Source organism: Pinus tabuliformis, chromosome 7, assembly GCF_031772625.1.
Source record: "Pinus tabuliformis cultivar Carrire ecotype Pingquan chromosome 7, CPIR1, whole genome shotgun sequence".
Taxonomy (NCBI): Eukaryota; Viridiplantae; Streptophyta; class Pinopsida; order Pinales; family Pinaceae; genus Pinus; species Pinus tabuliformis.
Genome location: NC_142293.1, coordinates 1876964759 through 1877036847, shown reverse-complemented (window position 1 = coordinate 1877036847; position 72089 = coordinate 1876964759).

Sequence of the window (72089 nt, the reverse complement as noted above, 5' to 3'; positions counted from 1 at the left end):
AATTGGTTTTCACTCTAAATTTCTGTATAAACCTGCCAACAGCATGTTGGTTTTCATATTCATACTTTTATTATTATTATTATATGTATATAAATACATATAATTTACTTATTTTTTATTTTTTTTATTTTTAGAGAGTAAACTGAGTAAAAATTATAAGGTGTAAAATAAGAAGAATTATTCTTGATCATTTTCAATTCTGAATTATCTTGGAACATTTTAACAAACTCCTCTTTTGTCAATGGCTTCTGGTACAATCTGAGTCGATGTCCATTTACTAATAGAGGAATTTTCTCTTCATCAATAGTCCTAATTCTAACTGCACCATTGTCAAAAACACTTTAAACTTAAGGTCCAAGCTAGTGGGTTTGGAATTTCCCTTGAAAATTCTTGAATTTTGAATCAAAGAGTAATGCCCAATCTCCTGGATAAAATTTCATTTCCTTAGTGTCCTTATCATTCCATCTAGATCTCTGTTGTTGAACTAGGTTAGTTCTCTGGAGGGCTGCTTGTTTGATTTCATCAAGTTCATTTATTTGTTTCATCCTTTGCTTCTGTGCTTTTGATAAGTCAAGATCTAACTGGACTGTTGTATTATAGGTCTAGATATGGAACTCTATCGATAGTAAAACTTTCTTCCCATAAACAAGTTCATAGGGATTATGTCCTATAGTATTTCTCCATGTAGTTCCGTATGCCCATAAAGCTTCTGGAAGCTTTTCCACCCAGTCCTTCCTGTGTATATGTAGAGTCTTGGTAAGGATTGCTTCAATCACCTTATTTGTGGACTCAACTTGTCCATTGGCTTGTGGATGGTATGGAGTGGAATTCCGATGTTTGATTTTGTATTGATCCACAAGCTTCTGCACTAATATGGATGTGAACTATGTTCCTTGATTTGTTACAATTTCTCTTGGAACACCAAAATGAGTAAAAATATCCTAAAAAAGAAATGAAACTACAACATTTTCAGTAGCAAAAGGAAGTGCTTTAGCTTCTACCCATTTAGCGACATAATCAATACATACTAGAATATACTTCTTTTGCTTTGAAGGTGGGTTGATTGGTCCAACAAAATCTAGTGCCCACTTCTCAAATGGTTTGATGAGTACCTGTGGTTACAGTGGAATTTCATTTGAAAGAGTGGGTTTGCCCATTCTTTGACAACTATTGCATCTTTTAACATATTATTTTGTGTCCCTGAAAATGGAAAGCCAATAATATACTAAAAGCAAGCAGTCCTTCTGTCAGAAAAATGTCCCCCCACATGGCTCATCGTGGCAAGCTTTAATTATTTCTTGTATTTCGTCCTCTCGAACACATCTTCTAATGATGAGATTTGGTCTTGTCTTGTATAACTCTTCATTTATCCATGAATAAGATGTGCTATTGTGGACTATTCTTCTCTTTTCTCTAGGAGATAAATGAAATGGCATTTTTCCTGTAGCTAAATAGTTAGCAATATCCACATACCAAGGTGATTTAGTAGACACTGCAAAAAGATATTCATCAGGAGATTTATCCTCTACGGTTTGATCATTATTTTCGATTTTTATTCTAGATAAACAGTCGACAATTGTCCTTTGCTTTCCTGGCCTATCTAGAATGGTTGTGTTGAATTATTGTAATAGTAAGAGCCATCTAGTTATTCTTCCATTAGTGACTGGTTTATTCATTAGGTATCTAATGGCAGAATGGTCTGTGTGAACAAAAGTTTCATAGCCAATTATGTAATGTCTGAATTTGTTAATGGCATGAACTACAGCTAAAAACTCCTTTTCAGTTACAGTATAATTTAACTCTGCAGGAGTTAAATTTTTACTGGTATAATAGATTACATAAGGAGTAAGATCTTTTTGTCCCAACACAGCTCCTAAGGCTGAATCTGAAGCATCTATTGAGATATGGAAAGGAAATTTCCAGTTAGGTCCTTTTAAGATAGGTGCTTCAGAAATTCTCCTTTTCAAAGTTTCAAAGGCAGCTTGACATTCAGAATCCCAATTGAATTCACAGTCCTTGGTGAGCAATTTAAATATTGGGGATGCAATTTTTGTGAAATTTTTTATGAATCTCCTATAATATCCAGTAAAACCAAGAAAACTTCTAACATATTTTTGAAAACTTGGCACTAATAACTTAGAAATGACTTCAACTTTAGATGAGTCTACCTTGATTCCATCTCCTAAATAATGATGACCTAAAACAATTCCTTTGTTAAACATCATGAGACATTTTTCATGTCTTAAAGAGAGATTTGTTTCTTTACATCTTATTAATACTTTTTCACAAATCTTCCAGTGCTTCATTGAAAGAATCTACATAAACTATGAAATCATCCATGTACACTTCCACACAATCATAAATAAGATCAGAGAAAATTCTGAGGACTGCTCTTTGGAATGTTGCTGGAGCATTTCATACTCCAAAGGGAAGTACTCAGTAAGCATAAGTTCCCCATGGAAAAGTGAACGTGGTTTTATCTTGATCTTCAGGGGCTACCTAAATCTGGTTATAGCCACTGAACCCGCCCAGGAAGGAAAAATATTTTTTCCTGCTAATATGTCTAAGACCTGATCTATAAAAGGTAGTGGAAAGTGGTATTTTAATGTTTCTTTATTTAATTCCCTATAATCGATGCATACTCTCCATTTTCCATTTTTCTTAGGAACGATTACTAGGGGTGAAACCCACTGACTATCAGATATTGGATAGATGAAATTTACATTTAACAATTTCTGCAACTCCTCCTTAATAATTTATTTTAAATTTGGGTTCATTCTCCGTTGAGGCTGTCTAACCGATCTTGCATTTTGTTCAATGTAGATATGATGTATGCAAGTTTTAGGATCAATCCCTCTCATGTCAGTGTATTCCCATGCAAAAGCAAAAGAATTTTCTGTAAAATTTCTATCAATTGATCCTTTTGCACTTCTTCCAGGTTTTCATTGACATTTAAGGTTTTTCCTGGAAATATTTCTATCAAGGAATTCCAAAATTTTTCCATGGAGAGCAATGGTACCTGTTTAGATGAGAGATACTCATTGCGACTACGATCATAATGTGAGGAAGATTCATTATTTTCCAGTAGATTTATATTTTTGTCTTCCTCTTTGACTTGTTCAATAGTAAAAATAGGTTGTATATCTTCTTCATATTCTATCCATTCTTCAGTTTCTATATCTATTGTTGTTCTTACAGGAGGATATAATGTAAATTTCTTTATAGAATTTCCATCTAAGATAAACATGTCACTTGATCTACAACCAATGAAAGCATCATCTATAACTAATCGCAGTCTTCCAAGAATTAATGGATGTCCTCCTAAATTATTCTTGGGCATTAAGACCATGAAATCAACAGGATATTCCCAAGAATATAAGGATACACAAACATCTTCCAACACACCATCAGGTTTAATCACAGACCTATCTGCTAATTGCAATAAGGTTGGTGTGTATTGAAGGTTAGGAAGCCTAAGTGTGTCCATAACTTGTTTACTCATTATGTTTATGGCTGCTCCTAGATCAATTAATGTGTTTGGTATTTCAGTTCCATTGATGTGAATTTTTACAATGGGGCTTCCTGGATCTAAGTATTTTTGAATTGTCATCTTCCCCATCATAATGTCTACAATTTTTCCAACTAACTGAATTCTTTTTATGTCTTTTCTTTTTCTCCCTAATATTTGTGTACTTAGTTCCTTAAGTGTTTTTGAAAAAATTGGTATTTCTTTCATGGATTATAATAAAGGAATCCTAATACAAACATTTCTCAATTCATTCATCATATTGTAATCAAGAAAGATAATTTTTTGTCTACTCCTTCATCAATTTTCAACCATTCGGGGAAAGGTGGTCTAATTGATACCGAGGATTGTTCTATGATGGGAGTGTTTATTGGAACTTATTCTGTTTGTTTATTTTCCTTCTGAGGGAGAGAGGTCTCCCCTTCTTCTGATTGGTTTTTGTGTTATTCAAGATCAAATCTTGTTTCTTGAATGACAACACAGGGTTTTCTTGGTAATACTCTTCCAGACCTTAAGTGGAGTTATCAAATAAGTTTGAGGATTCTGCCCCTCCATGTTGTACACAAGTTGTTGTGGTATTTTATTATTAGGATTCGGAAGTGGTTGAGCAGGTAAATGATTTGGATTTTGTGGAAATGGTAGGGAGAGCTGTGGGTTTTGATTCTGAACTAGAATTTATGGTAATTGGTTAGCTTGGAGATTTGATTAGATGGTGGTAGAAATTGTGGTGGAAGGTAAGATCATGAGTATTGTTGATATTGAACATACGCTCCATAAGGATTTTTCCATCCTTGATTCCATGGTTACGACTGTGGCTGAGCCCAAGGCTGCCAGACTGAATTCTAATTATTTTGTGAAGGCTAGGCAAATTGTAGTGATCTAAATCCTTGTGATTGATTTGGTTGGGGATTTTGCCATGGTCTTTTGGCTATAAAGTAGAGAGGGTCTATTGGTTATTATATTCCTTCATCATTAAATACAATCTTGAGACTTAGTAAGGATGGACTTTCCTTCATATCATGATTATCTGCACGTATGACACAAGTTTCTATGGCTTTTGAATCTAAGGGACACTCTCTTATAGCATGTTTCTTTCGACACTTGGGACAAAAGATGGATAATGCAGCATTTTCAGAATTTTTCTTGTTTTGTATTTTAAGGGTGTCTATCTGCTCACTTAGGCTCCCTAAAATATATGTTTTGAAGGTATCAAGAAAAATTCCTAATTCTTCCCTACTGACTGTGCCAACTAAAGATTTATTAATTCTTGACAAGGGAGGGTCTCTAGGGCTCCTTCCAACTCGTGATTTACCCCTTGAGATATGTACACATAAATCACAAATATTTGCAAATGGTAGTTGGGAAATATCTCCCTTCCCAGTTAGGTTAAGGATATCGATCCACTCATCTTTAATAGCTTTGAGTAAGAGGACTTTTAAGGTTTCTTCATCCAAATTATCCATTTTTTCTCTTTTAACATTCTAAACAAACCTTTCTACTAAATTTTCAAGATTCTCATCTTCTTTTGCTTCATTTTGAAGACTTCATCTTTAAGGTTACTAGGCATACAATAATCTCTAAATTTGCCTAAGAAAGCCTCATTCATTTGTCCCCATGTTATAGAATTCACTCCTAGACTCATGAACCATTTTAATGTTGAGCCTTTTAATGTAGCATGGAATAATTTTAACTTTTGAGCATCATGCAGATAGTCATACGATCTGCATAATACTTCAAATTCGAAGAGAAATGTCTTTGGGTCTTCGTTTCTTTTTCTGTGGAAATTAAGAAGAGTTGAGGGTGATATATTTTTCATTGTGAGGGTTGTATATTCATAAAGAATAGTAAATCTAGAAGTATCTTGGTTTCCTATGCCTCTACCCTCTCCTCTATTCCTATCTCCACCTCTACCTCCACCCCTTCCTCCAATCCTATTTTCCTCACCATGGACTTTGTGTACCTCTCCTTCCCCTTCTTCAGCCATGATATATTCTTTGGAACTAGTATAGTGTTGTTCTAATCTCTCTAGTTCCTCTATCAATGGTTGTTCAAAATAAGTTTCTGATTCCTCTTCTTCACTAGGAACTTCTACTTTTTCTCCCAAAATTTTCTCACTAGTGGAGGATAGAAAATTACTCCTGTAGTTGGGGATGTAGGATTTTCTTCAATTATAGCTTTAGTAGAGGAAGTGGGTGAAGTTATGGATTGGATTTCTGATCTTGATATTTCAAGAAGCCTTTATCGACCTCTAAAAGGAATTCAGGTTTGAGTAGGTGGTGTGGATTCTCGAAATCTAGGTGAAGTGAGTGGATTTGTGGGAATTAAACTTCTTCCTCACCCTACAAATATACCTCTAGAGTCTCTATCCCTATGCATATCATGTTTTTATTTTTTTCTTAACTTGTATTTGTACTTCCCCGGAAACAGCACCAAAATGTTTGGCCAATTTAATATCTTTAAATTATCAATCATAAATTTTCAACCAGGGTACGTGTACTGATGAAGTACAGGTGCACTATATGTGCTAGAAGTTATTCCTTATGTCGTTATGTTCTTGTTAGGGTCTAATCTTAAGATTAGTATGGAGATGGTGTTGTTGATTATATTAATGTCACAATCCCTAAAGCTATCAACTAATTTATTAGGAGTTATTCTCTATTGAATCAGTTTATGGATGATATGAGAGTGATTATAGATTCTACTTGTGTTAGATTATTAATTGGATTTTTGTATTGAATATTTGTGATGCAGCTCTAATTTACTAAGTGAAAGAGAAATATATTCTATCAAAAGGTAAGGAAATATTGTCTAAATTAAATTGTTAAGGAGAAGGCTCTCACACTTTTACTTATTCAATTTCATTCAAACAAGATATTCTGAACAACATCTATACTATGAAGTAGACAGAGTTGGACTACAATAGATAAAAGGAAAATGAAATAACCATGTCGTACCAAATAAAAAGAAATTCAAATAGCATATTAAACTAGGTATAAAGCAAAGGGAAGTGCTCATGCATATAACGATTCATTGGCGAACTCATCATACTTCATTTCTTCACACGAAAATAGAGTATTCAAGGAATGAAAATAAATCTAATTGTAATTGATTAAAGACTTGTCACTTGTCATAGTATCCCTCCACAGATTAGTCTGTAATCTCCAATCAACACAAAACATATGCACATAAAGCCAATTCTATTACTGGCAAAATGAAATTCAACAAACTGTTTCAAAAATTACATCATCCGACGCACACCAAATCACAGTGTGGCCATAGTTTTTATAACAAGTCTTTGGCATAACAACATGAGTATTTTAAGCCTAAATATCTTTATTCCAACTAAACTATATCACTAAACCTTTGATTTTCTATTCTGAAAGAAAATCGATAAGGTTTTGATGAAACTCGGGTTATGTTCTGGCAACAATCCTATGGTTGACTTTAGGGTTTGACGTGATATCATGCGATCATCTTGATGAACTGGTTCAAGGGGATAGGAAGGGATCCACGAGGGGACCATTCCTTATCCATCTGTATCCTTTGTCACTGACCTGGAGCTTCTAAACCTTGCAAACAATGGAGGCAGCTGCAGAAATCTAGATTAGCTATGGAAACAGACCAATTCTATAGCCAAATGCATTCTTTAACAAAACAATAGGGTATATAGTCAAACATGAAGAAGAAGACATGTTATTGCTTACCTGTAACAAAACCTTGTGTCTATGGCATTATTTAGGTGGTAAATATAGGAAAAGAGAGGAAACATAGGCAAAAAGGGATGTCATGTTAAGAAAATCTTTGGAATCTACAAATCTCATGAAGGGTGCAGGGGCATTCATCAACCTGAAAGGCATGACCAACCATTTGAACATGCCCTCCTTAGATTTGAAGGTAGTCTTCCACATGTCATAGGGTTCAATAGGCACATGTTGATACATGAACTTCAAGTCAACCTTGTTGAAATATTAGCCCCCCTTGAGCTAGTCCAGAAGTTCATCAAGCCATGGGATTGGGTACCTATTCTAGGCAATGATCTTGTTCAGCACCTGTTAGTCAATTCATAGTCTCTAGTTCCTGTCCTTCCTCTGTAACAATACAATCAGGCTCCCATAGGGCAATGAGCTAGGGTGGATGTGCCCTTTCAACAAAAACTCTTGAATTTACCTCTTGATATCATTGTTCTTTGGAACAGAGCGTCGATAGATCGTTCCATTGGGTAGCGGTGCACCCGTGGTCGGATCGATGGAGTGCTTGACCTGACAGTGCAAAGGTACTCCTGTAGGCAAGGAAACAATGTCCATGTACTCCTCCATGACCTTGTTCATATGTTGGTGTTGTGTAGAGGTTCCTTGTCCAGAAGTCTTGGCCACAATATTCTTCTTTCCCTTAGGATGAATCGTAAGGAAAACAAATTTCCTAGTATGGGAAATGATCTTACTGCATTTCTTTGAAATGATCAAAGAGATGGCGATAGGCGAGGCTACCTTTGGTATTTTTTACAGCTTATTTCTCAAAATAATAATCACAGATTGAGGTCTAGAATCATATATAGCATGCTGCTTCCACAAGTATGGTTGTCATAACAATACATCAAAAACTTCAAGAGGAGCAACATCACACAGTACCTCATCCGTGAAGGGCTTGATGCTATAGGGAAGGAGACACTGTAGCTGACGCTGAGATCTTGTCCTTGGTGAAGCCACCTGATGGTGTACAACTGTGGATGTGTTTTCATCAGTAGGCCCAACCACTTCAAAAACTTCGCTGAAATGAGGTTCTTTTGGCTCCCACTGTTGACAATGAACTGCAGTGGAGAACCCTTCACCCATATCTATGAGTGGAAGAAGTGTTCCCCCTCCTCTGGATCTCCAGGTTCATTCTTTTGGATATTGGTGGTGGCCACAATGGCACTGGGATCCGTGCCAATGATCTTCTTCCCTTTGTCATTCCCCTTGTTGGGTTTTGACTCAAAGTTAGAACATGTGTCTGATTTGGAAGCCTTCACCTCGGCCACTAGTGTATGCCTGGCTTGATACTCACTTGTGTTGTGAGTGGATCTCTTATGGAACTCACACCATTTCCCCATGTCCTTCTTTGTCTTCGTGGCTTTCTTCTTTGCTTGCAGCTTCAATAGGTTGTCCTAGGTCGCCCCACCTTGGATTTGACCTTTGCTCTGTTATTTGGGGTGTATTTTCGTTGCTTCGGATTCATAGATCCAAATTGTCGCTTCTTGTGTTTAAACTCCTGCTCGATATTGAAAACATATAGGTATGTTGTGGTGAGCGAGGAGATGTCTAGGAACATCTCATCTTGGATGCACTTGTGTAGACAATCACGGTACTTGATTACCAAAGACCACTTAGAATCCTTGATACCCAAGATTGTGTGGAGGGTATGGAAAACATTTTTGAACTCTGGCACATCTTGGTCCCTTCCTGTTACACAACATTTTCTCACTATCCCTATACTCCCCATTCCTTGATCTTGGAGGACCTCTACAGTGAACCCTACATGCTATCCCTTCATGAAGAAACTCCCATTGTGTCCGTCTTCATGAGCAGAACAATTCCCTTTTGCACCATTTCCCAAAAATCTGTTGTTTTTCCCAGTTTACAAGATCGACGATAATGATCCTTGTCCTCCTCGCTCCAATATGAAGGGATTAACACTGTCCCTAACACTGACTAGAGTGACTGAGATTTGTTTCAATAACACCGATCCTCTTTTTAAAAGTTTTTAAATAAGGAGCAAATCTTCCAGCTCTAGAAGATTCGTAACAAAAGTCTGGTAAATGGTTGTGCTGGATGGAGTCGAGTATGTCAGTTTGGGCTCCTTTCCCTTATAAGGATGGAACTACCTCAAGATATAAGACCTTCTTCCATGGGAAGAGGAACCATCTCCCATCCATTCATGCTATATAAACCCCAATTTTTCCCAAGCACAAGCTAGTGTTAATGTTGGTGTGCTAGTGCTAATTAATTTGAAGTAAACAACAAGCTATTCATAGATGTATCTCTCTATTTGTGTGACGGAGAAGTGTGAATTTGGTTTAGTGTGAAGCCTAAAGGGAAGAGCCTTAAGACTATCATTGTTGAGGCCATCATGGAATGCTAACGGAAGTGTGTGGTAACCTAGTTTAGTCGGAGGAGAATGACAACGTCAAGGCAATGGTTGTAATCTCTTCTTGATTCAATATATATGAAAATATCAATTGATTTCCTACATAATGTGTCATCTCACATGTTTATGGCTTAATGTTTCTTGACTTGTTAAGTAGGTTGAATTACAATTTGTCTATTATTACGGTTGTTGTTTGCTGTTGTTTACATGTTTCAGGTGTTCGAAGAAGGAAACAGGAGATTGATGGAGCGAGCAAGCAAGGTCATCACCAAACGGGATAAGCGTACTAAGAGGTAGGCCCCCTTAATTGGTTTTAACCTAAGGAAATCTTCCATAGAATGTATTGGTTGTGGCTAAACCCATTATCGGGCTAGAGTAATTGTTTGTGTCCACACTCATAATTTTACTTCACCACAAATTTGCGACTCTGCTAGGAAACCAATCCTTCTCTTTTTTTGCTTGGAATTTCATGGTTTTGTGTGACCTTTTCTAGTTTCACCATTTCCCTTTGGTTTTGTTTCTTTTCCTTTGCTTACTGGTCTGGGTTTGAAATTCATAGTAGCAAGTCTGGTCCGAACTTTTGATTTTTTTTTTTTTAGCATCCTCACTCAGTGTGCTTAATTCACTAACAGTCACACTGAGGAGCGTGATATACTGAGAAACAATTGTGCTAACCCCCTTCTGGTGCTTGTAGTCAATTAGTGAGTTGCATCGATGCTTGTAAGTGAAGATTAGGGTTTACCCCAAATACTGACCAATGTGTTTTTCTCTCATGATTTCAGCCCTATAATATTTTTAGACCGTCTTCTCCCTGACTAGAAAACTTCTTTTCATTTGATTTGTTTGCTTGTTGATTTTCCATATTTTCACTTGATTTCTTGGGTCATTGAATGGTTAGTGGCAGTAGGACATCTACACTATCTTCCATTCAGCTGATTGTTAACTGTTATGCTCTTGACTTGCAAGAAGATACCAGAATACCAAATATGCGAAGAAATATACCCAGAACACAGAAAAATAAGAAATAACAACATGTATTTTATTATTCAAAAAGGAAAGCAATGTTCACTTGCCTCTTCGAGGGGGCAACCTCCAATAGAGCTGGGCTCAATTACAAAATAAGACACCACGCTACTCGAGGGGAGTCTCTATCCTTTATATGGGATTCATACATGCAATAACATGGGTCAGTACCATGGTTCTTATTAATACCATCTATCTAATACCATGGCCCATTTGCAACTAACTGTGGTCCCTTATTTAAATGTGGGTCGACCACTTACAATTATTAATATGGGCTTTATTGACTCTTTAACTAACTATAACTATGAATTGACCCTATTACATAAATAGGGGGGTTAGGGTTGGACCCTAACATGCCCTCCCCCATAAAAATAGACTTGTCCTCAAGGCTGAAGCTGTGGAAACTGCTGAAGAATAGTGGTTGGTTCCTAGGTCGCATCTTTTGGGGAGGTGTCTTTCCACTTGATGAGGACTTCCTTGATCGTGCAGCCATGCAGGAGCTATTCTCGTGTGTTAAGAACCTATTCACATTGGAGCCAGATTGAACCTTCTTCATCCAATTCTGGTAGATTGGTTTGAATTTTGCAATGGTTCCCAACCACTTTCCTGAGGCATGAGACATGGAAGACACGATGAATTTTTGCAGTGGGTGGCAAGGCTAGCTTGTAGGCTACTTCTCTGATGCGCTGAAGTATTTGATACAGTCCATAGAATTTTGGAAATAATTTCTTATCCGAATGGAAAATGGCATCAACCCATGGTATTGTAAGTGGCATCCATTCATGGTATTTATCCACCCATGGTATTGTAAGTGACATCCACCCATGGTATTCATTCACCTATGTAATTGACACATGGTGTTGTGACATCCACCCATGGTATTCATTCACCTATGTAATTGGCTCGTGGTATTGTGACATCCACCCATGGTATTCATTCATCCATGGAATTGACCCGTGGTATTGTAACTGAAAAAGACTATAAGTAACAAGTCACATTTTGTAAAAGGATAGTTTGACCACCACAATGTAGCTTTTATAGTTATTCTCCGTTTTAATAAAAAAATTCTTTGTGGTTTTGTTTATTGGGCACTCTCCTCTTTTTCTTCTAGCAATTCAAGTTTTCATATCTTGGGGGTCTCTCCCCCCAAGATCCATTTCAATTTTTTAGAGCAGGTTACGATTCCATGGGAATGAGGGTTTCATGCATATTTCAGTTTCAAATTTTTGCAGCAATATTCAACAAAATATAGGCACGCGCGGTGACCTCCACAGAGCACTTTCTTGGGCCAAGAAGGAAGCATTTTTCCTTTTTCTTTTTTTTGTAGGATTTTTTTTTGGTGGCAAGTTTGAAGATCAGATCTGAAACATTTGGTGCAATATTTATGAAAACAAATAATAGATTTGGGTGCCTTGCGAAAAAATACCAAATTCAAAAAACAAACCAGCCAAACTGGAGTCTGGATGAGGGAGATATTGCTGATTTAAAATCAGCTATGTTGTATAATTTTTTTTCTAACGACAACTGGTGGACGAAGAATATCCTATCATTTTTTTGTAGTTTTTGTGCAGAATTTCAGAAAACGGAATGTAGATCGGAGTTCCTCTTGAAAAATCACCCAATTTCAAAAAAAAATGGTCGAATCGGAGTTCAGATGTCGGAGATATCACTCATTTAAAATCAACTATTTTTTTAGAACTTTTGTGACAGCGAAAAAAAAATTTGCAGCGCAAATAAGAGATTCTAGGCTATCCAGATAAGGATTTCCAACACATGGGAAGATTCAAAATGGTCCTTCTGCTTCCAAAAATAAGTTACCTGAGTTATATTGAACGAATTATGTCCATTTTAATTTTGGAGAAACATTCAGAGTGGGTTCCTGTTTTAGACGTGCCCTCCCACCCCACTTTAGTAGACACTTGCTTCACGTTCATCAGTTTCAACATAGCAGCATTCGGCTTGGGTTATTTGGAGATGTGCCCTCCCACCCCAGGCTATGTAGGCATCTACTACTTCATCAAAAACCAACAACATGGTTATGGGTCAACTGCACAAAATCCTTGTCATCGAAGTCCATTTGCTAGGCTGCACACTATTAGTATCACAGTTGGTTACAAGCATTACAGGGTATCTCTATCCTCAGATCTTCATTTGTCATTGTTATGGGTCATCCAAAAACCCACACTTCATCGAAGTCCATTTGCTAGGCCGCACACTGTCAATATCACAGTTGGTCATAAGTATTACAGGGTATCTCTATCCTCGGATCTTCGTTTATCATGGTTATGGGTTATCCACAAACCCACACTTCATCGAAGTCCATTTGCTAGGCCACACACTGTCAGTATCATAGTTGGTCACAAGCATTACAGGGTATCTCTATCCTCGGATCTTCGTTCATCATGGTTATGGGTTAACCACATAAAACCCTTCTCTTCAGTGGCTCTTCATATTCAAAAAAGGCTTCGCAGGAGGTGTTGTGGCCACCAACAACCCCCCTCTTTGTTTAGTATTAGCAATAACACTAAGCAAATGGTGAACCTTAATAAAAATTCAAAAAACATTTTGTATTATACTCCTTGAAATTATGTTGCATCGCGCGGAGAAGATAAAGCATTCCCTTATGAGCATAATAAAAAACTGTGAAAAATGCGAAATTCAATGCATCATTAAGAAGTGCTCTTAAATGAAAATCTTAAGAAATCTCCGATGGCCGATATGCGACGTCGCATATCGCAATATCGCTTAAGCAACAGACAATGATTTAACGGCTCGTCGTGATCTGCGATCTGCGATAAACGCGATCTGCGATCTGCGATAATCCGATCTAAAAAAAGGTTGCGATGACACATCTAGGTAATGCGATGACGCGATGCTGCTATCACCCATCACGAATTTCCTCGGCTCAGCATTCAAGAAAAGCTGTCTATAAACCAAAATTGGGCGCACACCTTAAAGGAAATTAATGATCGTACGCCAAAGTGTTAATGAAGGACAGTTTTGTGTTTTTCGAAGAGTCAGTTCACGATGGGTGTCATGATTTTATACATTCATAGAGGTTAGAGCTTTCGTATCAGTATTTATTATCATTACTCTTTTCCTTTGCGTGAACTGCAGGAATGAAAAACAGGAAACAATATGAAGCAATGAGCAGGAAACATCTAAGGAAAAGGGGAAAGTGTCAATGCTCGGAGAATAGAGAAAAGATGCCTTCATAAAGAGATGCCGCATGCAACAAAACCACAGATCCCAGAGTATCACTCAAAAAATGCTGAGGTCAATAGGTGATTCAACATTCGGGGTCAGAAAGCTCACAAAAGCAGCATGTTTACGAAAAATCTTGAAACTTCTACCCGGTGAAGGAAAAAAGCGCTAAAGGCAGAAAACGCACCAGAAAAGCCTGGCTCAAAGAAAAGAAGCAGTTTTCGATGCCCGATTAGCGCCTAGCGCTAATCGCGCATCGCTAAGAAAATTGTTCAAAAAGCAAAGTCCCTAACTTGCTTAGTCATTCGCAAGGCCGGAAACCGAGATAGACAAAGCAGAAGCAGTTTGAGAGAAAATTGGGTTATTACCAAGTATACACTCAGTAAACCCACCCAGCCAGAGGAAGATTCTCAAAAATATCTTCTAGTTTGCTAAAATGGTGCCAGCGCTTACCATTTCTATTTGCGTAACTCAAACAAAAGCAGCAGGCAACCAGCCGACTCTTCCCAGACAAATGTTGAGTGTTCGCAACATTAAGGAGCAAATGTAGAAATAGTTAGGAATTAGATTCAGTTTTTAGAAATAGTTTTGCTTTAGAAGAAGGGCGGTCATTTAAACCGTATCCTAAATTTATGTAATTAAGTTATTTATTTAGTAGTATTTAAACCCTTCTCATGTGTTTGGAGAAGGGTCCAGAAATTTGTCAAAAACTTGTCCTCAGAACATGCACTTTTGCACCCTCGGAGGGGGTTTTGATGAATGGATGGATCAAGGTTTATTAATGTTTGCATTTGATATCTGCTGCTAATGTTGCACTTCTGTACTCTTAGTAGATGTTAGAGCAAGGAGAGGTAAATCATTGTTGCTCAAAGCTTATGAGTAGAACCAGTCATAAATGGTACTTTTATCTCTTGGCTATTTCTGCTTATATTCTTAAAGTGATATACAGTTTTTAGTTGTTTATATGTTATTGCATGAATGTCTGAGTTACCATTTGGCACTTTTGTATGGTGGAGCCATTTATTTATGTCTGATATATGAATAACTTATTATGCGATATGCTGTTCACAACTGTTTTGCCTAACTTTTTATGCAAAGTGCTTTATCTTAATTGATTTCCATTCTTATGATAGCTGAATGATCTTTATTACCAGTTATTGTTTGAAACCCTTTTTAGATCGCATAATAGAAGAAATACACCCCGGGTTAGCATAGATTAGATGTGCTATTTTTCATTAGATTACAATAGCATAGAGTTAGTTTAAAAGTTTGGATTAGATTAGCTTTAAGTATCCTTAGATCAGCAACATCCAATTCTGCACACACACACCCTTAGATTGGGAAACTGGTCCCATTATCCCCAATTGGACCCGCTATACCAAACGAATAAGGAGCTGCCAACCAAGGTTCGGACCGGGTGGGTATCCCCCTTGTTTTCGACCCGATTTTTGGGGCTTCAACATATTTGGCGCTAGAAGGCGGGCCTAAACTATGAATGGCACCTAAATCAAAATATAAATACCATTCTCAGAGTAAATCGCCCTCATCAACTCCCTCGACTTCTCCAGTACATTTAAATCTAGAGTCAGAAGTCGCTCGAGTATTAACCGCTTCTACACACCCTAATATTTCAGACCAATCTACCATTGAACCCCCTGAAGTTCAAAATCTGATTCACAAACTCCAGGGATTTTCCATTTCTACTTAGAGGTCTGATAAATCTCAAAGCAGTGTGACTTCGCAGTATAATCCTGCTCATCCCCTGACCAGATTAAAGAGTGGAAAATTTCGCATCCAGCCAACTGAATTGCCTCTCCCCACTAGGAAAAGAGCGAGGAAAACACCACAAGAGTCTGACAGTGAGACTCTTTCATCTACATCGTCCATTTCAACTCCCTCACTGCAAAGTCAGCCACCCACATCTTCATTCCAAACCATCATCCATCCGCCTACCGGAACTCCCACAACCCCTCTTCAATCATCTAAGATCATAGTGTCCTCATCTTCCCAGCCACAGGGATCATCTTCTGCACTTTCATTCACTAGCAACTCAACGATGGCCCAGTCTCCATGGAATAATCCTGGGGCAGTTTTAATGCCTCCACCCTTGAGTCAAATACCGGCCCATCCTGAGAAATGGCTACCCAAATTCAATCCAGAAGCAGGCATGCTAGCAGAAGAACACATAAACAATTTCATGCTTTCTGTCAATCTCAACGGAGTTACTAACGAAGATGTTGTTGTTCGGCTTTTTCCCTATACAATGCAAGGAACAACCGGGTCATGGTACTTTTCATTACCCTCCGGGTCTATCACAAGTTGGGACATTTTCCAAAGTCAATTCCTTACCAAGTTTGGTGATGACAGGTCAACGACAACGTTAATCAATGACCTATCCAATCTTAAAGCCAAGGCTAGAGAACCCATCAAATATTTCAATTTACAGTTCAATAAGATCCTCAACAAAATTCCCACTACTTCCCAACCCAGTGAAGAAGTACGATGTGAATGGTATATTACGGCCTTACCATCAAACTTAGCAATCTTCATGGATAGGGCAAATAAAACAAACCTAGTTGAAAACTTGAGAGAGGTGATAGCAGTAGAGAAACACATAATAGCCCTGGAAAAGAGATCTGTGATAGAGGAACGCAAGTCTAAAAAAGTCACCTTCAAGGAAGACTCCAAGAAGAAACAAACGAAACACCCTTTCGATTTGGAAGGATTGCAGAAAGTATTAAAGACCATGTCCAATGAGATGATTGACATAAGAAAACAAGTAGCAGAAACTTCTTCAAAAAAGCCCTACAGAGCTTTTAAAAGAGGTCCTTCAATGGATGTGAAACCACCCAACGCTATTTCAAATTTTGAATCCGAAGAAGAGGAAGAAGAAGAAAGTACCACTGAAGGGTAGACTGATGACGAAGAAGTTGTGGAATTACAAGGAATGTGGGATTTCATCCTCCCACAAGAAGAAGATCAAGAAGCATTTACGGTTAGCACATGAAGAAAAAATCAACTTGATCCTCCCCAAACTACCCCTAAGCAGAAGAGCGCAAGCTCTGCAATAAAAGATAAAGTCGCAACAAAAAAAATGACCACTAAAGCGACTCAACCTAGCTCGGTCCAATCATATCAAAAAACTGCATCAAAAACACTAATAGTGTCGGATGAAATGGAATACAATATTATTGACGACATGAAAAAGACTAGGGCTAATATTACCCTTTACGAATTGAGCAAATTGAAACATCAACAGAAGATAATGATGAAATAATTACATGTTGTGCCTATTACTTTGCCTACAGTTGTAGCTTCCCACAACATGGGAAGACCTACAACCAACACGATCAATAAGATTGATCAAAACGACATCGCCTTGATTGGAGGAAGATCAAGGTCTCACACTCCCCCTTTTCTTCTCACTTATGAAATTTTCAATAAAAATGTGCACAATTGTTTGGTAGATTCTGGTACTTCAATGAATATTTTACCCAGATCAATATGTGCCAAGTTAAATGTTCAACCACAAAAATCCGCAGTGCGCATAGTTCAGCTTGATCGATCTCAAGTCGAAGTGATTGGTGAACTTAATCAAGTAACCATAAGATTGTCATCCAACCTGAAGGTATGTCAGGTTATTGACATTCTAGTGGCTGATATCCCAGAATTCTATGGCTTGATTCTTAGCAGGGATTGGTCCGAGAAACTCCATGGATACTTTTCAACCGACTGGTCACACATATGGTTACCCTATAATGGTAAACCGAATCAAATAAAGGTTGAACGAGAATTACACAAGAAGTACATAGTAACGGAATTGGAGGGAGAAAATGAAGCAATAGCGTATAACAGCAGTATAATAGGCAACTACTCGGTAGATTCTTTTCTCGGCAATTTCAATGCTCATACATCACCTTACTTAGAAAATTCAGTTTTGTCCCAAGTCGAAATTTTTTCCCAAACTGATAATTCAAAGTGTGTTAATTTTGTAGATAAACCTCTAAATACATCTTTGTTTTGGAAATTATATTTTGATGGCTCTAAATATAATGAAGGAGCAGGAGCAGGATGCGTTCTGATTAGTCCAGAAGGAAATAAGACCATGCTTACGTGCAGACTCGAATTCGATTGCACAAACAATACAGCAGAATATGAGGCCTTGGTGCAAGGCCTATACAAAGCAATCGGGTTGAACGTCAAGTATCTTCAAGTCCTCGGAGACTTTAAGATTGTCGTAAAATAGGTACGTAACACTATTCATGGCCTATCAAGTCATTTAAAACACTATCAATCTTTAATACAAGATCTGACTGAGCATTTCATAGCATTCAATATTTCGTCAATCCCGAGACTCCAAAATGCAAGTGCAGACCTTTTGGCTAATGTAGCCTCTAGGCTTATTCCCTCCGAAGAGTTATTCCAGATAGATTCTCAATAGAACTAATCTTTAGACCGTCCATCCCTGACAAGATTACAAATTGGAGAGTATTCAATGACGATCCTGATATTGTAAATTTTCTCACTTCTGAAGGATCCTACTCCAATCAGATAATTGACAAAGACCATCACGATCGAAAAATACAACAAAATGGCACTAATAATGCTATACCTAAAACGGTGGTTAAGTTAGAAGACTTATACGATTTGAAAAATCGGTTTAAAAGGTCTACCAATTCAAAGCTCTACAATTCAACTCTGAACTATGAATTAGTAAACCTAGGCACCGATGATAAACCACAAAACGTTACTCTAGGCATAGGCCTGGCCCCGGAAGAAAAACTAACGTATATTCATCATTTGAGACAATATAAAAATGTCTTTGCCTGGAATTACGATGAGCTGAAGACATACGACACTTCTATCATTCAGCACATTATTCCTATGATTGACAACGAAAAGCCTGTCCAACAGAAGCTGAGAAAGATCCACCCCAATTTAGAAAATCAGATAAAAACCGAGCTAAATAAGTTATTAAAAGCCAGAATAAATTTCCCTGTCAGACATTCCAAATGGGTCTCCAATATGGTACCTGTTAGAAAGAAAAACGGAGATATTAGGATATGCATCGATTTTCGGAATCTCAACAAAGCCTGTCAAAAAGATAATTTTCCTCTCCCGCCTATGGAGCAGATATTACAGGCAGTAGCAGGCTCAGAACTAATGTCCTTCTTAGATGGATTTTTAGGATATAATCAAGTGCTGGTACATCCCGATGATCAGTTGAAAACTACATTCAGAACTAAATGGGGCACGTACACATATCGGAAGATGCCATTTCGTTTGATCAATGCCAGTGCTACATTTCAGAGAGCCATGGACATTGCATTCAAGGGTTTAGTCAATAAATCCGTAGTGATTTATTTGGATGATATAACAGTGTACTCCAAGAAGCGAAGCGACCATCTCAGAGACTTAAAACAGATCTTTCAACGATGTTTAAGGTATGGGATTTCACTTAACCCAAAGAAATCTTTTTTCGCATTAAGTGAAGGAAAACTTCTAGGATTCATAGTGTCGAAATCTGGTATTAACATTGAGCCTGACAGAATCAAAGAAGTTTCTAAAATATCCCTACCTCATAATAAAAAAGCCATGCAATCTTTCCTTGGTCAAATCAATTTTGTAAAGAGATTTGTCCCAGATTTTTCACGAATTGTGTCTCCTCTGCAAACCATGATTAAAAAGAATTCAAATTTTAAATGGGGTCAAGATGAACATGAAGCATTCAACCTGATCAAACAAGCTATTATTAATATTCCATCTTTAGCAACCCCGAATTTTTCAGAATCTTTTATCTTATACACATTTGCCTCAGAGAAATCATATGCTGCAATTCTAACCCAAGCAAATCAAGAAAAAGTGGAAGCTCGAATTGCATTTTTTAGCTCAAATTTACAAGGTGTTGAACTCAATTATTCAGACGTGGAGAAACAGGCCTATGTTGTTTTCAAAGTGGTCATATATTTCAGACCTTTCTTACTTCAAACCCATACTAAGATCATAGTACCGTTTCCAGCGGTAAGAAATATTCTAGTACAGAAGGATGTGGGTGAGAAAAGAGCAAATTGGATCACTTCTTTACAGGAATACGACCTTGAGATCAAACCAGCAAACATTGTAAGAGGTCAAGGCTTCTGCAAAATGTTGGCTAGAGCATCCCAAATTCCTGAAGTCCCATCTGGAGAGGTACAACTGTATTAGGTAAGCCTAAACGATGCAGAATCATTATATGCTGACATCATTTATTATCTTAAGAATGGATATGCTCCATCACACCTAGATCACACTAAGAAAAGAGCTCTGAGATTGAAAGCTAAAAAATATCAACTCATAAATGATGTTCTTTTTAGAAAGAATTATGATTCTGTTCTTCTTAGATGTCTTGAGAAAACTGAAGCTGAAAAAGTTTTGCAGGAACTCCACGACGGACTAGCAGGCGGACACTATGCTGGAGATGCTATTGCACATAAGATCTTACGTGCAGGATATTACTGGCCTACGCTGTTCAAAGACTCACGCAGTTACGTAAGGAAATGTCAAGTCTGCCAAACAACTGCTGGAAGACAAAAGAAGTTGTCCTTGCCACTACAGCCAGTAAACATCGAGCAACCATTCAGTCAGTGGGGCTTGGACATAATAGGTGAGATCGTTCCTCACTCTTCTAAGGAGCATAGATACATTCTCACGGCAACAGATTATTTTACTAAATGGGTAGAAGCAGTTCCTCTCAAGACAACTAATTCTGAAAATATTATTGAATTCATAGATCAATTTATAATCACTAGGTTTGGATTGCCAACGGCTTTAATGTTTGATAATGCATCATACTTTTCTAAAAATGCAATGACTGAGTTTGCACTTAAAAGAGGGTTCAAACTGAAATATTCGGCCAACTACTATCCGCAAGGTAATGGGTTAGCTGAGTCAACAAATAAAAACCTAATCAGGATTATTAAAAGAACAGTTGACTAGAACCAAAAGAATTGGCACAAAGCTTTGGTAAATGCTTTATGGGCAGATAGAATAACGAAGAAAGCTTCAATCGGCACTTCTCCCTTTAATTTAGTTTATGGGAAGGAAGTGGTTCTTCCAACTCACTTAGTCATCCCCTCTTTGTCTTTAGTACAATACATCGATGAAGTATCTACTTCCTCCATACAACTAAGACAAATGGAAATAATTAAATTAGAAGAACAACGAGAACAAGCTAAGAAAACCCATGTTCATCACCAAATGCTAATAAAATCCTCTTTTGATTCAAGCATAATGACCAGAAAAAAATTTCAGATGGGAGATTTAGTTTTGAAATGGGATAAGGCTCATGAAGAAAAGGGCAAACATATGAAATTTCAAAAGATGTGGCTTGGTCCTTTTCAGATTGTTGAAGTCATAGGTCCATCAACGTTTGTGTTGCAGGATTTAGCAGGTAGAAGGGATTCTTTGCCTGTTAATGGACAAATCCTTAAAATATATTTTCCATAGAAGATTATTCTTCTATTTTGTAGAATAGTTTTAGTTTTTCTTTTCTTTTTCATAATAAAACCAGTTGTAAATGGTTACTACAGGTATTCACGGAAAAGACACCAATTATCTTTCAGATTTTGAGCTTTTCGCTTGTATAAATAACAAAAATTTTCGTAAATCTGATCTTTATTATAGACAGAGTTAAAAAAAAAAACTTTGGCCTAGATATGATACTAGTTTCAACTTCAAAAAAAATAATTTGATGAAAGCAACCTTTGGCGAAAAATTGTTTTATATCAGCACAATGAAAGGTATCAATAATAAAATAAAGATTCTCTGTAAAACTATTGTTTTCAAACTCTATTACTGTCGTCCAGAGCTTTCTTAAGGAAAATAATGATTTCCTCCCTGTTAAAGAAATCGCAGCATTCAGAGAAACAATCCAAGAAGCACTATATCTCAAAGAATAAGAGGTCTCATCACGAGCCGGCTTATCATGATCACAGATATTATAACTCGCTGACTTTGCCAAACACTGTCCATCAAAACAGGGCAATGACTCAAGATCTTTGAAATCAAAAGGCAAGGGGTCTCATCAAGAGCCAACTTGTTTAGCGAAAGTGTGAATCAAGTGAATGACTGTGTCATAATTTGGCTACCAAACCAAGACATTGTTCTTTGAGAATAAAAAAGAAAAAAGTGTCACTGTGGATTTTTCTTCAAACGTTGTAGATAGCCTTAAGCAAGATAAAGGATCATTGCTGGGTAACAGGTAACCCTGTCGAGGCTATAGACGCCTGCTGGCAGCAGAGGCTCTACCTACGACAAATGAGCATATTTTAAAGCCGACACACAGAGAAGACTTTATTTTACCTTTACAAGACCAAGTAATGGCTGATGTAAATACAAGGACAAAGCCTGAGGAAGCAAGCAATTAGAAGAGAAAAAGGTTGAAACAAAATATCATTAATAGGATAAGGCACGATGTACTCTATCTGTCCATAACAAAATTTAGACTTATGAAAATTTTTCTGTTTTGGAAGTTAAAATTCAATAGAAAAAAAAAAAAAAAAAAACAGAGATAACTGGTTCTTCCAGGTGAATCGCCATTGTTGTGGCCACCAACAACCCCCCTCTTTGTTTAGTATTAGCAATAACACTAAGAAAATGGGGACCCTTAATAAAAATTCAAAAAACATTTTATAAAACATTTTGTCTTATACTCCTTGAAATTATGTAGCATCACGCGGAGAAGATAAAGCATTCCCTTATGAGCATAATAAAAAACTGCGAAAAATGCGAAATTCATCGCATCATTAAGAAGCGCTCTTAAATGAAAATCTTAAGAAATCTCCAACGGACGATATGCGATGTCACATATCGCATAAGCAGGACATAATGATTTAATGGCTCGTCGCAATCTGCGATAAACGTGATCTGCGATCTGCGATAATCCGATCTAAAAAAAAGTTTCGATGACACATCTAGGTAATGCGATGACCGATGCTACTATCGCCCATCGCGAATTTACTCGGCTCAGCATTCAAGAAAAGCTGTCTATAAACCAAAATTGGGCGCAAACCTTAAAGGAAATTAATGATCGTATGCCAAAGTGTTAATGAAGGATAGTTTTGTGTTTTCCAAAGAGTCAGTTCACGATGGGTGTCATGATTTTATACATTCATAGAGGTTAGAGCTTTCGTATCAGTATTTATTATCATTACTCTCTTCCTTTGCGTGAACTGCAGGAATGAAAAACAGGAAATAATATGAAGCAATGAGCAGGAAACATCTACGGAAAAGGGGAAAGCGTCAATGCTCAGAGAATAGAGAAAAGATGCCTTCATAAACAGATGCCGCATGCAACAAAACCACATATTCCAGAGTATCACTCAACAGATGCTGAGGTCAATAGGTGATTCAACATTCAGGGTTAGAAAGCTCACAAAAGCAGCATGTTTATGAAAAATCCTGAAACTTCTACCCGGTGAAGGAAAAAAGCGTTAAAGGCGGAAAACGCACCAGAAAATCCTGGATCAAAGAACAGAAGTAGTTTTCGATGCGCGATTAGCGGCTAGCGCTAATCGCACATCGCTAAGAAAATTGTTCAGAAAGCAAAGTCCCTAACCTGCTTAGTCATTCGCAAGGCCGGAAACCGAGATAGCAAAAGCAGAAGCAGTTTGAGAGAAAATTGGGTTATTACCAAGTATACACTCAGTAAACCCACCCAGCCAGAGGAAGATTCTCAAAAATATCTTCTAGTTTGCTAAAATGGTGCCAGCGCGTACCATTTCTATTTGCGTAACTCAAACAAAAGCAACAAGCAACCAGCCGAATCTTCCCAGACAAATGTTGAGTGTTCGCAACATTAAGGAGCAAATGCAGAAATAGTTAGGAATTAGATTCAGTTTTTAGAAATAGTTTTGCTTTAGAAGAAGGGCGATCATTTAAACCGTATCCTAAATTTATGTAATTAAGTTATTTAGTTAGCAGTATTTAAACCCTTCTCATTTGTTTGGAGAAGGGCCTAGAAATTTGTCAAAAACTTGTCCTCAGAACATGCACTTTTGCACCCTCGGAGGGGGTTTTGATGAATGGATGGATCAAGGTTTATTAATGTTTGCATTTGATATCTGCTACTGATCTTGCACTTCTATACTCTTAGTAGATGTTAGAGCAAGGAGAGGTAAATCATTGTTGCTCAAAGCTTATGAGTAGAACCAGTCATAAATGGTACTTTTATCTCTTGGCTATTTCTGCTTATATTCTTCAAGTGATATACAATTTTTAGTTGTTTATATGTTATTGCATGAATGTTTGAGTTACCATTTGGCACTTTTGTATGATGGAGCCATTTATTTATGTCTGATATATGAATAACTTATTATGCTATATGTTGTTCACAACTGTTTTGCCTAACTTTTTATGCAAAGTGGTTTATCTTAATTGATTTCCATTCTTATGATAGCTGAATGATATTTATTACCAGTTATTGTTTGAAATCTTTTTTAGATCACATAATAGAATAAATACACCTCGGGTTAGCATAGATTAGATGTGTTGTTTTTCATTAGATTACAATAGCATAGAGTTTGTTTAAAAGTTTGGATTAGATTAGCTTTAAGTATCCTTAGATCAGCAACATCCAATTCTACACACACACACCCTTAGATTGGGAAACTGGTCCCATTATCCCCAGTCGGACCCGCTATACCAAGCGGATAAGGAGCTGCCAACCAAGGTCCGGACCGGGTGGGTATCCGCCTTGTTGTCGACCCGATTCTCGGGGATTCAACAGGAGGGAACTTCACGCAATGGGGACCATTGCTTCTTAAGGAGGGAGGAATGATCCGAATGGAAAATGGCATCAACCCATGGTATTCATCCACCCATGTTATTCATCCACCCATGGAATATACCCATGGTATTGTAAGTGTCATCCATTCATGGTATTTATCCACCTATGGTATTGTTAGTGACATCCACCCATGGTATTCATTCACCCATAGTATTTTCCCATGGTATTGTGACATCCACCCATGGTATTCATTCACCCATGGAATTGACCTGTGGTATTGTGACATCCACCCATGGTATTCATTCACCTATATAATTGACCCATGGTATTGTGACATCCACCCATGGTATTCATTAATCCATGGAATTCTCTCGTGGTATTGTAATTGAAAAAGACTATAAGTAACAAGTCGCATTTTGTAAAAGGATAGTTTATCCACCACAATGTAGCTTTTATAGTTATTCTCCGTTTTAATAAAAAAATTCTTTGTGGTTTTATTTATTGGGCACTCTCCTCTTTTTCTTCTGGCAATTCAAGTTTTCATATCTTGGGGGTCTCTCCCCCCAAGATCCATTTCAATTTTTTAGATCTTGGGGGCCTCCCCCCAAGATCCAGATCAATTTCTGACAACCCTTGTCTTTGAGAGATGTTTGCTTATATGGTTGCAGCCTCAACAATACCTGATCCCCTTCTTGGAAGTTTCACTCTAAACGATGTTGGTCTACCTGTTGCTTCATGTGATTTTGAGCTTGATGGAGATTCTCTTTGAGGTGGGCCAGCATGGTTGCACGGTTCTGTAGGAGTTGATCCACTGCTTATGCCTTCGAGCATCCCTGGATATAAGAAGTAGGTGAAGGAGGGAGTTGACGATTAACTGCTTCATATGGAGTCGTTTTGGTGGTGGCATGATATTCAGCTAAAGGTAACCATTGTACCCATATATGTTGCTTTTCTGAAGTGAAACACCTGAGGTAGGTCTCCAAAGATTTGTTGACGGCTTTAGTTTGACCATCCATTTGGGGATGACAGGAAGTACTGAGTTGTAGTAGGGTAACTTGTAGTCTGAAGAGTTTTTGCCAAAAGTTATTGGTGAATATCGGGTCACAATCAGACACAATGGAAGTGGGCAAGTCATGCAATTTGAAGATCTGGTCCATGAAAGATTGAGCCACCAAATTTGGTGTAAAAGGGTGGGGTAGGGCGCAAAAATGAGCATACTTAGAAAGTCTGTCCACAACCACCATGATGACTGACTTGTTTCCTGACTTCGGAAGACCCGTAATGAAATCCATAGAAACCTCCGTCCAGATTGAGGTCGAGATGAGCAATGGCTATAATGTGCCTGGGGATTTGACTGTTTCTCCTTTGTGTTGCTAACACACATCACAATCGGCTACAAAATTAAGAATTTCCTTTTTCATGCCTGTCCAAAAGAATGAACATCGAGTATGGGCATAAGTCTTCTGAAAGCATAAATGGCCTACGATGGGAGATGAGTGCAACTCTACCAAAATGCGACTTTTGAGGGTGGATGTTGGTGATATCAATACTTTGTCCTTGTAGCGAAGAATCTCATCCTGCCAAGAGTAACCCGCTGTGGAATTTGGATCCGCCTGAAATTTATTAATGAGTTGGGAGAGCAAAGGATGTGAAAACCATTCCATGCGAGCCTCTTTAATCCACTCTGGAATGGGAAGAGAGATTGCTAGTAGGGTGCTTTCCTCCTCAAATTGGCTTGATAAAGCATCCTCTACGACATTTTCACACCCTTTCTTGTAAATTATCTCATAATCATATCCCAACATTTTGGCTAGCCATTTATTTTGTTGTGGCGAGGATATGCGTTGCTCCAAAAAATATTAAGGCTTTGATGGTCTGTGCAGATTTGGAAATGTCACCCCAATAAGTATGGTCGCTAGGTATCCACTACATGTAAGATGTCCATCATCTCATTCTCATAGGTAGATTGTCCCAGATTTGTCCCACTCAATTGTTGGCTAGTGAAGGCCAAGGGTCGACCTTCCTGTATTAAGATAGCCCCCAAACCCGTACTTGAAGCATCACATTCAATCACAAAAGATTTGGTGAAGTTGGGTAGTGCCAATATGAGAGTGGAACACATCGCATGTTTGAGAATTATAAATTCCTGTTGCGCTTCATCGTTCTAGAGGAATGAATTTTTCTTGAGAAGGTGAGTGAGGGGTCTAGAAATGCGACCATAATTGCGAACAAATTTGCGATAGCAGCTGGTGAGACCCAAAAATCCTCTCAAGCTCTTCAAGGTCTTTGGTTGAGGCCAATCCTGCATTGCCTGGATCTTTTTTGGGTCCACCCTGACACCTTCACGCCCCAGAATGTGGCCCAAATACTCAACTTCTTACATGCAAAAAGAGCACTTGGAAAATTTGACAAATAATTTATGCTTCCGGAGCAGTTGCAAGAGTAGATCTACATGCTGAAGATGCTTTTCCCAGGTGAGGTTGTAGATGAGAATGTTATCAAAGAAAACAAGGACAAATTTTTTGAGATATGGTTTGAGCAGGTGATTCATGAGGCCTTGAAAAGTGGATGGGGCATTACAGACCAAATGGCATGACCAAGAATTCATAATGGCCTTCATGAGTTCAGAAAGCAGTCTTTGGAATGTCTACTTCTTTCATGCAAATTTGGTGATAGCCTAAGCGAAGGTCGAGCTTAGTAAAGAATTGAGCCCCATTTAGTTCATCCAGCAAATCATCAACAACCGGGATGGGAAATTTATCTTTGACCGTCAGCTTGTTGAGGGCCCTGAAGTTTGGACACATACGCCATTCCCCATCTTTCTTGAGCACCATGACCATAGGCAATGAATAAGGACTAATCCTAGGGTGAATAACACTTGCTTCTAGGAGTTCCTTGATGATTTTTTCAATTTCATTCTTTTGGGTGAAAGGATATCTATATGGGCGCACATGTGGTGGTTGTGACCCTGGGACCAAAGTAATGCTATGATCATGTTCCCCTCTCAAGGGTGGAAGCTCATGAGGCTTGTCAAAGACCAGCAGATGGTTGTTTAAGACCTGTTGCATCTCATGATGAATATGAAGAGAAGTGGGTTCGAAGGCCTGCGTGGAAAAAACTGGGCTATAACTCCATGGTGGCCCTTTTTTAACATTTTTTTCCATCCTATGTGAGCTGATGATAGAAGGAGCACCTTCCTAGAGTTCGCGAAGGGTATGTGTGTGGTTATTCTGCTTAAAGCTCATATATAACTCCTAGAAATCCATTGTGATTGGGCCAAGTGTGCGAATCCATTCAGCACCCAAGATAATGTCACACCCACCCATGTTGATGGCAAACATGTGGGTCTTTAGGTGATAATCCTCCATTTGAAGTTTGACATTTTCAAAACGACCTTCACATTTCATTGTCCCCCTATCAAAAATCTGGACCTGGAAATTAGAGACTGTTCTAACAAAACAATGCATTGCTTCAGCGACTCTTTGATGGATAAAGTTATGCGTACTACCACTATCAATCAAGACTACTACAAGGCGACGCTTAATAAAACCTCTGATTTTGAGAGTTTGGGGAGAAGAAATTCTTACCAAAGCATGAAGCGAGATAACTGGTTCTTCAGGTGTCTCTGGGAGCTCATTGTCTGGCTGGTTGTCCTCATCTTCCTCCTCTAGTCCCTGAAATGGTGGGGCTTCCTCAGATGAACTGTGATCAATGGCATCAATTTGAAAGAATTTGGGTTCCTTGCATTTATGCCATAGGGAGTATTTCTCATCACAGTAGTAACACAATCCTTGCTTTCTTCTTTCCATTGGTGACACCTTTTGAACCTTAAGTGTTTGGGTAGTGCTCGAAGACTGGGTGGGGCGACCCTTGGCTATGAAATTTGGATGAGTCGACTGGGCTACTAACGCATGTTCTACTTCACGAGCTATCTTGCAAGTTGTCAACCACGAGAATGGGTGTTGCAGTCGGACGTGGGCTTGTATGGCGTCTTTGAGACCACTGAAAAAGCATTCCAAGTAGAATTCATTTGTTAGACCTCCCATACGGAAGGCCAATGCTTTAAAGGCTTTAATATATTCTTTCACTATGCCTGTCTATCAGAGCTTAGTAAGACGACCCAAAAAATTAGAGACATAGTCAAAGCGATCAAAAAGGGCTTTTGAGAATATTTGCCAAGTCACGGGCCTTGCACAATAGCATTGATGCCACTGCCACCATTGCCATCTTTCTTGGTCCAAGTACAGGCTTCCTACACTTAGCTTAGTTGCATCATCTCTGATGTGATTCAATGTGAAATATTGCTCCATTTGTGCTAGCCATGTGGCCGGATGAGAGCCATCAAATTATACATGTCCAACTTGGGTGGTCGAGGCTAGGACTATTGGTGGTTTCCATAGAAGTGAAGAGAATGGCTAGACTCACCCTCAAGGTTTTCATTAAAATCATATGCCTCTGATTGTTCCCCTGACTTGCCCTTCGTGATTGTGTCATGTAAGGTCTGGATCTGCTTCGTTAATGCCTCCTAATTTTTTTCAAGGGTGTACTTTTCATTATTATGAAAAAAAAAAATTGGGACCACCTGAAATTTTGATGCTGACAAGTGAACATTACCACCTTGCTGAGCCCGTCAACGTGATTCTTATTTTTTATTTTTTATTTTTATTTTTTTTACTTCGAAAGGAGTTTTACTCCTCACTTAGGAATACTACAGTAGTCGATTCCCAGAAAAGTTAATTCTGCCCAATCTCTTGCGAGAATCACGCCCAGGTATAGGAGCCACACAAATAGTCAGATATGTCGGTGAAACCCTCAACTACAGAGTTGAGTAGAAATGTGGTAGTGATCGAACCCCTGCTGCTAGATCTGAATGGCAGATCTGATTGTTGTGACTGCTACAGAACCCAAAATGCTAGATTTGAATGGTGGATCTGATAGATTTGATTGGTGGATCTAATAGATCTAAATGCCAGAACTAATTGTTGTCGCTGTGACCGAACCCAACCTACTAGATCTGATCTGGAAAATATGATGTGTGATTGAGAGAGAGACAAGGGAACTATTGTCTCAAGGAGTGTCAGGTGCTATAGATCGCAATATACATAAGGGTCAGATAGTTGTACTCAGCCCAATATTTCAAAGCACTAACCAAGGAGGATCAACCGTACCCTTAGCCGTACAACCCAACTACCATATTGTATGTACGAGTAATCACCTTGAGTGTTGTTCTCAATGTGCTTTAGCACCAAGATAACCAACGGTTAATTTATGGGAAGGTTTCAAGACAGCCTGGGGGCTTCCGATATACCCAGAGGGTACTTGGAAGATAGTCCGTGCGCAGTTCTATCTAATGCGCTACTACTCGAAGGAGTACCCACAGGGGTTACAAGGGAGTCCAACAAGCGTGACCACCTATTGTATTCCTGCAAGCATGCCTCCCCAAATCTGCAGGTTTATGCGCTTAACGACAAATCCCGTAGTTTAAAGACACCGGAACATGTCTCTAGCCAAAAACAAAATTCTGCAAAAAATGGAGATCCCACCAGCCCTGGAAAGTGCTCTGATACCACTTGTTATGCTCTTGACCTATGAGAAGATACCAGAATACCAAATATGTGAATAAATATACCCAGAACACAGAACAATAAGAAATTATAGCATGTATTTAATTATTAAGAAAGGAAAGCAATGTTCACTTTCCTCTTCGACGGGGCAACCTCCAATAGAGCTGGGATCATTTACAAAATAAGACACCATGCTCCTCAAGGGGAGTCTCTATCCTTTATATAGGATTCATACATGCAATACCATGGGTCAGTACCATGGTTCTTATTAATACCATCTATCTAATACAATGGCCATTTTGCAACTAACTGTGGTCCCATCTTTAAATGCGGTTCAACCACTTACAATTATTAATATGGGATTTATTGACTCTTTAACTAACTATAACTATGACTATATCCTATTACATAAATAAGGGTGTTAGGGTTGGACCCTAACATTAACTCAGTGAGTCAAGTTGTTGGTGCATTAACTCCTTGCATTTCATTTATTGTCCTTCTACAGCTTTGACCTCCATTACACAAGTTTGAAAAGTTTTCATTTTCTTGTCTAAACATTTCTTTTCTAGCATGGATCACATTGCTTGTCTTGTCCTTGTTAAAGTCGTTGTTTCATTAGTTTGAAAGAGATTCTCTTTTTGTGTTTTTCATTTTCTTGAGAGCTAATAGTCTCGAAAACTTTTCCATTGAAGTGTTTTATGAGAAAATTCATTTCGTTATTTCATGAAATGTATAAAATTCTAGTTTTCTACATCAGTATGCTATCGTAGTTAACATCATTGAAGACTAGGATTGCATTGGCATTTGAAAAGAAAAAGAATTCACTTTTCTTTTGAAAGGACTGTCAAAGTGTACTTGTTAGGAAATTAGGAAGTGGAATGTACTTTTCATTAGTTTATTTTCTTAAAAAGTGAAGTAGTGAAAAATCATTTTTGTGTTCAGTAGCTTGGTTGTTTTCATTTGATTGTGTGTTTTCTACCCTCTCTAGTGTAGACAATTCATCGAATTGAAAGGGTCTTGTCTCATTTACCTACATTTAGGGTTTTTCGAGTCACATCACTAAGGCTTGAAAACTGGGACATAAATCAAGATAAACTTTAAATGAACTCAATTAAGATAAGGCACATTTGAAACCTAACGATCACATCTAGAAGGTCTAGGCTAGAGACGTGTTCTGACATCTTTAAACCTAGCAATTGTCGCTAGCTTCGGCACTAGACAACGCTAGTAAAGATTTGTGCTCCCCCTACTGTCGAGTATATAATGGGAGACCCCTCTATGCTACGATACTTTATCCATCGGAATCCAAGTTGGCCGCCTAGTAAACATGATACACCAAGCACAGCATTCGGGGAGATTTCCTGCCCGTACTCCTCAGTTCACCAGGAGGTATTCTACAGTTCAGGGTTGCCTGGTAATCCTCTTTACCTAGATCATCCAAAGCAGTCGTTTGATACTTTTGGCTCATTAAAGTTAAATCATTATTCAAGCGCTTGTCCTTTCGAGCTCGTTTCCAGTAGAAAGTGATAGAGTCATCTTTGTTTCTTTCTTGACTCTTAAAACATGAAAGAGAACTAGTCTATTTATGCATCTTAAAAAATTGATTCCACATGATCTTATAACATCCTGTTAGTATTTTCTAGAGCAAATCATGAGTTTTCCCTAAAGAACATTTTAAATCCTTGAAGTTTATCTCTCTCTTTTCCTCTTAACTAAGACAAGGTCATCGTGGCTGAACCATCTGGTTCACCTAGTTCCTCTTCCTCTCCTCCGTCTGAAAGATTGTCTGAGGAGCCTTTTCCTAAATTACCAGATTCACTAGAGGACCAAGGTGTTGAATTTGAAATGGTTATGATCATTCAACCTTTTTCATCTTGTCCTCCGCCTACTTTAGATACTAGGTCACCTACTGATTTTGGCCCGGAATCTCTGAACTATCCCATCCAAACTCCTGGGAGTTCGTCGACTACTGACTGTCAGCTTGGAAAAGTTATCTATCCTCTGAATCCTTTGTTCAACCCTGTTTTGATATCACCACAGTGTCCGTACAGTCCATACAATCAACCGGGTGTTCCTTTGGAATTATCCCCTCGTACCTCTTCGGTCGTTCGTTGTCGTTTATTCCCAGCTATGGAACCCAAAGGCGATGCTCCAGTCACCTCTCCAGATGAGTTAGAAGTTTCTACTCCACACACTGTTGAGGAGGAAGAACATCCATTTCCTCCTGAAGGTTTCCCCTATACAGGGAGCATTCCCATCAGTGTGTATCAGGAATTTCTGCCTAATTATGTGTCTTTGGCACAATTGGTTTCAAGTACACCTAGTGCCTCATCACTTTACCATAACCATGTTTGGGCATCTGACGCCATGCCTACTACAGGTCTTTTCATTGCGAACCTAACCTCTCAACAGGTCGTTACCTTAGTCCTGGTGTGACCCACCATTCTGAACCCTCTTGTATCATCCGTCCCAGTTACCCGTCCAGTTCAACAGTAGTCTTGAAGAGTGTTACTGTCAGTTCTTCAATCTCTCTAGTAAGTGGCCAAGCCATGCCACCTCCTGGGGGGAATAATCTGAGTGTTTCTATGGTGTCAAGCACCACCAATGTGAGTATCTCAAAGGCTCACACGGTTGGTATGAAACAACCTTTTTCTGGCATCATTCAAAACCTTGCTGGTCCTGCTAGATCAAGCAATGTCCAGTACCAACAGGTTCACAATCTCATTGGTCCATCTGGGTCAAGTAATTTCCAGTGTCAATAGCCCTATGAGGCTCACATTTAGTAACAAAATGCTTATGTTCCATATGGTTCTACAGGGATGGTCAATCCACCTTACGTTTTTCATTATGGCCAGTACATTCAACCTAGTTCATCCACTTTTGAGGGTGGCTATGGCCAGATTCAGTTTGGAAATTTTCTCCGCACTATTCAAGTACCCTTGCAACAACAAGGACAACCTCTGTAGCAACAAAGGAAACCTTTGTTGCAGCAAGGGCCATCTGCACAATAGCAAGGGAAAATGATACCACAACAAGGTCAACTGCAACAACCGCTGGGGCAACCCTCGCAACAGTTGCAACAAACCATGCAGCAGCAGATGCAGCATGCTCTGCAAACCTCCCAGCCTATGTTTTCACAGGGCCAACCTCTGCAACCCCAGGGACAGCTTTTGCAGCCACAAGGTCAACCCTCATAGCAACAAAACCAATCCAGGCAGCAGTAACCCTTATATACATATCAACAGGGTCCACCTTTGCAAGGACAAGGCCAAGGACAAGTCTTGTAGTAGCAGGCACAAAAACCTAATGTCCTAGGTGAGCAAGTGCATAATCCTTTTGTTCAAGGGCAGCAAGTATAGAATCCCTATGCTCAAGGGAAACAAGTGTACAATCCTTATGTCCAAGGACAACATGTCCAAAATCCTCTTATTCAGGGGCAATAGGTTCAAAACCCATATGTTTAGGGACAACAGGTACAATATCCATATGTCCAAGGTCAACAGGCTCAACAACCTCTTAACCTGTATGTTTCCTATCAACAACCTATGACCGGACAATTCCAAAATGTGTTCAAGGTCAAATCCTCCCTATGGAAAAGGTAACCCAAAATGGGGGTAGAATCAAATACCATATGGCCAAAATCCCCCACTATGGGGCCAAAATCCTTACCAACAAGGATGGGATCCTCCAGTTGGACCCTCTTATCGACCTCCAATTCCTTTTAATACTTAATTGTCATTCTTGGCCACGCTAGAGTTGCCAGATGTGTCTCGCCTTACGAATGATCCAATCTTTCATTCACCATACTGGCCTCCAGTTCCATCCAAGATCCCAAGCGATTTTCCTAAGTTTGATGGGAAAGCAAAAGAAGATCCTCAAGCCCATGTGATGACATATCACCTCTGGTGCTCTTCGAATTCTTACATTGACAATTCTATTTGTCTTCATCTTTTCTAACAAAGCCTCACAGTTGTTGTAGCCAAGTGGTACATCAAGCTTCCTCGAAGTACTTACAATGACTTCAACTCTTTAGCCATGGCTTTCCTCACACATTTCCAGTTTCTGGTTCGCTACAAAACTGGCACCTATTTTCTCACATTACTTAAGCAAGATACTATGACACACACCTCTAATCACATCCATGAATGGAGACATAGATGACGCCTAATCAAATTCAATATTTTTGATCAGTTGCTCACCGAATGGTTTACTAAGTCATTCGTAGCTCCAATCGCTTGCGATATAGATATTGGTGGATGTGTTATCGAAGAACAAGTCATTTCTTATGCCCAATACTTAGATCTTGTTTATTATCAGTCTGGCGCTTTGTATGAGTTATTGCTCTATGCTTCATGGCCATCATTCAATCCCACAACATCGAAGTCGCAGGCTACACCTCCTGTTGATGGAGTAATTGGTTCAGTGTTCGAGACCCCTGCTAAATCTTCTTCCAAACAGAAATTAGTCTCAAACACTGTTTCCAATAGTTCGTCCCAGAATCCAGCTAGCCTTGGTAAAACCTTAGAGGTCCACGCTATTTAGTCTACCACAGCGGACAAATCCTCGAAAGGTAAGAAGAAAGGCAAAGGCAAGGGTAAAGTCGATGCCCCAAAATAGGGTCCTCCTATGTCGTATGTTGGTAATTCTTCACACTAGAAGCCTAGGTATCCGTGCCTCATCTACGAGGAGGATCACTATACCAAGGATTGTCCCCGACGATCCGAAGTTAGTCATTTGCTCAAAGGGACCCCAGATGTCCTAAAAGAGTTTTTTTCGTCTCAGCAGACTGAAATGGTAGAGCAACCTCAATCATATGCTTCCTCAGAATCTCAAGTGTTCATGATGAGTACGCCTATTAATGTGGCTACTAGGTCAAAAGGTTACCAAAATCTTGCTCCAACAGCCAAGAAAGAGAAAGAGGCTACCCCTTCTTCTTCTACCCCGAGTTCTAGCCCTCTTCATATCGAGCGCCCTAACCCTGATTCTACTATTCGGCCACCCTCTCGAGGTGTCCTAAGGAAATCCTTGTACAATCCCAACGCTCAAGCCGCTCAACATTATAATATTGTTGAAGATTTTGCTCAGGCACCATCAGCTATGTTGGCTCTCGAGGTGCTCCAAAGTTTTCCGTCTCAATGGAAATATTTGTTGTCAGCTATTGGGGGTATTGATCCTAATGATTCCAATTTGATATGTTTTGATCTAGAGAACCACATTCCGTGCCTGCCTCATCATGTTTCCTTTCTCATTCAGGTAATCATCAATGAGAAAACCATTCATAGGACTGTCATCGATGAAGGTGCTTCCACCTGCATCATTTCAATCGCATGTTGGAAGGCCATTGGTTCCCCTACTTTGAACTAGTCCTCGAACACTTTGGAAGCTTTCGACGGGAGTGATTCGTGACCCTTCGGTGTCTTACCTAACCTTGCCATTATTTTGTAGGGAAAGACAGTACAAGTTGAGGTAGAGATTGTTGATGCTAATCTCAATTATAATCTTCTACTCGGCCGGAGCTAGACCCATGCCATGCATGATGTAGCCTCCTCCCTATTCCGCGTGATTCGTTTTCCCCATCAAGGGAAGATCGTCATTGTCGACCAGCTGTCCTTCTTTGCCTCTTCCTCCATGGATGACAATGTTTTGTATGTCAAGCATACTGATGCTCCTTATGAGAGTGTGGGGGTAGGTCTTTTTAAAGATTTTGCCTTGATGGGAATTTTTCTACTCCCACCTCCTCATGTTGCCTCTCTCAACATGATCTCGGTCAAATCTAATCCTTGGGTCATACCTTCACTAGATCTTGTTGATACCTAGGACAAGGTTATGCCACTTAGTCCTGCCGACTTCAATTACGTGGAGATTATTTCAGCCTCAAGTCCCGTGTCCTCTGATTCTCCTGTTTCGAGGACTTCTCTTGATACATATTCTCAATCCCCATGGCTTGGTGTTTCAGAATATCTTGATCCCTTAGCAGAGAATTTTATTGCTGACCAAAGTATCATGGAAGTAATCTCTCTTGAGGAACCACCTTGGAATGATACTCTTCATCATTCCTCGTTCCTACCTCGCCCAGCAGTCATGTCTACCGTCTCGAAGAGTTCTCTTCTTAGTTTCCCTCCCTCCCACTTCTAACACCGATCCTAAGTCATGAAGTATAGTTGGAAGGAAATTTGGGTAATATTACCCAAACGATGCTAATTGATATTTATATCAAGCCTGGTATCATTGAACATGTCCACATCAGGGTAACTTGTTCTCCGGATGAGATCAAGAGCTATACTCGTTCGTTTCAAGAATTTCGTGATGCATTTGCATGGTTGTATGAAGAAATGCCTAGCATTGATCCTATCTTTGTTGTGCATGAAATACCAACTTATCCTCATGTGAAGCCCATTCACCAACGGCTCTGCCCAGTGGACCCTAGGAAAACCGCCACTATTAAGGTTGAAGTTGAAAAACTTCTCAAAGATGGATACATCTATCTAATCCCTCTTACAGATTGGGTGTCAAATATTGTCCCGGTGACAGAGAAATAAGGCACGATCCACATTTGCATTGATTATCGTGATCTCAACCGTGCCTGTCCTAAGGATAACTACCCTACTCCCTTCATTGATCAGATCATCGACTAATGTGCTGGGAGCGAAATTGTTTCCTTTATGGATGATTTTTTTGGTTACAACCAGATTAACATTGCACTGGTCAATCAAGAAAAGGTAGCTTTTATCTATCCATGGGGTACTTTCGCATACAAAAAGCTCCCTTTCGGCCTCAAAAATGTTAGGGCTACATTTTAGCAGGTGATTTCCTATGCATTTCATGATATTCGCAACATCATTCAGCCTTACTTGGATGACCTTCCCGCTCATTTTCGTAAGCACCAAGATCACCCCCACCATATTTGGCAGATTCTTCTTCGTTGTAGACACTACAACATTCAGTTAAACCTATATAAATGTGTTTTCTACATAGAATCCACATGACTCCTCGGCTTTATCGTTTCCAAGGACGGTATTGGCCTTGATCCACTTAAAGTCAAGGCCATTGTAAATTTACCCCCTCCATCTTCATTTCACCAACTCCAGAGCCTGCAAGGAAAGGAAAGTTTCCTCCATCATTTCATACCCAATTATGCTGGGCTAGATATAGTATTTACCTGGTTTCTCAAACAAGGAATGCCCTTTGTCTGGGATGAGGTTGCCCAAAAGTATTTCAATGACCTCAAGGCCGTCCTCGTAAATTCTCCTTTGTTGCATCCCCCGGATTATCATCGATATTACTTCCTTTACCCAGCTATAACACCTAGCACCATTGCTATGGTATTGGTCCAAGACGACGACGAAGTAAATGAACATGTTATCTACTACCCTAGTCGTAAACTCCTAGACATTGAAATGCATTATGCCCATGTCGAGAAGCTGGCTTTGGCTGCGGTACAAGATGTTCAGTGCTTTTGACACTACATTCTCTTACGCACTACTAGTGTGATTTTTGAATGCAACCCAATGACCTACATCCTGACTCGTCAGTTACTGGGGGACAAGTATTTTAAATGGATCATCATTCTGCAAGAATTCGATTTGGTGTTTACCACTACCAAATCTAAGAAGTCACTAGTGTTCGCCGAGTTGATTTGTTCCCTTCCTTCTACGTCTCTCCCCATTGGTGCAGATGAATAGCTTCCGGACGAGACTCTTTTCTTGATCAGCACCCTTGACCCGTAGTACGGTGATATCATCGTGTATATCCAAACATCCATGTTTCGGTCCGCATTGACTAAGGATGATCGCCGAAGGATTCGGCATCACTCCCAACCCTACCGTATTATTGACGATACTTTATACCGTGCCGGTGTCGATTCAGTTCTTCGTCGATGCCTTACTCTCGAGAAGGCTGAGAGAGTTCTCAATTGTGTTTTGAGGCTTCTACAATTTTTACTGTGTGTATAATTTTCTTTCAGAATTATCGCATCCATTGTTTTTCGAATCAATGTTTCGAGCCATCCACCATGGTTCATCATCAGGATAGATCTATAAATATGATGAGCCACGGTGGATGGCTCGAAATGTTGATTCCAAAAACAATGGATGTGATAATTCCGAAAGAAAAATATACACAGAGTTCTCAATGATTGCGATTCTGGGGCATGTGGCGGTTATATGTCTGGCTATGCTACCACTCAAAAAATCCTTCATGCTAGTTATTTCTGGCCATCCATTTTCAAGGACTGCATCCTTGTTGTTGGCAAATGTCATGAATGCCAAATTTACCAACGCAATATGTGCGCCCCACAGGCTCACCTATGGCCCGTCATTACCGTTAGTCCTTTTGCCAAATGAGGCAGTGATTATATGACATGTAACCCTCATTCGGTTAGGAGGCATGGTTATATTATCTTTGTTGTGGATTATTTCACCAAATGGGCCAAAGTAATGCATACATACTCTACAGATGCTAAAACGATGGCTCAATTTCTTTTTAGTCATGTTATTTCTAGGTTCAGTGTACCTCAAGCCATTGTCATAGACCATGGCTCCCATTTTCAATATTACATGATGGCTGAGCTGACCTCTACATTGGGTTTGCACCACGATGGCTGAACCCCATATTACCCCCAGGCCAACGGTCAAGTTGAAGCTGTGAACAAGGTTTTGGTTACAATGCTTCAGCATACTATTGGGATGCACAAGTCAAATTGGCATCTCATGCTCTTCTCAGCTCTGTAGGCTTACTGAACCTCAACCGAAGATGAAACTTGTTTCACACCATTACAACTTGTCTACGGTCTGGAAGCAACGTTACCGATTGAATGCGAGATTCCTTCACTCAAGCTAGCTGTTGAACTTCTCCTCGAAACATCACCTCAAGAAGAGTGCCTCTTATATCTAGAACAACTAGATGAAACTCATCATCTCGCTGCTTTGGTCATCGAAGCACAAAAGAAACGAGTCAAGTCCCATTTTGATTGGTCGGTCTTCCCCTGCACGTTCTCTGAGGGTGATTTGGTTTTACTATATGACCAAGCTAATGATAAGCTGGGCAGAGGAAAGTTTGAGCCTATGTGGCATGGACCCTACATTGTAAAACGCATTTTGCAAAAATGGGCCTATGAGCTTATTGATTATGAAGGAAATCCTTTGGACAAGCCCCGAAACAGGCTTTAGCTCAAGAAGTACTATACTTAGGTCATCTTGCATGGTTACTTGTGTACATTAGTGTGTCATTCATTTTTATGCAGTGTGGTTTGGTATGTTAGTTTTCAAACACCTTTCCTGTTTACTATGTTTTCCCTACTTTGCAAATGTTTGTGGCTCCTCACATTGGTTTCTATGATGGTGCTTGTCATAGTACTCGGAATCTATCCTCCGTGGCATGGGCTATTTATGACCCTCACGGTGAGTTGATTGATCTTCTGTTAGGATATTACGACACATAGGAAATAGTTAAGTACAGCTTGGTATAGTATAGAGTTAGGTAAAGTGTGTTTCTTTACCTTGTACATTTTGTAACTTACAATCCGACGGTCATGATATGTAGGGATCCGACGGTTCATTCTCTCCTCGGTATTACCGACACTTGATCCATGGCTTAACACCCGATTGGTCCATGATCTCTATTCAAAGAGCATGGAGGGTCATTTGTAGGTTAATCATTCATGAGAGAAGCTTATGTAAATTTTCATTCTTTTATTAATAAATTGCCTGAAGTGGCCACGTTGGCTCAGGCCGTGGACTGTTTCCCTATTTGAGGGTTTTAACCACGTCAAAAGTACTGGTGTATTGATCTGCGATCTGTTTGTGAGTGGTGTCCTTTGGTGTTCTGTCTGAGGAACTTACCCTATAAATTCCTACATGGTATCAGAGCTATTTAAGGGCCACGTCCGTTGGTGATCCAAATTTGAAGCTGGTAGAACTGCATCCAACTACCGTTTCCTAGATCTACTGTTTCTGACTGCTTTCAGGCCGAGAGAACTGCTCTGTTGTGTTGGGAGCATCTGTTCCAGTGAGGAACCCCTTTCATTTCACGCGAAAAGGTTCCGGTAGCCCTAGCTGCATCATTTTTAAGATCTGGAGGTATACAGTGTTTATTTGCAGTTTACAGTTATTTTCTCTCTGTCTATTTCGGTTTTCGGTTTATTTAAGCCTTTTTTATTATCGGATCTATACCTTTCATTTCTGTGTATGCTCTTTGCCCTGCGACTCTGTGCGATCTAGAAAATCAGAAATAGAAAGGAAGGATTTGTCTCATGCGTACGCTCTTTTCCGCTGCGCCTTAGTGTGATCTCAGAAAATCAAAAACATTGAGGAAAATACTTAGTTTCCAGCTAAAGCTAACTTCGAGCTGCAAGGTTCGTTTTTTTTAGTTTCCGGCTAAAGCTAACTTTGAGCCACAAGGTTTTTTTTTTGTATGTCCGTGTTGGGTTTTGTGTTTTTTTGTTTTGTAGGGAAAAAGAGCTTTCTCAAAGCAAGCACACAACCCAAAGCATCAAACCCCCCCCCTCTCTCTCTCTCTCTCTCTCTCTCTCTCTCAAACTTTTTGTATAGCTCACTTGGTGCAAAGCTAATTTATGAGAGTAGAGGTCTTGGGTGCAAGTCTCCATTTTGTGGGGGCGGATTTTTCATTTCCGCACATTCCCGCACTTCGTCGGCGACTTAATCAAATTTTCTTCAAAAACCCATAACTTCTTCATCCGGAAGCAGTTTTCAGAACCGTTTTTTTGAAACAGCCTAATTTTTCGAGATCTTTCCATTGAAACACTTAGTTTTAGCATCCAGAGCTTCAGTTTCTTTTTCAATGGAGAGTCCATGCCAATTTATTCTTGACAGCACCAACTACTTCCAATGGTGGTCCTACATTGTGGATTTACTTAGAAGTAAAGGTCTTTACAGAATAGCCACGGGCCAAGAGACCAAACCGAAAGATGAAGACAAGGCAGCTAAGTGAGAAAATAGGCAAGACCAAGAACATGGGTTGATAGAGATGTCTATTGCTCCAGATCGTAGATTCCATATTGCAGAACTTGATACTCCTGAAGAAGAAATGAAACATATCACTAAAGTTTTTGAAATTAAAAATGAACTTAAAGCCCATCAACTTGAAAATGAGTTGCTTACATTGGACCCCAATAATTTTCCTTGCATTGAAGATTTTTTCTCCATGTTCAAGACCATTAGACTTCTCTTGGAAGGTGTTAAGGTTAAGAAAGAAGATAGTAGCCTTATCTATTCCATTCTTACTGAGTTGGGACCAGCCTATTCTGTGTTTGTTTCCACCTTCCATTCTACAAGAGAAGCCTTCATTTCTCAAGGACAAGACTACAAGCCCCCTTCCTTTGATTCTTTTTGTGATTCTTTAATAAGAGAATAAGAAAAACTCTTACACCTTGGTCTTCTTAATCTTGGAAACTCTTCTAAGAAAGCGTTAGCCGCCCAACAACAACCAAATCCAAAGAATCCTAAGAAGTTGTATCCTAAAAGGAATGGTCCTAAACCAAACAAGGGTCCTAAGCAATTTCCACCTCAAAATAAAAAATCATTTCAACAAAATGATAAGACAAATAAAAACAAATGGAAGAAGACAGATAGACATTGCAACTTTTGTAATCTAGATGGCCACTTAGAATCCAAATGCTTTAAGAAGATGGAAGCCTTGGAAGCAGCAATGAAGAAGCATAACATCCATTTGGAGCAATCTTCAACTTCAACTTCATCTTCAGGAATTGCACTTTCTGCATGTGGTTGTCAAGCATCTCGATCTGGCTATGCACTAAATGTATCTTCTTCTTCTCATTCTCATGAGTGGCTCATTGATTCTGGAGCTTCTTATCACATGGCCAAAAACAAAGCCATGTTTTCTTCTTTAAATGATTGTAACACCAAAAATATATATGTTGGTGATGATAGATCTCTTAGTGTTGTATGGACTGGAACTGTTCATCTAGACAATGGTCAGTTTAATGATGTATTATGTGTTCCAACCTTATCCTGCAACCTTCTATCTGTATATCAGATAACCCATTCAGGTGAAGGTAAAATCGTTGAATTTTCACTTCATGATGTTGTAATTAAGGACCTAAGAGATCCTAGACAGATTTTAGCTACTGGCATTGCTGATGATTCTACAAGGTTGTATAAGTTTCACAACTTTGGGTCATCAAATCTTCCCTCAGTATTTGTTGCTCATAATGATGAAGTGAGCAAACTTTGGCATGAGCGATTTGGTCACTTAAACTATCGCTCTCTTCAGAATCTATGTAAAGAAAATATGGTGACAGGTCTTCCAATGGTATCTTGCAGAGATGGTGTTTGTTCCGGATGTGTACTCGGAAAACATCATCGGGACAGTTTTGAAAAACGTGCCTCTTCACACGCCTCAGCCCCTTTACAGCTTGTGCATAGTGATTTATGTGGTCCACTTCCAGTTGCTTCATTCTCTGGCTACAAGTATTTCTTAACTTTCATTGATGATTTCTCCAGACACACTTGGGTATACTTCTTAAAACTCAAGAGTGGAGTGTTTAACATGTTCTTGGCCTTTAAGGCCTTTGTTGAAAAACAATCTGGACATCAAATTCTTAAGCTAAGATCTGATAATGGCGGAGAATATGTTAAAAACACATTCATCAACTCTTGCACTAAGAATGGAATTCAAATGCAACATATTGTTCCATATACTCCACAAAAAAATGGTGTAACTAAAAGGAAGAATCACAACTTAAAGGAAATGGCTAATTGTATGCTTAAATCTAAAGGACTTAGTCTTAATTAATTGGCAGAAGCAATTAACTGTGCAAATTACATAATAAATTGCACTCCCACTAAGGTTTTAAAGAATATCACTCCAGAAGAAGCATGGAGCTCAATCAAACCAGATGTAAGTCACTTTCGTGTTTTTGGAATGAAATGTCCATAATCCAAGGGATCCAAAGTCCCTAAAAGAGTTGTTCCTACCCCTAAAGGAACAAGGTCAACCAATGACAGCTTCTCCCAGAAGCTCTCCACCAAAAACCACTCAGAAACAGTCAATTCAGGATCAATTCAAAGGCTCCACTAGCTGCCTGCATTGAAATGCAGAAGTTACACTGGCTAGGTGCACTGCAACGCAGGTGGAAGCACTACCAGGGTGTGCTGAGCGGGAAATGACAAATGGCAAGCTCATTCAACGAGGTGGAAAGACCCTGGAAGCTTCCAGAATCTTCTCCAATGACACTTGCCTCAATGAATTCGACTAGTGATGAGTAAGAGGTTCTCTACCTCCAAGTGGAAGCAAGAACTGATAGAGAGAAGCCACAAGTCAAAACATAAGCTGACTCATCCTCTCTGCTTACATCTATATATGGATCTCTCACCCAGAGGTTCATGAGGCTGGAATTTGGTATTTTGCAGAGAATTGTTGTTGGTTTGAGATTGGGATTAGTACTATTGGGTGATTTTCTTTGAAGGAGGTGAAGAAGGGATTCCTTTTGCTGGGAAGGTGATGTTGGATCGGGCCTCATTTGGTTGTATCTCTTCCTGAAATTTTGTTACTCTATCAATAAAACCATTTGAGTTTCTCCTATATGCTTGTATATCAATGATGTTCTGTTATATTTGCATATTTAGTTTATATCTGATCCTAAACTAGTTATGAAAGTAAATATATGTATTTTTTGTAGTTTTCCTCTCTTGTGATCTTGCAGGACCTTGGTGAAGCTGGACCAGTGAAGGAGCAGGCAGCGGGAAGCAAACAAAAGAGAGAGATTGGATCGACAAACTAGCGGAAGACACCGGTTAGTTACATCCTTCTTCTCCATTTGCATTTCATAAAGAAGAATACTCAGATAGTTTTCCTTGTTTGTTGCTAAGGCACTATCACACCTTAGAGTGGGATAGGGGCATTCCGAATTGGATACTTTTCCCAACAACAAATTGGCAACTCTGCTGGGGAAAGTATCTTGTTAGTTTATTTGTGTTTCTATTGCTATTCATTTCATAAACTCAAGAGTGCCGAATGGAACTGCATTTGCCATTTTCAAATGAAAAGTAGAGATCTGGTACTCTAGTCCATTTGCTGGGCCTGTTTATGATCTCAATAGCTGATCCACAAGTGATCTAACAGCCCTTTGTGATAGATCTTAGTCCTCCTTTAAATCATCCCTCTAATTGTACCTAATTGATAGCTTTTATCTGACCAAAAACTATATATTAAACTGCAAACCATAACCCAGAACCCAGAAACAACTCTCGTTTCTGCTTCAGTGCAGACTCTGTGAAGAGGTTCTGCATTTCAACGCAGGTTCCGTGAAGGATACCTGCGCTGAAGTTCAGTTTCTCTGTGCTGGGGGTGCACTGATCAGTCTTTGCCTTGTGCAGCTGTGGTTCCCTGCTTCCTTTTGCTCAGTTTTATCTCTGTTTTTGCAGCCTGTTATCAGTCAGTGTACCTATCTGAAACCCCTTTTATTTGCCTCAATTCCGCCTCGGTTGTATAAAGAAACTGTATTTGTTTTTTTTGTATTTGTTACATCATTTGCAGTTTCCCATTACAAAATTAAACTAGTCATACTGTCGCCCTTAGATCTAGACCTGTCGTAAGTGTCGTTTTGATCTTAGGAGTGAGTTTGTTTTCTGTTCACAGCTGATTTAGCTTTTACTTTTGTCATTTGGTTTGAATTTATGTATTTCTAGTGTCGAAACAAGTAAATAATAAAGCGTCTTTTTGATTTCGAAAAAGGAACTTGTTTGCATTTTTCACTTGAAATCGAATTCAAATTTGTACAACAGCTTTCTTTTTAGGCATCAATATTAAGAAAGAGAAAACAAATACATGCATTTGTGCATTTGCATCTTGACAGTTTGTATGTTGATTTAGGGAAAAGTGGATTATTGTGTGCTCTATGCTCTTTGAGAAAAGATGGTGTCTTTCTTTTCCCCTTGTAGCTAGGATTTTCATTGTTGAAAAGATATAAAAGCTTGCTTATCATCTTTAGACTGCATTTAGGAATTGTATCATACATCTTGTGGTGATCCAAAAAGGCAAACTTCTAAGAAAGATCAACCTAAAATATATTGAATGAACTTAACAACGCTTTGTAACTTAACGCACAACATAGAGGTCTAGGCTAGAGACGTGTTCCGGCGTCGTAAAACCTGGTCATTGGTCGCCTCAATGATGGTTGGGGGATTCCTCCTGAGAGACGATAAGTGCTAGTACGGATTGTGCTCCCACGTACCGTCGAGTATATATTGGGAGACCCCTATAGGAATAAAACCTTTATCCATAGGAAGCCGTGTCGGTCGCCCTACTGATCGCAATGCACTGAACACAACATTCGGGAAGATTGACGGCCCGTACCTTAAAAATTATTCAGCGGTTTTGCGAAAAGTTTGGCACACCCTCTACCTAGAACTCCATAGCAGTTCCTTTTGGCCTTTTTCAGACTCTATAACGGAAAATGTCCATCCGAGCATTTGTCACTTCGGGCTCGTTAAAACATCGAAGGAGACTAGAGTCATCTTTAGCTTTTTCTCGACTCTTTAAAATTGAAAAAGCAAGTTGTGTCTAAGCGTCGTTAAAATTTATTTTAAACAGAACAATCACCCCCTTTTTCCTGCGTTGATCTTTCGGTTGAGAAAATGGAACCCACCAACCAAGGAATTCCCCTTGGTGGAAATCCTAGTCCCTTCTCCTCTTGGGGAGATGTTGGTGCGCCCCATATGGCCACATTGTCGTTTCCAGGGCTGACAATTGGCTTGCCGGTCTGGCTCTTCTCAACCAATGTCGTTCAGAACACCACTATTCTTGAACATTCGAATCGATAGCTAGACGAGTCTAAAGTTTCCCACCAACCTTCTACCTCTTCTAACTCTTCTTCTCCTCCTTCCTCTTCGCTTGAGGGAACTGGTAAAGCTAAAATCCAAGTTCCTAAGGAGAAGAAGGAAAAGAAGAAGAAAGAGAAGAAGAAGAAGGAGCCAAAGGTGCCTGGGGGCAAACAAGAGTCCTCCAGAAAAAATCCACACACAACACTGACCGGGCCTAAATCGCCATGTGTGATTTGCAGAGGAGACCATTTCCACAGAGATTGTCCCTGTATTCCCCGTATACTAAGGGATTGGTCTCCTCGTTTGCACAATCCGGTGTCATCAACCTCTGGTGATCACGTTGAAAGTACACCGTCAACTAGCGAAAGTGAAGCCCCAGGACAAAGAGGGAGAGCTAGATCTCCCTGCAAACTGTGTGAAGGCGATCATGCCATCCACCGTTGTCCCTTCTTAGACGAAGCGAAAAGAGTTTTGGAAGGTCATCCGGTTTCACCGTTACGACTTCCTCCTGGATATAAAAAACTCTTGCCAAGTCCTTCATTAGTTGAGAATCCAGCTGGCCCGCTCAAGTGGTCAGCTGAAGAACCGGTCATTAAAGATGAAACTACTGAATCCATACCCAACGAAAGTCAAAAGGTCGAGGTGGCAGTTGACCCAGTCTTGCCTTCAGAGGATTTATCTTCGAATGATACAGTCACTGAAGAGGATAAAGATGACACCATCCAGATTCTTTTCATCAACACAGACTCCGACGAACACGGGGGCAATCCACCCATTCCTTTATCGCAGGAAGGAAGTTCATCAGAGCGATATCCGGCTGTCTACTCGGTCCCACCACCAAGCAACCTAGTTGTATCCTTCGACTGGAACCAACTAGGAAGACCCCATTTGCCAGCAAGCATACCATTCCGAATTATCGTTCAAATATACAGAATGGTCATGGCTGGCACCATCATTGATGAGGGGGCATCTGTGAGTATCCTTTCCTCTATTGCTTGGAAAGCGCTTGGTTCGCCAACGCTTTTGCCTGAAATGAGAAATCTGACAGGCTTCGATAAAGGAACCAGTCGACCTTTAGGGATCCTCCCCAATGTGCCCAAAATATTGAAAGGGAAGACCGTTCAAATGAACGTGATGGTCATTCAAGGACCCTTGGATTATAACCTACTCCCTGGACGAGACTATATATATTGCATGGGAGCTGTTGTCTCCTCACTCTTTAGAGTAATGTGTTTTCCACACGAAGGAGGAGTGGTCAAGCTCGTGGACTAGCTTTCATTTCCCGGATCACGCATCACAAATAGTCATATGCCATCCCTAAATGGTCTCTTCATGCAAGAAGTGTCTCCACCCCCGTTCCATCCTCCCGATGAGCGCGAGTGATTCGGAAGGATGTAACTGGAACCCAGGGGGCATGCATCCTGGTCTGCTTCGGGCAGAGAAAACTTTGGGTATAGAGTAGGTTTCCGCGGGAGAATATGACTAGTCTGTACCCCATCCGTGATTGGAAGAGGGGTTATTCTAGAATAAGATTCTTTTGTCAAAGTTATGTGAGTTGGCGGGCATCGTCACTCACCTTTGTTTATCTGGGTAGACATCGTCGGAGAAGTGTTTTGTTTGAAAGATTAACAGAACAATCTTTGGGTAACCTGTAAGAGGTAGGCCTCTCTCGGTAAAACTTTTGTTTTGGCGGAAAATGAAGTAGAGGTAACCTTGAAATCATATTTTATACCTGGGGGCATGCAAACCTTTTGGAGTGCAAGCAAAGAGCGGTTATTTATCTGTTTTTTGGATTAGTCGTTTCCGAACTTGCATAAAGGAAGGATGCGGGGCAAAGATTAGTAAGGTGCAAGCTCCATAAAAAATGACACCTTCAGTGAGACATTCTTATCATATGACTGGATAATCGAGCAGTTTTAGCGCATAGTTCATGCTCGTTAAAAAATAAACATAAGTTTCGAGCAGTTTTAGCGCATAGTTCATGCTCGTTAAAAAATAAACATAAGATCGAGCAAATGTTTCAATCCGCATTTAAGCTAGTTAAAAAATGAACTACCCGGTAAATAACCACCGTGAATGTAACATTATAAGCCATTAAAGCCTTGGTCGTGTTTGCACCGTCACCTCCACTTTTCCACTGGCCGACCATTCACCTCCATTTGATTGTTTACCCATTTTAAGGAACAGCTGCGAAGAGTGATTTCACTAAGCCATCCTTGTGACACTGCCATGATTGGAAAATTCCAAACCTTACCTGGAATCAGCTGCTACCCTATTCATCACTCGTTCCTCAAAAGACGAGTCTTCTTTAAGCTCTTTTCAACTGACTCGTAAAATATGAAAAGATTGCCGAGTTTTGGCCTTCCAGCTCGTTAAAGTGACCGGAAGAGCTATCCCTCATCTAGATTTTAATCTTTTTGGACCTGAGGGATTATTGCACAAAAAGATCGAGCGCTTGTTTAGTTCGGCTCATTAAAACTATCGAAAACTCATCCCTTCTGTATTGTTTTATACTTTTTCGGACTTAAGGGATTAGATGACGAAAAAGGAACTTTGGAGTTATCTTTACGTACCTTTTCAGACTCTCTAAAATTGAAAAGGACCGAGTTATCTTTGTTGTTAGACTCGTTAAAAGCATTAATAGCGACAAACTTGTCTTTAGACAAGAATGAGTTTCACTATCGCTAGGCTCGTTAAAACATAGCGATGGGTTTGCCCGAAGGGCAAATTATAGAACACGCATATGTTATCCTCCTCAAGCTTGACAAAAATAAAGAGGTACTGGTCAAAAATGACTGGGGAAAAATTGGGAAGAAACTCAAAGAACTTTTATTGGTAGCAAGTCGCTCTTGAACATGACACTTCCACTCCGTGCCTAAGTCGGGTTGGGTTGTTTCATTCACCGGTCACATCGCCATGGTCTATTGGGTCCCCATAATACTAGTGATTACCCCATTACTATTGTAGTTATACCCCTTATTTATATTGTTGTGCCCCTATTACCCCCATATTGTTATTTCTGTGCCCCATAGAATCCCTCTATTTTTATTTTTGCGGCTTTATATTATTATTGTTAGGTCGACTGGATTATATTGTGACTCCTTAGACTCCTATATATAGAAAGGAGGTTTTGTCATTTGTATCATCCAAGAATTGTTCATTTATGTAATGTAAAGGAGGTTTCCCCCTCGAAGAGGCTGAATTCTTAGGCGTTGATCTTTCTTTTCTATCTTTTCTTGAGCTGGTTTCATAACATTTGGTATCAGAGCTTTGGATTCTAGGGTTTCGCTGTTCCAAACCGGTCATCGTGGCATTTTAGCTATAAATTTTCTTTCGTGACGTTTCAGAAGTCGCAAACAAAACCCATTTGAGACGAAGTGGCGCTGAACCTTGGGTCCGAATTTCAAAGTTTTTCGCACGATATTTTCGGAGATATGATTTGAGGAAGTTGGTCTTTTTGCAGACTCCTGAATTACACTCAAAACAGGTGACCTAGGGAAAATCATCATAACTTTCTCTCTGAGGATCGGATTGAAATTTCGTAAAAAGGTACAAAAAGAGGACGGACTTTAGTTTCTTTTGTGTGTGTTTCAGATTTAAAGGTTGAAACAGTGACTCGTGGCACGTCGTACAAGTTCGCTCTACTGAACCAGTCTAAAAGCAAGTCACTGTGGGAGATTTCACATAACTCTTTGTTGGAGAATCCAATTTGGCTCAGACTTGTGGCATTGGAAAGAGGACGCAGAAGGCTACTACAGGTAGCAATTTCAGAACTGGATGATCCGAAATTACAGAGATACATCAGATTCAATATCAGGCTTCTATAAAGTGAAAAAAGGTGTGTAGTTTTTATTTTTATTTTTTTGTGTAAGCTTGGTTGAAGGAATTCAAAGGGCATAGTAGAGCATTATTATCGGTAACTGATGCCCCGAGGAAAGAAAATGCAAACACCTAGTAAGAAACCTGAAAGCTCTAGCATGACTCATGAAGAAGAGGAAGAAATGCAACATGATATATCAAAATTACAAGACCAAGTGCAACAACTGTCCCTTGCACAAAAAGGAACAAAATCTAAGATGGATGGTTTAAAGAAAGATGTAGAAGCTAAGATGGATGGTTTAAAGAAAGGTGTAGAAGCAAAGATGGACTATTTAAAGAAAGGCGTAGAATCTAAGATGGATGGCATGGAAGCTAAGGTGAATGGCATGGATGCTAAAATTGATGGCATGGATGATAAGATGGAAGAATTGAAGATAAATATGAATAAGTTGCTACAAGAAATGGTCACTAAGGGTGAAAGAGTACTAAAGGAAACTCATGATGAGAACAAAAGAAATGTTAATCATGATTCCATAGACTCTAATGTTGGATCGAAGACTCACCATGTTCCAAAAATCGATATGAGGAAGTTTGATGGCAAGGATCCCGCCACATGGATATTACAGATGGAGCAATTCTTCGATCTCAATAATGTGCAAAACACACAAAAGGTACGTATGGCAACTTTATATTTGGAACCAAATCAGTTTGTATGGTATCAATGGCTTTGTTCTCGTAAACAATTTATCACTTGGGCAATTTTTACGGAAGAATTGATAGCACATTATGAGGATACAAAAAGCAACACTTTTTTTAGCCAATTGATAAGTCTCAAACAAAAGGGTTCAATAATGGAGCACATTGAGGAGTTCCAAAAATTGAACATAAGGGTAAAAGATATTCCAGAGGAGCATAGGATTGATGTGTTCATAGGGTCTTTAAAGGATAATATCCAACATGATGTGCGCCTTTGGGAACCTGATTCATTAGAGAAGGCATTCAGGTTAGCAAGAAAAATGGAAAGCAAAATTATGGCAACTAGGAAGCATACCATTCACAACTATAAAGACGGAAGTGTTGTTGCCCATAGTCTTCCACAACCTACAAGGTTGACACCACAACAATTGGAAGAAAAAAGAGCAAAAGGGCTTTGTTACAATTGTGATAGCAAATACACAAAAGGTCATAAGTGTGCTGAGAAGAAATTATTCTACATAGATTGTGAAGAGGAAGAAGAAAAGGAGCAAGAAAGGTCAAAAGAAGAGGATATATTCCAGGAACAAAGCCTAGATGAAGAAAAAATAAATCCGACCATATCTTGTAATGCATTGGCGGGAATTACCACTCCTCAAACCATCAAGATAGAAGGACAAATCAAGAAGAAAAAGGTAATAGTGTTGATTGATTCAGGAAGCACCCACAATTTTATTCATTGTAGGGTAGCAAAAGAATTGAATTGCTTCCTATATCCAGCACCAGAGTGTCAAGTGATGATTGCAAATGGAGGAACAATAAATTGTTCTGGAAAGTGCCATAATATCAAGCTATCCATGGGAGAATATGTATTGACTAGCCCAATGCTTTCCATTCCAATGGGAGGTGCTGATGTTGTACTAGGAGTCCAATGGCTACAATCCTTGGGTACAATAGCTTTTAATTTTCAAGAACTTTTCATGAAATTTTCTGTGGAAGGAAAGGAAGTTGAATTAAGGGGTATTGCAGGGAAACCAGGAAAGATAATCAGCTCTAATGGCATGACAAAGCTTCTAAAAAAGGAGCAAAGAGGTGTAATTGCACAATTATGTTCGCTAGATGTTTCCACATTGGAATCATCTATTTCTCCAGATCTCCAAAAAGTCTTGGACAATCATTCCAAGGTATTTGAGACTCCCAAAGGTCTCCCACCTATGCGTGATCATGATCATGCTATTCATCTGATTCCAGGAAGTGTTCCTCCAAACATCAGGCCGTACAAATATCCATATGTCCAAAAAAGTGAAATTGAACGTATGGTTGCAGAAATGCTAGAGGCTGGTATAATTCAACCGAGTCAAAGTTCTTTCTCAGCTCCAGTAGTATTGGTGCACAAGAAGGATGGATCATGGCGCATGTGTCCAGATTATAGGGAGCTCAACAAGCTCACTATTAAAGATAAGTTCCCCATTCCTGTCATTGATGAATTACTGGATGAATTGCATGGATCAATTTACTTCACCAAGTTGGATCTTCGTTCGGGATATCATCAAATCAGAATGAAGATTGAAGACATTCTGAAAACGGCATTTAGAACTCATGAGGGTCATTATGAATTTTTGGTCATGCCTTTTGGCCTTACCAATGCACCTTCAACATTTCAAGGTTTGATGAATTCAATTTTCAAACCATTCCTTAGAAAATTTGTGTTGGTATTTTTTGATGATATACTAATCTACAACAAGTCTTGGAAGGATCATGTTGAACATGTTGACAAGGTGCTACAACTATTGGAGGAGAAACAATTATATGCAAAAAGATCCAAATGTTTCTTTGGAGTCCAGGAGGTGGAATATTTGGGTCATATTGTATCTCATGAAGGAGTTAAGGTAGACCCTAGAAAAATTAAAGCCATTAAGGAATGGAAAATCCCCACATCCATAAAGCATCTGCGAGGATTTCTTGGGTTGACAGGGTATTATCGCAAGTTCGTTAAGAATTATGGGAGAATAGCAGCACCTCTAACAACATTATTGAAGAAAGATGCATTTTTATGGACTCCGGAAGCAACAAAGGCCTTTAAACATCTTAAAGAGGCAATGTGCCAAGCACCGGTCTTAGCTACACCGGACTTCACAAAAACCTTTATTGTGGAATGTGATGCTTCAGGAAATGAAATTGGTGCTGTTCTAATGCAAGATGAAAGACCCATTGCTTTTGAAAGTCGTCTAATCAAGGGAATTTTTTTAAGAAAAGCTATTTACGAGAAGGAAATGTTGGCAATACTCCATGCACTTAAGAAATGACGACCCTACCTAATGGGAAGACACTTCAAGGTAAAAACGGATCATGATAGCCTTAAATACTTTTTAGAACAAATATTATCCTCTGAAGAGAAACAAAAGTGGGTCACAAAGATGTTGGGTTATGACTTTGAAATCATCTTGAAGTCGTCCACCTGTGTATACTTGATTCCAAGGTCTTGAGTTCCCTTCAAGTACACAGGTGGACGACTTCAACTTGGGTATCCAATCAAGTTGAAGTCGTCCACCTGTGTATACTTGATTCCAAGGTCTTGAGTTCCCTTCAAGTACCTTAGAACTCTTTTTGTAGCAGACCAATGTCCCTCACAAGGCTTTTGCATAAACCTGGAGAGGATTCCAACAGCAAATGAAATGTCTGGTCTGGTAGTAGTGAGGTAGATGAGACTTCCTACAAGCTGTCTATACTTTGTTGCATCCTCAAACTCCTTTCCTTCAATAGATGTGAGCTTCAAGTTTTGTTCCATTGGAGTAGAAAGGGGATTGCACTCTGTCATGCCAAATCTGTTTAACAAATCTCCAATGTATTTCTTTTGAGAAAGAAATATGGACTTTGGATGTTGGGTTACTTCAATGCCAAGATAGTAATGAACATAGCCCAAATCAGTCATTTCAAAAAAAATTCCTAATTCTTTCTTTATGGATGCAATATAGCTTTCATTGTTCCCTGTCATTAAAAGATCATCTACATATACCACAAGATATACAACTGTTTTGCCAACTTTCTTGACAAATAAAGTTGCATCATCAAGATCAAAATGTTTGAAGTTGAGTTTCAGAAGATGCTCAGTTAGTTTTTCATACCAGGCTCGTGGTGCTTGTTTGAGGCCATACAAGGACTTCAAAAGTTTGCATACTTTGTGTTCATTTCCTTTCACAGTAAATCCTTTAGGCTGGGACATAAAAACATTCTCTTTTAGATCTCCATTCAAGAATGTAGTTTTTACATCCATTTGATGGACTTTCCAACCGTTCTGAGCAGCTAGTGCAAAGAGTGTCCGGATGGTGGCCCATTTTGCTGTGGGAGCAAAATTTTCCTCATAATTGACCCCTTCCTTCTGTGCAAAACCTTTTGCCACAAGCCTAGCTTTGTGCTTGTCAAGTGAGCCATCAGCTTTGTACTTGTTCTTGTAGACCCACTTGCAGCCAATTGGTTTGGTTCCAAATGGAGGATCAACCAGCTTCCAAGTGCCATTCTTTATGAGGGCATCATACTCCTTCTGCATCGCTTCTTTCCATTCTTCATGAGAAGCAGCTTCTTTGAAGGAAGTTGGTTCAAAATCTGTAGACAAATTCAATTCACAATCATAAGTAACATCTATATCAACAGGTGAATTAGAGTTATCTACATCACCTCCATCTTGTCGGTTTGTATTTCTGGTTCCTGTTTTTCCAATTTCATCAGGATGAACACTTTCAAGTGTCTTTGTCAGCCACTTTGGGGGACCTTTCTGAGATGGTCCAGGCTGTTCTGTTGATTGAGTTGGGTCTGAATCAAGATTGAGTCTCCCAATTCTATCAATTACATCACTTAAAGCATCATCCGTTGTTGGAGTGTCATGCAGGGGAGATTTTTCTTCAGAAGAAGATTCCACATGTTGATCTAGTATAGGAATCCCCCCTTCAAGATGTGGAATCTAATTATCAAACTCTTGGAATGATTTCGTTTTTGTGAATCTATCCAAGCGATCAAGTTGCCGCTCAACAACACTGTCAGATTTGGATGATTCAAGAAAAATGACATCTCTAGATAAAACAAACTTTTTATTTACTTCATCATAGAGGCGGTATGCTTTAGATGTGTTTGAATACCCCAGGAAGATACACTTACAACTTCTAGCACCAATTTTGTTTCTATGTACCTTTGGTATTAAAGCATAACAGTTGGAACCAAAAATCCTGAGATGTTTTACCGAAGGAACATGTCCATACCACAATTCATAAGGAGTCTTGTTTCTTATAGCACTAGATGGACATCTATTCTTTATATATGCAGCACATAGAACGGCATCAGCCCAAAACATTGTCTTTACATTTTTGAAGAAAAGCATGGATCGTACCATATTCAAAATTGTTCTGTTCATTCTTTCAGCTACACCATTCTGTTGAGGATTATAAGGCACAGTTGTTTGATGTTTAATCCCATGTTGGTGAAGATAGTGTTCAAATTCATTTGATGTTATATTCTTTTCCATTATCAGTGCGAATAGACCCAATATGAGATTGTGCATCATTTTCAATCCATTTATGAAAATTCTTGAATGTTTGAAAAGCATCAGATTTGTTCTTCAATAAGTAAACCCAACACATTCTGGTGTAATCATCAATAAATGTCATGATATACTTATTTCCATTTGCAGAATGAATAGGCATTGGACCACATAAATCTGAATGAATAAGTTCAAGCTTCCTATGTGCTCTTGAATGTGAATCATGAAAAGACTGTTTGCTATGCTTTCCTAGAATGCAAGCATCACATTGTTTATGTTTTCTAGGAATTGTAGGCAAACCAGCAACACCATTTTTCTTCAACAAGCGGAGACTATCATAGTTTAAATGTCCAAATCTAGCATGCCATAATAAACTTGATGGAATTGTACCTTCATCATGATGAGAAATATATGAAAAATGTTGTGCATGAGCAGAGGTTCCTTGCAGTTTAAGAAGTCTTTCTTCTTCTATACCCCTCATGACAAGTGAATGGTCAGATGCCTTTCTTACCTCAAGCTTTCCATCAAACATATGAATGGAGTGACCTTGCTGGCGGATGTGGACCAGGGACAACAAGTTTCTCTTGAGCTGTGGGAGATATAGAACATGATCCAGAAGAAAGTCTGGAAGACCAGGCAGTTTAAGCCTGACTGTGCCAAGCCCTGATGGCTTGATTTTTGACTGATCTGCAAAGTATACTGCTCCATCAACATTATCAGTGAAATCTTCAAAAAAATCTTTCCTATGAGTCATATGACAGGTTGCTCCTGAATCAAACAACCAGTCATTTTTCGAAGAAGTAAGTGAAGCATTAAACAGATCTTCATTTACTCCAATGTTACATTGTGCCTCAATATAGTGAGCGGATTCAGGTGCTTTACCTTTGTCTGTGTCATCAGTTTTACCTTTCTGCTGATTTCTTCTCTACTCAATCTTTTCCCATGGTAGCTTGCATGTAGAATCATCATGAGATCCTTTTTGTTTGTAGCGAATGCAATGTAAGTCTGCCTTTTCTGCTTGAGAATGTCTGCCCCCCCTGCCTCTGAAGTATCTTCTTCTTTCTCTTGAAGGCATACTGTAACAAAAAACTTCTGCTGATAGAAAAAATACTTCTGCTGGGAAAATGTGTTTCAAAAATAATACAGCCTTATTCTTCCTTCTTGAATTAATATACAAAGATCAAAACCATATAGAATATCACCAATTTTTTTTTTTTTTACAATATGGTTGCAATTCAAGAGACATAGTATCAACTGCTCAAAAGAGAATCAGAATTCTGATGCAAATCAGAATTTTCCAAAAACTTAGACGGAAAAGGCAATATCATCCCGCATGTAACTTGCATGAAAGCTCAAATCCTATGCTTTACAATCCTCTCACCATACAACGTTGTCTCAGTCTATGCGATAGCACTGCTCCAATGAGAAATTGTAACTTAGTATGCGTTAGTAGAATTACGAGCCATACATACATTGTTGCATATAAAAAAAACTAAAATCGTGCCAAGAATCCTCAAAACAATTTCAGTGTTGCATCTCTATTTTTATATGTGTAGCCCAAAAAAGAAATTTATCGTTGACCATATGTGACAGCGTCTTCACAAATAACCAAATCATGGAACCGGCTCTTAAAATATGTATAGTCCAATATGTTCTTATAGGAATACTGTTGCTTTCTGAGACCGAAACAAACGTAGCGCAAGATCAATGTCTGGAAGCCTATATCTCATCCGTATTCATTGATATTATGATAAGAGAAGGGATACCCAAACGAGATTCGAAAGGGCTGTGGCCTTCAGTTACTTTATTAATTCAAAGCTTATAAATGCGAAGAAATTGCCGAAGTACAATGTCGGGATCTCAAGCTTCAGAACCTTGTAAAACTAAACACAGAAAATAAAGGAAAGTCACCCATGCTATCTTGGGTCCTGTCAGGCCAATGTGAAAATATTTCTTTACGCAAACGGAATTCCACCACTCTAGACATGCCGGCAGGATATATGGAGATGTCTAGAAATAATTCTATGGCTCGGCATCGGTTTTAATACAATTTGTCAATACAAAACCTCGGCATCGGTCTCAATTCATAATTCAACCATTAGCAATCTATTTGCATATAACGATACATGCATAAACTATGCATCATTTTCGCTTTGAATGAGATCAAGTGATAAGCATTAAATACCACAGCGTTACATTACCAGAACCGCAACACGTTACCTCCCTTGCTTAAATCACCGAAGAATTCTGTCCGGCTCCTCAAACCGTGGCAATCTGATGCGTTTGAGTTTCTTTAGTTCATCAAAGGAATCAGGCAGCCTCTTTAACTTGTGGCACTTCTGCAGATCGACCACCAACAGTCTCACAAGCCAATGCTCAGCGTAGCAAGCACCGTTGCATAACTCAATGGTCTGGAGCATATACCAATATGCACTATGTTCAAACGCTCAGGCAACATAGAACCAGTGTTAAGGTGTAAAACTGGTCGATTTCGCCCATTCAAAGTTCCTTTGCCAACTCCATACAATGCTTCCGCCAAAGAAGGAGAACGCTCATGACAGAGGGCACAGTCTTCAGAGGCGCAGTCTTCAAAGGGCACAGTCCTCACCAGTGGCAGCGTTGTATGCGCAGAGAGACTAACGTTTATGCAGACAAACGTTTATGTAGACAAAAGGCATTATATCCAGGCAGACATTTCAGGCAGAGGAGTTACAAGGAATCCCATCTGGGACCTGCGCTCTGATACCATGTCAGGCCAGGGTAACTCCACATTGAACGAGAGACAAAACTGATTGATATTATTCATTAGTTAGCTTATGCTTATATACAAAAATAAAACGGATCAGTTCATCTTCTAGATGACTGTCCATTTCACCCATCCGTTTCAGATTAGGTGTCAACAATCACATCCATTTAAAGCCAGTACAGTTTCTACTGCATTTATGGAAACAGTTCAAAAGCTACATGGAAACCCAAAGATTATTGTAAGTGACAGAGATCCCATTTTCAATGGAAATTTTTGGATAGAATTATTTTCTTGTCTTGGTACTCAGTTAGCTCATATCTCATCTTATCATCCTCAATCTGATGGGCAAACTGAGATAGTAAACAAATGTTTGGAAGGATATCTTCGTTGCTTTGTATCTGATAAACAGACACAATGGATCAAATGGTTGCCTCTGGCTGAATGGTGGTATAACACTTCCTTCCATACAGCAACAAAAATGACCCCATTTATGGCACTTTATGGGTACCAACCACCATCAATCACATCATATTTAAGAGAAAATTCTAAGGTTCAGGCAGTGGAACATCACATCGAACATCAACAACAAGTTCTCCAACTCTTAAAGGATAACCTCGTGTTCGCAAAAAATAGAATGAAACAGCAGGCAGATCAACATTGCAGTGAAATAAGTTTTGATGTAGGTGATTGGGTATTCCTACGGCTACAACCATATAAGCAAATGTCCCTAAAGCAAGTTAATAAGGATAATAAATTATCACCAAAGTATTATGGTCCGTACAAGGTGTTGGAAAAGATTGGTACTATGGCATACAAATTGGAGCTTCCTGCAGCTTCTCGATTGCACCCAGTTTTCCATGTTTCATGTTTAAAGAAGGTTATAGGTGACAAGATCCCAGTTCAAACAATATTGCCAGAACTTGACGAGGAAGGAAAAATTATATTGGAACCGGAAGCAGTCACAGAAACAAGAACTCGACAGCTACGAAATTGATCAATTTCAGAGTATCTTATCAAGTGGAAGAACTTATCTGCTGAAGATTCCACATGGGAGGATGAGAATTTTATGCAGAAGTATCCAGAATTGCTCAAGCGTTGAGGACAACACTTTTTTTGAAGGAGAGGGGCATGTTGGGTCCCTATAATACTAGTGATTACCCCATTACTATTGTAGTTATACCCCTTATTTATATTGTTGTGCCTCTATTACCCGCATATTGTTATTTCTGTGCCCCATAGAATCCCTCTATTGTTATTTTTGTGGCTTTATATTATTATTGTTAGGTCGGCTGGATTATATTGTGACTCCTTAGACTCCTATATATAGAAAGGAGGTTTTTTCATTTGTATCATCCAAGAATTGTTCATTTATGTAATGTAAAGGAGGTTTCCCCCTCGAAGAGGCTGAATTCTTAGGCGTTGATCTTTCTTTTCTATCTTTTCTTGAGCTGGTTTCATAACATGGTCTCGCTATACCATCCACCTTTGGGGTAAATGCTACCAATCCATCACACAAGTGTCGCCGATATGTTCAAGAAAAGTCATCCAGAGAAGTCAACCATGTCCCATCCACTACCATACATTATCCTTCATCCTTTCATGTCCGCCACCCTAAACCATATATCATCAGATCGTTTTCACCTCCATCAAAATCATTTGCTCCGTTCTGTGTCACTGATGTGGGATACATTAAGGCCCTCCTTTGACGGGTCGCTTCTTGTCGACATCAGCTCATTATCCAAGAAGTTGATCTAGGAACACCCCCTTCAGTACTTTGAAGCTTGCATGCCTCAATGGCAAGTTTCTCACTTCCGGTGACAGGTATACATTAATGACCTTCGACCAAAAGATTTTGCGTGGTGTTCAACGCCAAGTCCTTTATTCACACCACGTGAATTTTACTGCAGTACCTTGAGGGTCGTTATCATTATCGGTGATTCCTCTCGCGCTTGTTAATAGTTTACATCATTTACTGGTAATCAAGCAATGTCCTTCCATGTTCGACTTCAGAACATTTCTCACATGGATCGACTTGTACTTAGAGTGAAGATCGGACGAGATTGAAGACCCCAGATCTAGTTTCATCCATCCGGGTTGCGATATATATTCAGGAAAAATAAAGACATTGACATGTACAGCATTACAGCACAGATAATCATCCTACCAAAAGGATGATGATTTCATCAAAATCATCAGTCTACCATCAGACGATTGTCTGTTCTATGTACAAAAAAATGAATTTATAAAGCTGAGCATGGGAATGCCCGCCTCAGCTAGATCATGAAAGCAGTATGAAAAATAATGTATTGTATTGTATCTTATTACAGGTCTCCTCCCGGCATTGGAAGAACTTCGGATCCTCCTAATAAAGCATTTCACCCAATAAACAGCCTCATACTTTAGGGGGCAACTTTTATAGACATTTTTGTGCCTTAAAGCATTGAGCATGAAATGTCCATAATCCAAGGGATCCAAAGTCCCTAAAAGAGTTGTTCCTACCCCTAAAGGAACAAGGTCAACCAATGACATCTTCTCCCACAAGTTCTCCACCAAAAACCACTCAGAAACAGTCAATTCAAGATCAATTCAAAGGCTCCACTAGCTGCCTGCATTGAAATGCAGAAGTTACACTCGCTAGGTGCATTGCAACACAGGTGGAAGCACTACCAGGGTGCGCTGAGCGGGAAATGTCAAATGGCAAGCTCATTCAACGAGGTGGAAAGACCCTGGAAGCTTCCAGAATCTTCTCCAATGACACTTGCCTCAATGAATTCGACTAGTGATGAGTAAGAGGTTCTCTACCTCCAAGTGGAAGCAAGAACTGACAGAGAGAAGCCACAAGTCAAAACATAAGCTGACTCATCCTCTCTGCTTACATCTATATATGGATCTCTCACGCAGAGGTTCATGAGGCTGGAATTTGGTATTTTGCAGAGAATTGTTGTTGGTTTGAGATTGAGATTAGTACTATTGGGTGATTTGCTTTGAAGGAGGTGAAGAAGGATTCCTTTTGCTGGGAAGGTGATGCTGGATCGGGCCTCATTTGGTTGTATCTCTTCCTGAACTTTTGTTACTCTATCAATAAAACCATTTGAGTTTCTCCTATATGCTTGTATATCAATGATGTTCTGTTATATTTGCATATTTAGTTTATATCTGATCCTAAACTAGTTATGAATGTAAATCTATGTCTTTTGTGTAGTTTTCCTCTCTTGTGATCTTGCAGGACCTTGGTGAAGCTGGACCAATGAAGGATCAGGCAGCGGGAAGCAAACAAAAGAGAGAGATTGGATCGACAAACTAGCGGAAGACACCGGTTAGTGACATCCTTCTTCTCCATTTGCATTTCATAAAGAAGAATACTCAGATAGTTTTCCTTGTTTGTTGCTAAGGCACTATCACACCTTAGAGTGGGATAGGGGCATTCCGAATTGGATACTTTTCCCAACAACAATGTGTTCACTCTTGGTTCAGGACCTATTACATGGGCTTGCAAGAAACAAGGTGCCATTTCTCTTTCTTCAGAAGAAGCAGAGTATCGTGGTGTCGTAGAAGCTAGTAATGAATCCTTGTGGCTTCGTCAGATCCTGTCAGAGTTTGGCTTTCACCAGCAGCATTTGATTACACTTTGGTGTGTAATCAAAGTGCCATTCAACTATGCAAAGATCCAGTCCAACATCAGCGCAGCAAACACATTGAACTGCACATGCACTTCATCGGAAAGCTCATTCATGACCATGTTCTTGAAGTGCAATATTGTTCAACAGATGATCAAGTTGCAGACATCTTGACAAAGGCTCTCACAAAGGCAAAGTTCACTAAACTTCGATTTATGGTTGGAGTTCAGGAAGTTTTCACTAAGGGGGGATAGGCTCTAGTGCCTCCTTCCTTCTCCTATTGTGTCATATTTGTAAATCCTTCAATCCTATCCCAAGTTGTTCTTAAGGGGGGATGTTAGGATATTCCGACACATAGGAAATAGTTAAGTACAACTTGGTCTAGTATAGAGTTAGGTGAAGTGTGTTTGTTTACCTTGTACATTTTGTAACTTACAATCCGACGGTCACGATATGTAGTGATCCGACGGTTCATTCTCTCCTCGGTATTACCGACACTTGATCTATGGCTTAACACCCGATTGGTCCATGATCTCTATTTAAAGAGCATGGAGGGTCATTTGTAGGTTAACCGTTCATGAGAGAAGCTTATGTAAATTTTCATTCTTTTATTAATAAATTGCCTGAAGTGACCGCGTTGGCTCAGGCCGTGGACTGTTTCCCTCTTTGAGGGTTTTAACCACGTCAAAAGTATTGTTGTATTGATCTGCGATTTGTTTGTGAGCGGTGTCCTTTGGTGTTCTGTCTGAGGAACTTACCCTGTAAATTCCTACATCTTCAAGGTAATTTTTTAGGTCACACAACTAATAAAATTGTTGAATACAATGCAGTCATCGAACTGTTGTCAGAAGCCATTGCTCTTTACATTCGGGAGTTGGTTGTCAACCTAGATTCACAACTTGTTGTCCTTCAACTCAACGAGAAATATTCTGTCAGTAAACCTCAGATATTGAGAATGTATCTCCATATTCATCTACTGGAAAGGAATTTTGATTACATTACATATCATCATATTCGTAGACGCATGAATACATTGACATATGCATTAGCTAAATATGTGTTGGATAGACATTTACGAAACATGTGAAAAACCAAAATAAATTGTTGGGCAGCGGGTCCCCTGCGTAATGGTTTTGGGGCTTTAAGCCCACAATTATGGGTAATGGTATTGTAAAGGCTCTGCAAAGCACGCAGAGCACGAATTGTAATGAGTCAAGTTAAAGGGTTATCCGCCCTCAAATATTGTAATTTAATGAAGAGTGGGTCGGCCTACCCATGGTGCGCGGACCATGGGAATGTATAAATAGAGCGAGGGTCTAAGTGGATAAGAAAGTTCTTAGTTTGGAATCTGAAGTGTTATGGGTTTCTAAATGCGATATTTGCTCTGAGTCTGTAAGTCTGAGTCTTGGGTGGTAGTAGAAGCTAGAGGCTCTGCAGCTGAGTGCGCAGAGGCCTAGCAGAATCTACAGTTGAGTGCGTGGACCCCTGCAGCTATGTGCGCAGGGAAGGAAGTGGATTGTAACTAGAAAAAACATTAATAAAGATAAGTTGATTATGAAATATTGTGAATCTATCCATAGATCTGTATGTTTATGCTTCTGTTATATGTTTATGCATCTCTTTATAATTTATGGTTGCGTGCTCTGGTTATAAATGTTGAATGATTGATAAAGATTACTGGGCCCACAAAACTGAGTCAGATCTATTATAATACCACAGTAGGATTAGAGAATATAGATAGTTCCCTTTCGCGCTCTGTACTAAGCTATGAAAAGGCCAAACGGATGCACAGAGTAGCGCGAGCGTGCAAGACCGGTTCGCGACCCCTCCATACCTCATCAAGACATCCCTACGGTGCGGAAACCTAGCTCCAACACCCTCCCATACTACCTCGGGTGAGACCTCAGTCCGCACTCCATGGACTGTTGCCGAATGGGTCGGTAGTACTGGGATTTGCTTGACTAAACTCACTGCTAAACCTGGGTCAGGCCCCAAGTAGCCAACAAATGGTTTCGCTGCCAGGACCGGGATCTGCCTAAGGGATTTCTGGTGTCGGAACACTGGAATCCAATGAAGAAGGAAATTGAAGAGTGGTTGGATTAGAAGATTCACGAGTTCGTAACATAGGAAAACAGAATTCCGCAACTATCTGAGAAAAGGTGGCCGGATTGCTACATGTATAAGGAGATCCACGAGATTTTCTTTGCATATTTTTCATCTGAACTGTATGATTGGATCGCGAGATTAGCCGATAGTTAGGGAAGGTATAAACTCGATCAACCGATAGTGTGCGCAGGCTAGAATCATTAGAAGACAATATCGCGCGGGTAGTGGACCACTGGCTCGACCGTATAATAGGGGGATTCATCACTGATTTCGTGATAGGTACCACCGTGAGCTACAACGAAGCTGAACGACGCTTTCTCAAAGGACTGCAAGGCAGGTACATCAAATCTTTAAATAACTAGATTGAGATGTTGTTGTGTGAAAGAGGATTATGCGAATAAATTAGTGTTTAGAACAACGTAGAGCGAGAAAATCTACCAGGGTAGTGAGGGATTGGATAAAAATCCCCTAATTTCACCGTCGCGAGAAAGCGAGGAGCATATCGCTCGGTTCTCTCTGAGGAGCGCGGTCAGGTTGATAAAGCAGCACATTTCGCAGTTACCACCCCCATCCACGCCACCACTTGCGTCACCTCCCTCACCTCCATCTTCACCCACTCCACCTCCATTAACCCCACAGTTTAGCATGGCAAATGCGATCAAGTTACCCATATTCAGGGGAGTAGGAAATGAGGACCTAGATTAGTTCTGGTTTGCGGTGAGAGCAGTATGGGAAGCACAAGGGGTCACAGATGATAACATCAAGAAGGCTACATTGGTGAGTGCACTGCAGGATCGCGCGTTGACGTGGTATATCAAGCACTCTAGTGATCACCCTAACGCAGGAATAACAGAGATCCAAAACACGTTGAATAGGGAATTTAGCCATCCAAAAGATAAGACACAGTCAATCATTGGATTCAAGGAGATCGCGATGCTCTCGGGCGAGACCCCCTGGGATCTGGAGAAATGACTAAACATGAAGATACCCTTGAAAGTGTGAAAAAATTGGAGAGAGAATTAGCTGAACTCAAGCAGTTAGTTAGTGGAAAAAATTATCTTCTAGAGGCATATGAGAATCAACAGGTGGAACTATGCACTCAACTAAAAGAGCTTCAGCTTAAATTGGGTACCCAGGTGGAAAGTGTACTATAGTTATTTTTGTGGAACATCCAGGAGAAGCTTTTAGTTTCAATTTTGGTGCCCTTTTTAACAAGAATCTCCATATGCATATTGCTGTGTGTGTTTATCCCTATTCTGGAAATCGCGTTTTCCTAATTGTTGTAGGGAAAAGTATCCGATTTGGATGACCCTATCCCACTCTAAGGGTGATAGTACCTCAGCAACAACTGTAAAGAAAACTACTTAAGGTTTACTTCTTTATGAAAGCAAAAGAGAGTGAGGAAATGCACTAACCGTTGCCTTGCGCTTAATGTCGAATCCAAACTCTTCTCTTCACTGCTCGCTCCCAGCTCCTTGCTCCTTTTGCTGGCCCAGCTACAATGAGATCCTGCAAAATAACAAAGAAGGAAACTACAAGAAGCATGCAATCATAACTTATTCACGGATTAGCATAAATCAAATATACAATTCTCACAATACATCAGTGAAACAAGTGCATATAGAAGAACCTCAATAGCTTTTATTAATGAAGAAGTAAAGGTTCTGAGAGTGTTACAACCATTGAAGGCCCCAATCCAGCAACACTTCCCAGCAGAAAGAATTTCTCCTCTTCACCTCCTTCAAGCAATCACCCAATAGCTCTATAGTGAAACCAACAGCATATCATTACTTTGCACAAAATTCCAGCCTCCTGAACTCATAGGAGAGAGCTCAATATATAGATGAATTGAGAAAGGATGAGTCAGCTTGCAACTGATGTGTAGCTGCCTTGTCTCCTCTCTCTCTTCAGTTGATCTTCAGTTCTTGAGTCCACTTGGAGAACCTTGCTTCCACTTGGAGAAACAGAGCCTCTGACTCATCACAAGGTGAAATCCCTGATCCAAGTGTCATTTTTGGAGCAATGACTCAGTGTGCCACTTGTCCCATCTCGCTCAGCGCAAGTGGCCTTTGTTCCACTTGCTTTGCAACGCAGGTACACCATGGAGGAGTTGAGTTTCAGCGCAGAAGCCTAGTGGAGCACCTACTTTGATTTCAGGATTGCTTGTTTTTGAGTGTTTTCAGGTGGAGAACTGATCTGAGAGCTGTTGGCTTGCTGACCTTGTTCCTCTAGGGGTAGGAACATCATGTTTAGGGACTTTGGATCCCTTGGATTATTGACAATTCATGTCTGATGCTGCAAGGCACAAAATTGTCTATAACAGATGCCCCCTAAAGTACGAGGTCGTTTATCGGGTGAAATGTTTTATTAGCAGGATCCGAAGTTCATTCAATCTGCTGAGAAGTGTCCTCTAATAAGATACAATACAATACATTATTTTTCATACTTTTTCATGATCTAGCTGAGGCGGGCATTCCCATGCTCAGCTTTATAAATTCATTTTGGTACATAGCACAGACGATCGTCTGATGATAGACTGATAATTCTCTGCTGAAATTATCATCCTTTGAGAAGGATGATCATCTGCTGCAATGATGTACATATCAAATGTCTTTATATCCTGAATATATATCGCAGCCCGGATGGATGAAACTAGATCCGGGGTCTTCAATCTCTTCCGATCTTCACTCGATGTACAAGTCGATTCATGCGAGAATTTCTTGAAGTCGAACATGGAAAGACATTGCTTGATTACCGGTCAATGATGTAAACCATTAACAAGCGTGAGAGGAATCACCGATAAGGATGATGACCCTCAAGGTACGGCAGTACAATTCACATGGTGGGAATAAAGGACTTGGCGTCGACCACCATGCAAAATCGTCTGGTCGAAGGTCATTGATGTATACCTGTCGCCGGAAGTGAGAAACTTGCCATTGAGGCATGCAAGCTTCAAAGTACTGAAGGGGTTGTTCCTAGATCAATTCCTTGGATAATGAGCTGATGTCGACAAGGAGTGATCCGTCAAAGGAGGGCCTTAATGAATCCCACATCAGTGACACGGAACGGAGCTAGTGATTGTGATGAGGTGAAAACAAACTGTGATGTATGATTCAGGGTGGCGGTCATGAAATGGATGAAGGACAATGTATGGCAGTGGATGGGACACGGTTGACTCTTTGCAGAACAACATCTCTTGAACATATAACGACACTGATGTGATGGATTGGTAGCATTACCCCAAATGTGGATGGTGTGGCGAGGACCATGGTGATGAGACCGGTGAATGAAACAACCCAACCCGATGTAGTACGGAGGACAAAGTGTCATGTTCAAGAGCGACTTGCTACCATTAAAGCTGTGAGGTTCTCCCAATTTTACCCCAGTCATTACTGACCAGTACCTCTTTATTTTTGTCAAGCTTGAGGAGGATAACATATGCTTGTTCTATAACCTGCCCTTCGGGCAAGCCCATCGCTATGTTTTAACGAGCCTAGCGATAGGGAAACTCGTTCTCGTCTAAAGACAAGTTTGTCGCTATTTAATGAATTTAACGAGTCTAACGACAAGGATAACTCGGTCCTTTTCATTTTTAGAGAGTCTGAAAAGGTACATAAAGTCAAGTCCAGAATTCCTTTTTCGTCATCTAATCCCTTAAGTCCGAAAAAGTATAAAACAATACAGAAGGGATGAATTTTCGATTGCTTTAACGAGTCGAACAAAACAAGCGCTCGATCTTTTTGTGCAATAATCCCTCAGGTCCAAAAAGATTAAAATCTAGAGGAGGGATAGCTCTTCCGGTCGCTTTAACGAGCTGGAAGGCCAAAACTCGGCAAACTTTTCATATTTTACGAGTCAGTGAAAAGAGCTCAAAGAAGACTCGTCTTTTGAGGAATGAGTGATAAACAGGGATAGCAGCAGATTCCAGGTACAGGTTGGAATTTTCCAATCACGGCAGTGTCACAAGGATGGCTAAGTGAAATCACTCTTCGCAGCTATTCCTCAAAATGGGTAAACAAGCATATGGAGATGAACGATTGGCCAAATGAACGGATGGAGGTGAGACTGCAAGAACACGACCAAGGGCTTTAATATGGCTGTCAAAGGTTACATTTACCAAGGTTATTTACCGGTTCATTTTTTTGGGTGAGCTTGAACTCTAGGGGAAGATTGCTCACAACTTATGTTTATTTTTTAACGAGCATGAACTATGTGCTAAAACTGCTCGGATCTTGCGTTTATTTTTTAACGAGCATGAACATTGCTAAAACTGCTCGAATCTTGCGTTTATTTTTTAACGAGCATGAACTGTGTGCTAAAACTGCTCGATTTTATGCATGCCCCCAGCATCATAATGACGCATGTCAAAGGAGGGTGAGCCCCAAGCTTCATTGCATTCAACTTGGTGGTTGGAATGAAGGTTTACCTTTGAATTTTGAAAAGGGGATTTGTTTCATTTTTTAATGAGGTTGACATAGTAAAAGAACTATCCTCATGACTCCTTGTTTCATTTTTTAATGAGGTTGACACGAGATAAGAACCGTCCTCAGGGCCCACTGTATTTACAGTATTTCCATTAGGGCGACGATCCATGCTGACAAAACATTTAGGAATCTTCTGAATCCGTTGGATATAGAAGATTTCATATTGTAGGTTTCCACTGTGGCGACTTCCGCCAGATTACTTGCCGGCGGTAGGGAAAAAGTACCCATTAAGGCTGGGTCTTTTAGGAGACCTACTCCAATATTTTGGAGCGATTGATTACTCTCATGGATCATTGTGCTGCTTCCCGTAACTTGAGAACTGTTGGGGAGAAAAGTTCGTTGGTCGACGATTGTAATTTTTCCTTGAAAAGGAAATACAATCCTCCTGAAGTAGGTCGACACAACTGCAGCCATGGCATATATCCAAGGCCTTCCCAGTAGGATGTTGTAATCGATGTTTCCGTCGATTACCTCAACATCAAATTCTACTGTTTTGCCCCCCAGTTCAACTTGCAAGTTACTTAAAATCCCGTATGGAGTGTATGATCGTCCATCAAATGCCTTTAATGTCGTTGACGATTTCGACAAGGGTGGTGAGCCTAAATTTTTCCAACAACTCATCGACATAAGACATGTAGATGCCCCCTCATCAATAATTGTTCGATGAACAATTTTTTTGAGGGCTTTCACTTGAATAAGGAAAGCTAGTTGAGCTGGTATCTGAGGGTCACATCCTTTATGATCAAAGGCCACAAGATCGGAATCCATTGGGCCAATCCCACCTATAGCTGATAATAAAGCTTGCTCTTGGGAGGTGCAATTTTGCACTACCTCAGGTGTCGACATAGCGGACGATGATTGAGCCAGGTCCTCTATTATATTATAATCCTGTGTTACTTTTGCACGAGGATTAAATGTCGATTTGTGTACTACTCCCTTTGGCGAGTTTATTATTGGCTTAGGAACGATGGGTGGCACAACTTCGTTCAAAGTTGTTGTCGAACTACTAGGTTGTTTATCAGCCTTGTTATTCGACCGCTGTGGATTCCGGTAACCTTTATTCCTTGTCAAAGCATTATTCTACTGCTTTGAGGTGGACAACATAAGCACTTGGGATCGGGAAGCATTTTGATTGGCAACCAGATTTTGGCTTGGATTAGGGAACGGATCAGCCAATACTGCTGGGGTTTTTGAACTCTTGAAGAGTTTCTTAACCTCAGGTATATGTGGACAATCTTTTGTCCAATGATCCTCATCGCATATATGACACCCTGTCGGGGGTCTCCCTTTCCTTTTCTTTATCTTCTTTCCCCCTTGTTGCTTGAGTTGTTTGTCCTTGTCGGTCGACATGGCATTTACTTCTGAGGCAAGAAGTTCCTCATTTGCATTTTGACTAGAAATTTTGCGTTTTCCAGTCACGCCATTACTGGTGTGAGAGTTAGTATTCGATTCAGGAGGGGGATGAATTGAAAATTCAGGTCTAGGGGCGTCAGGTATTTTGTCGTAGAGCGTTCCCGACTGAGTATATACTAAGTCTAAGTATTGAGCACGAGCAATGACTTGATCCTCTGTTACGACTCCTCCCTTGGCCACATCTTCCGTTATAGCCGGAAGTAACGACTTTATAAACCATTCAGCTAACAGCTGATCTGGAACGTAAGTTTTCACCATCCTACGACGACGTCGCCACTCATGTATATGATCAGATATGTGAGTGGACATTGTCTGTTTGAAGTTGGTAAGGAGTTCTGTTCCCGTTTCATACCTTATCGGTAATTGAAAATGGGTTAAGAAAGTCATGGCTAAGGAGCTGAAATTGTCGAAAGAGGCTCTTGGCAATTCAATGTACCATTTAGCCGCTGGACCTGTCAATGTCCTCTGGAAGAGGCGAAGTCTTATCGAATCATCATTCAGGGTGTTTGATGAACACCATAGGTGGAATGTCATCACATGATTCGACGGATCTTCACCTGGATTTCCATTGAATTTAGGAATGTCCGATGGAAGTTTATGCGGAATCGTTGGCCACCAAGAGGCATAAGCAATTGGATCATTAGTCAGCCGGTTTAGATCTGGCAATTCTAGAGTTGCTACAAAGGGCAACTGTTGGTTCAGGTTAGGCGAAGCATATCCAGGATAAGATGGTATAACCTGAGCAATGGGTCTTTGCAGACCAGCATAATGCTGACAAATTTGACAAAGTTGATGGGCATAACCATTATAGCATGGTTGCCCATTACTCATAAAGACTTGTTGCTCAGGTCCTTGATATGATTGCTGGAATGGCGGTCGTTGAGATTGAACCAGCTCTAGTTGTTGGACCATTTGCTGTTGACCAATACTGGATGGTTGACCAAGATGAGGAGTCACAGTACTTGTTTGAGCCTGAGTCGCTCCAGATAAGGAGGCACTACCCTGAGATTGTGATTGAGCCGCTGAGACAAGAGGTTGTTGTATTACAACAGGTAGCGCTCGTACTTGCGACGCATTCGCCATAGCAGGTGTGGTGGGAATATTCGACACAGGGTGTACTGGTTGCATTGAATATGCAACTCCTGATTGTTGAGGCAGCATTGGTACCCGACCGCTGGATGTAATTCCAGTTTGACCTGATCCTTGTTGTAAACTCCCATATGGTTGTTCTCTAGGAGGGAACAATGAAAGAGCATACTGCCCTCCACATGGTGGAAATCCAGTACTTAAAGGGTAAATTGGCCTTTGAAGACACATTGGATCAATTTGTCGAGTTTCAACATAAGAGGTACTAGATGATAATCCGGATGAAGAAATAGGAACTAACCATATTGTCGTCCCTGATGGGGCTCCGGCTTGTTGTTGACAATTTGCCAGGACAGATGGTATACCAGCGAACATCGTTGGAGTAGTAGCAGGAGGCTCTGCTGCTGCTGTGTCGGATGACACAGTCCTAGATGTCGACGGTTGTTCAGACATATCTAGCCTATCCAAAAGATTTCTTAGCGATTCTACAGGAACTTCCACTTGTGTTGAACTAACTTCGAAGATCAACGAAGGAAAGGTGATGATTATTCCGCTTAAAATAAATTTTATAACGATGCTTTAGACACAACTTGCTTTTTCAGTTTTAAAGAGTCGAGAAAAAGCTAAAGATGACTCTAGTCTCCTTCGATGTTTTAACGAGCCCGAAGTGACAAATGCTCGGATGGACTTTTTCAGTTATAGAGTTTGAAAAAGGCCAAAAGAAACTGCTCTGGAGATCTAGGCAGAGGGTGTGCCAAACCTTTCGCAAAACCACAAAATATGTTTTACGGTACGGGTGGTTGATCTTCGTGAATGTTGTGTTCACTGCATTGCGATCAGTATGGCGGCCGACACGGCTTCCTATGGATAAAAGATATATGCCTATAGGGGTCTCCCAATATATACGCGACGGTACATGGGAGCACAAGTCCGTATTAGTGCCACCGACTCTCAGGAGGAATCACCCACCTTCGTAGAGATCGACAGTCACTATGTTTAACGACGTCGGAACACGTCTCTACCTAGACCTCTATGTGTTTGCGTTATGTTACAAAGCGTTGTTATGTTCATTCAGTATATTTTAAGTTGATCTTTTTAAAGTTTGCCTTTCAAGGTTCACCACGAGATGTATATGAACAATTCCTAAATGCAGCCTAAGATGAGAAGCAAGCTTTTTCAAATCTTTTTGACTGATGAAAATCTTAACTACTGAGGGAGAAGAGAGGAAAATATTTTCACACAGTTCATACAGCACAAACTAATGAACTTTCTCCTAAATCATCATGCAAACTTTTTCCAAATGCAAAATGCACAATGCATGTATTTTCTTTTCCCTTTCTTAATGTTGATGTTTACAAAAAGAAAGTTGTTATATAACTTTGATTTCGATTTAAAGTGAAAGTAAACAAGTTTGTCCAAAATAAAAAGACACCTTAAGATTCACTTGTTTAATCACTAGAAATACATGAAATCAAACCATAATGACGAAAGTAGAAAGACTAATCAGCTATGGACAGCAAACAAGCTAACTCTTTAGACCAGCAAAATGCCTAACACAGGTTCAGATCTAAGAGGCCAAGGCAAGACTA